At 53.1% G+C, this 70,271-nt stretch overlaps 1 protein-coding gene across 2 annotated transcripts; it reads left to right on the top strand.

Annotated features, from left to right (window-relative positions):
- Positions 1 to 21,008: 21,008 nt before the first annotated feature.
- On the top strand, positions 21,009 to 64,986 carry SIRPA (signal regulatory protein alpha). Of its 2 annotated transcripts, none has more exons than XM_032461985.1 (9): positions 21,009 to 21,307; positions 22,175 to 22,262; positions 41,107 to 41,460; positions 47,420 to 47,740; positions 48,318 to 48,644; positions 50,405 to 50,515; positions 53,540 to 53,564; positions 59,973 to 60,012; positions 62,473 to 64,986. In XM_032461985.1, exons 2-9 carry the CDS (start codon positions 22,184 to 22,186, stop codon positions 62,725 to 62,727), a joined length of 1,512 nt encoding a protein of 503 aa, XP_032317876.1. In that variant the 5' UTR covers positions 21,009 to 21,307; positions 22,175 to 22,183; the 3' UTR covers positions 62,728 to 64,986. The 2 variants fall into 2 exon arrangements, with proteins under 2 accessions (XP_032317876.1, XP_032317877.1); XM_032461986.1 differs by lacking the exon at positions 21,009 to 21,307 and adding an exon at positions 21,559 to 21,694.
- The last annotated feature ends 5,285 nt before the right edge of the window (positions 64,987 to 70,271 follow it).

The raw sequence follows: 70,271 nt of genomic DNA, 5'->3' as shown, positions 1-70,271 counted from the left end.
TCATTGGAGGCAACCAGAGCACAGCTAGAGGTGTGTGTGTGTGTGTCTTAGCTGTACCGTTTCCCAGCTATTTGGCCGGGGGTGAGTCACTCTACTTCTCTGAGTCCAGTGGACACGGTGGTTCATTAGAGCCTGGCAGCATCCGGGCAGAGAAAGCTCTTGGGAGGCACAGGCTGGGCTCCCAGCAAGACCCAGTGAGGCTCGTGGGGGCTGGGGCCCTATAGCAACAGGTGGGGGCGTAAGAGACTCATTGTTTCTGCTCCATCAATGCTTCTGTGTTTGGTAGGCTTTCCCTGGGCTCAGAGAAGAGCAGGTCTCCCTGGGACCTCCTGCATGAATGACCCCTGGGCATCTAGATACTTCCTGACAGCAAGCAAGAGTGAGCGGGCACTTACTAGCTCTAGGTGCTGCTCTGTGAACTTTTCCCGTTCCATCTCAGAGGCGGCTTGTCAATAGCCCTTTGAAATAGGTCTTCCTAGTGTCTCCAGTTTGCAGGTGAGGAAACTGAGGAGCAAAAAAGCTAAGGAGCTTGCCAGGGTCCCACAGGTAGTAAGCACTGGAGCCCCTGCTCTGTCTGCCCGCTGGGGCCACCAGCCAGCAGCTCCCCGAGCCAGAGTGGCCTGGAGGTGGGATGAGCTAAAGCCTCACTCTCCACCTGGTTTCTCCTCGCCCCACAGAAGCTTTCTGCTCCAGAGCAGCCTAGGCTGGTGGTTAGAGCCATGACCTCTTCCAAAGCCAGACACCTGGGCTCGAAGCCTGGCTCTGCCCTTTATTCTCCAAGCCTCAGTTTCCTCGTCCAGAATGGGAGGGATGGGACCTATCCCACGGGGCTGTTGTGATGGTCAAGCGAAGGCCATGTCTAGAGGGACAGAGGTCCATGGTCAATAGCGCTCGCCCTCCGACCAGATGGCCCCTTCTGGTCTGTGGACTCCTCCCCACGTGTCTCTTCCTGCCTTACTGTGCTCCTGCTCTCTGCCTTCTCTTCCGAGGCATATCTGTCTGGCTTTGAAGAGCTTCTCTTTGTCACTTTCCTCGCTTTCTCACTCCCTTCTGGGTCCTAAATCCTGGCTCTGCATTACGTGCCGCATAAACTTAAGCAGAGGGCAGAGCAGCCATCTGACAGGGGACACCTCAAACTTTACTCTCTAGAAAATTCCCCTGGGAACTCACTAAATGCAGATTCCTGGTCCCATGCCAGAGATTCTGATTCCATAGGTTCAGGGTAGGGCAAGGAACCTGCATTTTAACCAGCACCCTCTCCCGTCACCTTCCAGATGAGATAGGCTGGCTCTTGGACAATACTTGGAAAAGCACTGTATTTGCCCTTAGTTTCTTCATCTGTAAAATGGGAGTAAACAGAACCCACCTCCCAGGATTGTAAAGATGAGATGAAATGATTTGTCTGGAAAACGGTGCATGCTTCTTCATTTTTTTTCCCTGTCTTGGCTTTTGCATGATTTCTTTTGTCTCTGTCTTTCCCATTCTCTGTTTTTGGTGTCTTCTTATCTCTCTCTCTCCTCTCTCCCTACCCTCTACCTAGAAGTGAACCCAACTCCAGTGCCAAAATAGAAGAATTGAAATAGTGGTTTTTCTGTAAGTGCTGGACACCCCCCCTCACCCCCTACCATCCAAGTGGCCTGTCAGCTCCTCCCTGCCTGGCACCCTGGCTGTCCCCCCAAGCAGAGCATCTCCCTCCCCTGCAGCCCCCATGGCAGCAAAGCCCAGAGAAGAAGGGGGGAGCTATTGTGCAGGGATGGCCCTGCTGCTATGGAAACCAGTGCTTAGGAACTGCTCAGAACAGATCCATTCGGGGAGCAGCCTGGCCTTGGGGGAGGGGGAGAGGCCAAACCGAGCCTTGGACTTTGCCCTCCCATTACCGGCCGTGTGACGCTGGGCAAGTCACTTAACCTCTCTGAGCCCTCTCTCCCTCACTGGCCTGGGAGCAGCAGCCCCCATTAGCAGCGGGTAATAACGGCCTCAATGACCGAACGCCGTGCTGCGGCTTTCAAGCCTGAAGACACGCCAAATTGCCGTTTGCTTTCATTACTGCTAGCTCGAAATATTCTAGTGCCAGCTTGCTGTGCGACCTTGTGCCACTCGAGGGCCACCAGACGATTTCCATGATAGAATTCTGTCTCTCAGAAGAGCAGGGTCGCCTCTGAGTCACCCTCGAACACACACGCACACACCAGTCACTGAGCTAAGCTGCCCAAACACCCCCATGACCCCAGTTGAGAAACACTTGCCCCACAGTTCCTCTGCGAGGAAGGGAAGGAGAAATGAGTGTGGGGTCTGTGCGATGAATCCATCCGCAACACCGCAGCCAGGGCCCTTCCCTGGGGGTGCACTGCCCCCACCCCCGCCTCCCTGGCACCCTGGACTCCTCGGGCCTCCAGGTTTAAGTCTGGGCTCATCAGCTCCAAGGTCCCCAGTGCCGGCCTGAAAGGTTCCCCAGAGAGGCTGCCCACCTCCCTACCCACCACTCCATGAATGACATCAGCCCCTCGACTTGGTCCCCAAGCGGGTGGGAACTGCCTGCCACCCACCTACTGAGAGCACGAGGCCAGGACTTTCCCCTTCTGTGCCTTAGCACCTCACATACAGTGCACACGGCACTCCGGCACACACCACACTCCTGCACACACTGCGCTCCCGCACACACCATGGTGCGGATGAGCACTGTTCCCGCTGTCCTCTGAAAAAGCCTCCTTGCCTTTGCTTATGCCGTTCCCTCTCCCTGGAATCTGTTCCCACAGGCTCCTCCAGAAGTCTTCTGTGCGCCACCCCTCCTCACTAACCAACCTAGTTTTTCAGAGAACGCTGTGACTTGCCCAAGATCACACAGGAAGTGTGTGGCTGAAGAACCTAGGCCTTGGGGGACCCTGAGTCCAGCTGCTCCAAAGAGCATCCGTGCTTTCACTCAGCCAGTCGGGTGTCTGTTTGTTTTCCCAGCAAACATTTATTATGCCCCAGGCAGGCTGCTCAGTGCTGGGGACCCAGCCATGAACAAGGCCAGCAGAGAGAGCGTGCAGCCCAGAGAAACAGACAGATGCCAAACAAGTAATTACAAGTGTGATGGATGCCACAAAGGAAAAGCAGAGAGAGACCTGGGAGGGGCCAGGAGGGGGTTGCTGATGTCTCCCATTTGTATAAGATTTTACCCACAGCATGGTCCTCCAGCCCCCTGCGTCAGCATCCCCAGGGAGAGATGCATTCTCCTGAACGCACGCCCAGGGAAGGCTGCTGTGGGATGTGAGGATCATGGTTTCAGGTCCCTGGACGGTGAGGGAAGGGTCCATGTTTTCTAATCACCCACCACATCTTGAGCTCATCCACCTCTTGCCAAAGCTTCAGTTTACAGATAAGGAAGCCAAGGCCCAGGAAAGCCCAATGACTAGCGAGTGCTGAGCAGGGTTAACAACCCTGGCCTGTAGGATCCTCGATCTCCAGGAAGGTCCTCAGAGATGACGCCACTCCTGGCTGCCCAGCACACAGCCCCACTGAATGTGAAAGAGAAAATGACCAGCACCCAATAAGCCCCACTGATCATGAGGTACCACCTGTACTTCCTTATAGAGCATTTTTGTAACATGATGATAAGAGGCTCTAACATCAAAACGAATGTGTGTCCAATCAGGTGTCTCCATTTACCAGCTGTGTGGCCTCAGGCAAAACGTCTAACCTCTCTGAGCTCAGTTTCCTCATTTGTAAGATGGAGATGATGGTGGGACCACTGCCCAGGGGGTTGTGAGGAATTTCACCCTTCTGGCTTCATCGTCTTCCCTCTCCTCTCCATCCCTGCATCCAACTGCTGGCTTCCAGTTTCAAACATGCCAGGTCCTCTCCCTGCTCAGCACCTCTGCACGTGCCATTCCCTCCACCTGAACACTCTTCCTCCAGAAATCTACACATCACTTTCACCCTACGGCGCCCTTTGGGTCTGTTCAAATGTCATGTTTTCAGAGGGACACTCGCTTATCATTCTGGCAAGAATAGCCCCTGCACCATCACCTGCGTCCTCTCACGCTGCTTTATTTTTCTTCCTGGCACTGTCTCCAGCTTTTATATCTCCCTGCACAAGAACACAGCCTGCACAGGGACACACACTTTCTTTTGTTCACTGTTGTTTCCCCAGCTTGACTAGGGCCACCCAAGCACACGGCCTTGTGCGTCCCCGTGGCCTGTGCAGACCCCTGGCAGACAGCAGGGCCTCAACAGAGCATGCCTGCTGTTCTGCAAACCTGCTCAGGACTCCTTGAGCACAACTAAGACTCTGCGGGTGAGGGGCAATGAATCCCCCTGGGCCCCCTCCCTGAGTGCCCTAGAACTGGCAGGCAGTGCAAAACCAGACCCAGGCTTGGCAGGGGCTTGGCAGAGGCTCGGTGCCGAGGGGCAAGGCCCTGCCAACCTCACTGCCCCAAACAGCAACTGATTGTCCCAGCAGCTCCCAAGTTCCCTGAAGACCTCACAGTGGCCACTCTCTCACAGGGACACTCACTCTCAAAGGGGCTGGCATTCTGGCTGCTTCCGGCCACGACGTGGCATGGTGGTCCCAGCCTCGCAAGAGATCCTGGGACTTCCGGGCCTGCTAGGAACTCACAGCCTGGTGCTTGGCGGAGAGCAGGCAAGGACAGATCCCGGGGGCCGCCTGTCCTCTTAGCATTTGTATGCAGGTGCAGGCCCCGGACATGAGCTGGAATCCATCACCAGAAAATAAAACACTCAGGAAGAGCTGGCCTGAGAAGACAAATGGCTGCAGGGTGAAGGTAACACCCACCCTGGCTTGCTGAGCGCTCGCCGTGTCTCCTTCTCAGGGCATCTTGGGATGGAGAAGCATCCAACCCTCACCAAGGGGAACTGGGAACCCCACTTCCCAGAGAGGGGAATGGAGCACAGTGAGAGGAAGCCACTTGCCCAGAAGAAGGAAGCCAGTTAGAACTCAGGCCTCCTGGCTTGAGAGGCAGGGCTCTGACTTGCTCAGCCACACCCCAAACCTCCCTGCTAGGGCAGTGGATGGGGTGAGGAGAGGTTGATCAGGTAAGTCATGTGTCCATGGCAAAGCCCTCCTTCATCGCCCTGCAGAGCAGCACACCTGAGTCTGGCCTCCCACCACCTGCATCATAATGGGATGTGGGGAACTTTTCAAAAAGCTCGTTCCCAGGCCCCCCCCGCCCCACTGACCTGCTGGACTGACTAATCTGCCTTCACATACAATCCTCACTGATTCTGATGCTCATCCGAGTTTGAGAACCACTGGCTTGGAGATCATTCTGAGCTGGCAGAACTAGCTCTTTATTTGTTAGGTGAATAGACCTTCAGAAGAGCTGCCTTTGCAGGATCTGGAGGTGACAATAAGAATTACTATTTACTGAGCAGTTACTATGTGCCAGGTGCTTTTCAAAGTGCTTCCTTCTCATTTCATCCTCAAAACAACCTCACAGAGGAGGTAATATGATTATTTTGCCCATTTTACAGATGAAAAAGCCAAGAGAGCTTAAGTTCCCTTGTACAAGGTTGCACAGCTGGAAAGTGGCAGAGCCAGGATTTGAACCCAGATCCACGGAGTTGGGGGCCCCAGAGCCCGCCTTCATAGTCTAAGCTAAATCTAGGGTCCCATCTCCAATTGCTCAGCCCCCCACCCACAGCCTCATCCTGGAGCCCAGGTCTGGGGGGCAAGGGAGAAGCACGCACAGGCCGCCAACTTCATAGGGTCGTTCACAAAGGGAGGGGCGTGCATGGGCGGGGGAAGCACCGGAAATGTACCCCAACCCAGAAGGGTAGCTTGTTTAGAAGTCTCCGTAGATGAGGTCCTAGAGAGCTGGGCTCAGAGACATGAGCAGGGGTTTGCCAGGCAGATGTGATGAGAATGGTGCTCTTACACAGACCAGGGGGCATATTTGGAAAAAGGCCATGTGACAGCTACATGGTGCTAGGGGAGCACTTGGTGTCTTTGGAAGGCCCAGAACTCCTGGCTAAGGACTTGGACTGCACCCTGAGGAGAGCTAAGATGCCCCAAAAGGGTAGAAGATGCAGCCTTGAATCCGGAAGCCTTGCCTATGGTGCAGAGAGGCTGGATTGAAGTCAGAGACACTAGAGGCAGGGAGGCCCCTGGCTCAGGGGGCAGATGGGGCTGACTTGGGGCAGCAGCAGTGAGAATGGGGCAGACAGACTGACAAGAGAAACATTTCTGAGACAGACGGGGCAGGACTGGGGCCGGGTGGCTATGGAGAGGGAAAGAGGCAGGCAAAGGGTGAGTGAACATTCTGGAAACTGGGAGGACAGAGGCAGCCGGGAGAGGAGCAGGTGTGGGAGACGGTGAGTTCCTTTACAGGCGCTTTGAGTCTGAGGCTCTGTGGGGCATCTGGGAGTGCGACCAGGCAGAAGGTGGGCGTGGCTGGGTGGGAGTCAGGGTGGGTGGAGCTTCAAGGCTGCGGGTGGGTGAGATCACCCACTGAGAAGTGAAGTGAATGGGGAAGGTCCTCAAGTCCTAGCCTCCCAGCCTGCCCCTACCTGGGTGTCCTGCCCAGATCAAACCTCTCTCCTGCAGACCTCACACCCTTTCTCTCCTCCCTGCATCCTCTAAGGGGGAGGGGGGTGGTCGGCAAGGAGATAATGGGTGGGAGGGGGAGGCATCACTGTGTCCTGCTGTCTGTCCTCTGAAGCTCACACAATTATCTGGAGAGATGTCTGTCCTGTTCTCTTCTGGTGAACTTCCAGGTGCCTTATACCTGCTTGAGGCACTAAATGTGAACTAGACTGGTGAGTTTTGGCAGTGTGGGGTTACAGGAAGGAAGCTTCCGAGGGAGCAAGCTTTGGGAGCTCTCCTACCCCCTCCGCACCCCCACCCTCACAAGTCCACCTGCTTGGGCTCCCTGGCCAGGGCACACAGTCCCACTAACCAACAATGAGCAAGTTTCCTTCTCATCTTCATCCGTTTGTAGAGATGCTAATATGTAACTAATAGAGAAAAAATTCTAAAACGATCACGCAGACAAAGCCCTAGGGAATGAATGGGGGTGGGGTCAAGTTGTGGAGCATGTGTCCAGACCTTAACTGGACACCCATTTGAAGGCAACACGGACTTTCACCTCCAAGTCTGAACAATGTGGGGTAGAACCGCATGCAATCATGTAAAGATTAAATATGCAAAAGGCCAGCACACAGTGGGCTCACTGCACAGTATCAAGAAGGAGGATCAGTCCTTCCCATCCTCCTTCCTCGACCTGAGCAGGGGCTTTTAGGGGGTCCCCCCTGGCCTGGACTGGGCTGGAGCCTAGAGCGGGAGGCCCATAGGTAGGTCTCAGGGAGAGCTGAGCAGTGGAGCTGGCGCTGGCAACAAAAGGTATTTGCATCAGATAATGGGTAAAGTGTCTTGTTATTCCATTAACTCGTGTAGCAACGACTGCGGCAGAGAGAATGGAGTGTTGGAAACCCACAGGGTGGGCAGGAGCCGAGATCACTGATCAGTGATCAGACCAGGGGCTTCTAGGGGGCTTGGCAGCCTTGACAGGAGCTGCAGGGAGTGGCCTTTGGGCAGAGGGGTCAGAGTGAAGCCCTCAGTCCCCAGCCTCAAGGCAGGAGACCTTTTGCTGGAGGCAGAATCAAGACACACATCCCTGGCCTCACCGCACCAGTATTCCTGGGCAGGTCTCAGGAAGAGGGAACAGCAAGCACAGAAACCCTGGGTTGACTTGACAGGAAGGAGGCCAGTGTGGCTGGAGCAGCGTGGGCAGTGAGGACGGTACCACCTCAGGATGGAGAAGACAGAGGGACAGGGCATATCAAGCAGTGCTGGCTGTAGGATTTGGGCTTGATTTTAAGCACCATGGATGGCAACCCCTGGAGGTTCAAAAGCAGGGGAGGGACGTGATCCGATTTAGATTGCTCAAAGGCCTCCCGGAGACTGGTTGGGGATGGATTGCTGGGGCCACGGCAGAACGGGAGAGCTGAGAGGAGGCTGGTACAGCGTCTGGGTGTGAGCAGATGGCGGGCAGTGAGGGTAGTACTGGGGGAGGTGGAAAGAGGCACGTGGGCTGGAATTAGGTTTTAAAGGTCAACAGATTTGCAAATGGATAAGGAGGTGAGGGAGAGAGGGGCCAGGGGTGACGGGGATGGAATGAGATTATGTATGAAGTTAAAGGGTTTTCTTAGCATGACACCATGCATGTAGTAAGTGCTTGATAAATACTGCCCATCAAAAAGCGGAACGTTCGGCACCCAGCCCAACCTGCCCCCGGGACCTGCCCTGCTGACTATGCTGGTGAAGTTTCTGATCTCAGCATCTTGGGTTGGTCAGAGGACCTCCTAGGGGAGCAGGAGGCCTCTCCGCCCTGGCAGGGGCCAGGCCAGAAGCAGCAGCACAAGCACTAGGAAGGGCCTCGCCCAAGGTCACTGGGCTTGGTAGGGGCAGCGTGAGACCCGGAAACCAAGTCTCCTGACCCTGAAAAATCCCCTCTGGGATCTAAAAAGTTGACAATTCCCAGGCAAGAATTCCAGCAGCACCTCCCCCTGCATCTGCAGAGAAACTGGTTCTGAAATCCATTTCCTGACCCTTCTCTGGACCCTGGGGCTTCGGCGGTGCCAGCAGCCCAACCTCAGAGCCTTTGTGTTAGCTGTTGCTTCTTCCAGAACCTTCTCATCTCTACTCTTGGGCCTCTCACCCCAGCTACCCTGTAGAGGTGGCCTGCAGAGTGGGCCCAGCCTCATGGTCTGCAGGATTTCCCAGGGCTGGGCAGCTGCTCAGGCAAACCTAAGGGTCAAGTCATTACCATTGCCTCATCTCCTTCCACAGCCCACTTGGAAGGACTCCCCAGCCCTATGCCAGGAAAGGCTGGCCTGGATGCCAACATCCACTAAGCATCAGCCCCAGTGTGGACTGACCCTGGCTCCTGGGGGTGGAGCCACACAGGATAGATCCACCTTTCCTGCTGGGACACAGTCCGAGTGGAATCTCCCTTTCTTCCTTCTCGCCTGGCTCGGATGTGAGTCAGAGAAGGTCCCCACTGACATTTTCCTCTCTCCTCCTCCCCAGCCCACGAGGGCATGAGCAGGCACAGCCTTACATGGTGGGCAGGAGAGGTGGAGCCAGCTAGAGCCGATGCCCACCCTGCCTTGCCTGGTAAGGTCATCCAGGAGCCTCAAGCCAGTGGGCATTCCTTCCTCCTGTCCCTGCGGCTATAGCCTCGTGCTGGCCCCAGACTCAGGATACGGGCTTTACACTTAACCCCAGAGCAGTCCCTGCCTCACTCAGGGCCAAGTTCAGACAAGAGGCAATCAGGGGCTTAAGTGGCTGCCAGAGAAGGCCAGCCACCTGGTTATTAAATATTAAGTGGCGAGAGCCTAGGAACGTATAATTGCAAATGAGACTTTGAAGCAGATGTTGCCAACAGCTTGGACCAGCGCTCACAGTTGGGACCAAAAGGGAATTGTGAGTCACCAAGCCTGGCTGCTGGCAACTGCCCTGTGTTTACTGGGCACCTGCTGGGTGCCAGGCTCTGAAATGGACGCTGCAGGTAAAGATTGACCAGACATGGTTTCAGCTTCAAGGGGTTCCTGGTCTGGTAAAGAAGACAGACCATGTAGCAAAGACTAACAGCCTCAGGTGGTAAGTTCGGGACCCCAGAGAAACACCTGTAAGGGGTTGAGGAATAGAGGGTTCAGAGGGGAAACTGTGAAGAATATATTCAATCAGTTAGTCATTCAACAAACATCTGTTGCATACATACCATATGCCAAACGTTGTAGATTCTGGGAAATAAAGTATTGAATAAGACAAACTTTCTCCTTCATGGCACATATAATTGAGTGGGGGCTTGCATTCCATGGGCGAATGAGTCTGCATGCACCATGAAGAGATGGCAGAGAGGAACAAGTCCATGCAAATATTTGGAGGCATGAAGAAGTAAAGTAGATTCAAAGTGAGTAGGGAGTTCAGTGTGGCTCGACACCTGTGGTGGGGAGAAATGGGACATCTAGTAGTTGGGGCCTGAAAAGCTGCTGTGCTGAAGAGTTTGAATGAGTTCAAAGTACAGTGGAGTGACCTCCCTCAGGGACCATCCATGGCTCCCAGGGTCCCTGGGAAAGGACATAGTCTGGCCTTTTAAGCTGCCATCTTGAGAAGCAATGCAGAGGACGGAGATACCCCAGTGGACATTCTGGGAAGGATGGATGCCTGGTTGGCCGCCTACTCCACTCTGGGCTGGGTTACTGAGCTTCCACTGCAGAGGCTAGCAGAGGAGCCCTGTCCCTTGGCTCCCCTCACACCTGCAGCCTGTTACACCAACTCCTGAACGGCTGAAAACATATCCTGCGAACACAGGCGCCTTTGTCTCTGTGCTTGCGGAAGGTGGAGGGGTAATATGAGCCCAGACCATTCAGGAGACAAGTTCTTGCCAAGGGAAGATTCCAGTTCAACCGTCCCAAGAATGTCCCAGCTGACTGGGCCTCCCTCTCCACTGCCCTGCCTAAGCTGGAGGGTGGATGGGATGAACTTTCAAGGTCATTCCCTGACCATGATTCCATACAAAGAAGGGCAAGAGAAGGGAGAGGGTGACAAGAACTACAATTGAAGATGCTGAGATCCCAGGGGGGTTAGAGTTCTTGAATATGTTTCTAAGAGTCTAGAGTTGCATGAGGTTGAGGTTCTAGAACTCTATAGATATAAAATTCTAGGATTCGAGGATCCTGTGATTCTAAGACTCTAGCTTGATTTTGGGAAGGAAAACATTAACCATCATGTCCTCTTAATAAAAATCGTGCTCCTAGAGAGAACCCGGACCCTAACTCCAAAGCCAATCAGGCTTGTTTTTCCCTTTCTGCCTTTAAATTGTCTTCTCACTCCTCCTCGGTGTCTGCTCATCTGCATACCCCTCCACAGTCCCTCCTCCAAGCCTGGCAGCCACACATTTGCCATCTGCATATAACCCAGTGATTAGTGCAGCCGAGCAGGAGAGGAGGGGTGTGGAACCCTTGCTGCCTGCCAGTCAGACCGCCTTAAGTCGACCAGGCTGCGGAGAGTCACCTGCTCCCCGAAAGGACAGAGCAGGGGCGGGGAGACACACTCATGCAGACACACATACAGCAAAACACACAAAGAAAGGCCCCAGGCACACAGAGACACAAAGAGAGACAAGCACACCACATGTGGACATCTGCAGACAGCACACACTCACAAGTGTGCAGCACACACACATGCAAACAAACCAGAGGCAGACACACAACCCCACAGTGTTAAACCCCGAACACACAGACACGCAAAGACTGAGAGAAAGGCACGCACAGCACACATGGATTTTTGCAGTGCAGCACACACACACACATCCATAGAGATGTGGCTACACAGCATAACCCAGTGACACTCACATATACACACATGTACAGAAAAACACATGCAAACAAATCCAAACAGATGCAGACTGCATAGATGGACACACCCCCCCTCCGGGGGATACAGCACTGAGTTGTTAGTGTGCTCTCCTAGTGGGGGGTGGCAGGAAAGTCACCCTCCCCATCCCCCTCTCATCCCTCTGCCACTTCCACTCATTCATGGGACATTACTGAAGCCCTACTATGCAGACAGCCTGGCTTTGTGCCCTTGGGAGACCCCAGAGCTATGACACGTGGAGAGGGAGGGAGCTGTTAAGTTAGGCTGTGGGAACTCAGAGCAGCTGAAACACATGCAGGCATTGAAACTATTCCCAGAGCTGTACGAAATGGATTACCCAGAAAGGTAGTGAGCTCCCCATTGCTAGAGGCAACCTAGCATCACATAGAAGACTGTGCATCAGGTGAGAAAGGGAGTGCAGGGGGAACTGAAGGCCTTTAACATTTCTTCCAGCTCAAATTGCCTATTTCTGTCAGCTCCACTGGGCTTTAAAAGAGTGGTCTTCAAAAAATTTTAAATCATATTCCCTATCAGTAAAATGTACATGTACCCCAATGTACATGTATTTATTTATAAATGTACTATATACTGTTAGACTAATATACACTTTATGGAAGAGACATGAAAATAGAAAAACTTGAAATAGTAAGATGAAAATACATAGACATCTTAGGGGGGAGGGTGTAGCTCAGTGGTAGAGCGCATGCTTAGCATACACAAGGTCCTGGGTTCAATCCCCAGTACCTCCATTAAAAATAAACAAATAGATAAACCTAATTGCCTCCCCCCCAAAATAGTACACAGACGCCCTAAAGAACAGGTAGATGTGGAGAGAATGATATAACACATACTGACTACCTCCTGTGTGCCAGACAGGAGGTGATATGTGATATGTATTATTTCTTTAAATCTTCAAAATAACCCTGGAGAAAGGCTGTTTTTACCTTCTGATAGATGAGAAACTGAACACAGGGAGGCAAAGTCTCTTCCCTGAAGTCACGCCACCCGTGCCCAGCCGGGCTGGAATTTGGACCCAAGCAGGCTGGCCCTGGAGCCCATGGCTCCCCGCCCCCTCTTCCCAAACTCCCTTGTCATCCAGGGAAGAGGTGGGGCTTGCATGGGGCGGGGCGGGCGGGGAAGATCCTTTGGTTCTCTTGGGCCACAGTTGCCCCCAGGCTGAGGGGGAGGGCTGCAGCAGGTGTCAGAGAACACCTCAAGGATTTAGGCTTGAAAATGAGCAGCAGATAGGATTCCCCAACCACATGCATAGCTGGGCACGTGCTCCCAGAAGTGAGGTCTGTGGACCAGCACCTTCGGCTTCACCTGGAGTTTGTTAAGAATGCAGAATCTCAGGCCCCACTGGGACCTGCTGAGTCAGAATCTACACTAAACTAGGTTGAAGTTTGGGAAGCCCTGGTCTGTGATCCTGTTCCATTGGGATGTTGGGAAGTAAGCTCACCCTTGGGCATTCTGGGGGCCCCCTCCTCTCCAGAACTTGATCAGTTCCCGAGTCTTAGAGAGTCCCAGGAAGTCTGAGGTGGTTTCCAGGAATCCGTCTACACTGCTTTCCCTGTTGCTCCAAGTAAACACTGCAGGCCTTGCCTCAGCCTGCGAAGCGCGAGGGCCGAGCCCTGCTTCCTCTCCAGTGTGTCTCCCCCACCCCCTCACTCCCTCTGCTCTTGCCTCGGGCTGCCCGATGTCCTTGACCATGCCACCCCAGGGACTTTGCACTGGCTGTTCCTTTCATTCTGAGGCTCTCCCTCTCACATCCTTCTGGAAACTCCATTCCCTGAGCAAGACCCTCACTGCCACCCTACATAGAACAGCAGCCCCCTCCTGCCCCCTGGACCTGGCCACCATTAATGTGCGTCCCTCCACCTGCTTCCTTTCTCTCAGCAGTTGTCACCACCTACGTGGCATGCCGTGTATGTCATAACCCATACATTCACTTTTCCACCTCTCCCACTGGAATGTGAATGCCTCCAGCACCCAGCACGGCCCCTGGCCCATAGTAGGTACTCAAGAAATATCTGTTGACTAAACGCAGGCAGCACACACTGTCCCACCCCAAGGGGGGGCCCCACTGGCTGAGCAGTCCCATGGGGTAGCAGGGCCTGTGGTGAGGCCAGAGGCCTGAGAACCTAGGTCTGGCTTCCTGGGCTAACATGAAGCCTGCCCCAGGCCTTGCCCATCCCCATCCCACTGGGGGGAGGGCAGCACCCCCCAATCTGGGACCCTCCAGCTTCTCCAACACAGCTGCCTCCCCCGAGTCTCTCCCACTTTTCTCTGGCAATTTCTTCAATTTCAGAGTTTACAAAAACCAAGAGGGCCTCACTCCGGGCATCCTTCTGCCAAATCCCTAGTAAACACCTGTTTACTAAGCCCCGGTATTTGCTTGAAACGGGAGAGAAGAAATACTAGGCGAACAAACAGACTAATACCTTCTAATGTGGCCGCTCAGTCTTCTAGGCGGGGAGACTTTGGGCTACTCCCCTTCCCTATCTGCACCTCGGCCTCTTATCCATCCAGCGGGGACTGTTACTATTTTCTTTCTGGTCCAGGAGGAGGGTGGATTAGGGATAAAGATGACATGTTGAGTAAAGGATCTGAGCTTATCACCTTGCTTGCCACTGGCCCAATGTGTCACCCTGGAGCCTCTGTTTGCCCATCTGTACAAATGGGTAGGCCTAAGTGGAGCAAACTCCAGCCAGGCCAGGCTGCCATCCAAGCCCAGTCTTCGCACAGCATGGCTGTGAGTCTCCCCAGAGGTAAGAGGCCAAAGGGCTCTGGCAACGAGCTCCGAGGGGGGCTCCATCCCACCGTCATCCTTGCCCCAGTGGCAGCGGCAGCACAGGGCCACCTGCTGCCTAGAGGCCGAGGAGCCACCTCACCCGAAGCTGGGAGCAGAGAAAGTGGTGTGTGTGACTTCGGCTTCCCCTGAGAGCCAGGCCAGTTCCTGCCCAGGGAAAGATACTTCCTCTCGGGAACAGGAATGAGGTCAGCTGGAGTCCTCGAGTCTGGGAAGGAAACCCAAGTTCAAGGAGGACATCTGTTTCTCGAGGAAACCCAGGCCAGGCAGGGCCATCAGAGCAGAGGAACCTACATGCCTCGGTTGAGCTTCCAGCATGTTGTGGACAGAGCTGCCCCCTGCCTGACTCCTTTCACTCAGTCAGCAGCTGGGTGCGGAGCCCCTGCTCCAGGCAGGCACAGCCCCAGGTGCTGGAGAGCAAACACAGAGACCCGCGTGGAGCTCAAATGGAGACGGGGAAGCCACGGCAACCAAAGAGTATACTATATTTATATGCTATCAAGACAAAGTGGGTTGGGGGTTAAGAAATGACAGGACACTTTTAGAAAGAGTGGTCAGGACAGGCTTCTCCCAGAAGGGGACATCTGAGCAGAGACACAAAAGAAGAGACAGTGTTGGAGCAAGTCAACTGGGGAGAGAAGTTTCTGGGCACATGGAGCAGTAAGTGCAAAGGCCCTGAGGTGGGTGCCTGCTCAACATATTCTTGGAATATGAAGAAGACAAGTATGGCTGGAGTGGAGTGAGCCAGGGGAGAAGGGGTAGGCAAGGTCAGAGAGGGGGTAGTGGGCAAGATCACAAGCAGCCTTATAAGCCACATTGACAACTTTGGGGTTTATTCCAAGAGATGAGACACAAGGCTATTGGGGGTTTTGACTGAAGGAGAGACTAGACGGGAAGTCCAATGAGGAGACAGGAAACCAGTGAGGAGATGGGTGCACTAGTCCTGGTGAGAGATGGAGCTGGGTGGGACCAGAGGGTGGTAGAGGTGGTAAGCAGTGGTCAGATTCCAGGTCTATTTTGAAGGTAGAACCAAGAGGATTGGCTGGCAGGACCGTGAGGGGGAGGCAGAGAAAGAGAGGGCTCAAGGAAGACATGAAGGTATTTTGCCTGAGCATCTGCCTGAGTGGAACCTGAGCGGAACTGAGGTGGAGAAGACCAGACAGAGGCAGATACCAAACATGGTTCTCACTGCTGTTTGCGCTCTTGCTGGCTCTGTCCCTTTCTCCCTCCCTCACTCCCCTTTTATCCATTAATCCTGCCCTCAACCTATTTCCAGATGAGAAAACTGAGGCTGAGACCCAGCTAAGATCACACAGCTAGTGAGGGACAGAGCCTGGAGTTGAAATCGCACCTCTCAGCCACTCAACGGTATTGTCCCATCACAACTGGAAAGAGTTGGACTCATCTGCTCAGTCGTTATTTCACTCACTAGATATTTTCATGCCTGAAACACATCAGCAGACCCCGTCCTCAGCATCACAGAGGGGTCTGGAAGTCAAAAAGCCCCTGGGTGGTGATGGAGACCTAGTGGGGCCTCCAGGCTCACAGCAAAGGAGAAGTCAGAACATGCCGAGGTTTGGAGGTTAGGGGAATGAGAACTCTTGGATTCAAAGCCTAACTCTGCAACTCACAAGCTGCATGCTTTCACACAAGCCCCTTACACTTGCTGTGCCTCAGTTTTCTTATCTATGAAATGGGGATAAGAATTATGTCCACATAAGAGAATCAGAGTGTGGAACATGAGAGAACCCGCTGGAATCCTTCAAGCCTACCGTAAGCAGTTCTACATTTAAGCTATGATTAGCGTTATCACAGGGCAGAGTCAGCACTTGACCTCAGGTCCCCCAGTGCAAGCTGAGGCAATCAACTCTGTCCTGATGCCACCCTTGCATCGCCACCCTGCAAGGGACCCCCACCCAGAGGTGTCGGGGGAGGCTGGGCTCTGCACAGCTGGGTTCAGCTCCAGACAGAGCCAGATCCCCAGAGCCTGAGAACAGTGTTTAGGGCCTAACAGCGCGGTCCCACCCCTGATGAGCTCAGGCGAGCTGCCTGCCTGCCTGCCTGCCAAGTTGCTTAGTCACTGACTTCCCCTGGAAAGCACTGATTACAGTGTGGCTCCCCAGGCCCTGGTTCTGTGACCTGTCACAGCCCCTCAGCTTTGGGGCACTAGCTGCAGCCTCTGAACCACTGCTCCTGCCCCCTCTGCTTTCTCCTGGGTAGGGGGGACAGAAAACAGAAAGATAGTCAGACTACAGGCTGGCCAATCCCAAGTTGAGATTGGGCGCACGAAACAATCCCAGCAGTCTATTCAGGGCTTCTCAAAGTGTGGTCCCCGGACCAGCATCACCAGCCTTACCTGGGGTTTTGTTAGAAATGCAAATTCTCAGATCTTACCCAAGATCTACTGAATCTGAAAATCTGGGGGTGGAGCCCTGGGATCTGTGTTTTAACACTCTGTCCAGGTGATGGTATCTGCTCAGCTGGAGAACCACAGCTCTGATCTCTGGGCAGCTGTGGCGGGGAGGTGGAGGCTCCATGGAGGTGGCTGCATGGAGGTGCAGCCCCAGAGAAACCTGTCTTCAAATCCAGGCTCTGCCAATGTCTTACTGTGTGATCTTGGGCAGGTCGCTTCTGAAATTAAAAACATATTTATTAATAACCTACTGTTTACTGTTAAGGCCCTGGGACTGCAACAGCCAACATCTTTTCCCAGATTAACTCATTGAACCTTTACAAGGACCTTCCAGGTCTGGTTCTAGCTATCCCTGAATCTGGGCAAGCGAGACACGGATGGGCAGAGGAACTTGCCCCACGGCTGGCCTGAGAGCAGCACTGGGGTTGGAGCCAGAGGATGTGCTCCCAGGGCCAGGCACTGGGCCACGGGGCTAGGCCAGCCTGTAGCTAGTTAAGGAGATGGACAAAATGCAGTGAAGACACACAGCCTGGCAGGTCGGGATGCACAGGATGAAGATGAGAGAAAGCAGGGAAGGAGACTGAGCGCACTGGGGTGGGGTGAGGTGACGACTTTAACCAGGAGGTCTGGCAAGGTGACCTGTGAGCAGAGACCCCTCTAAGGCAGCTTAGAGGAATTACTAGTACCCCTCCTGGGTGTGGTATAAATACGGCACAAAACACGCTTGTAAAGCACAGTCAATGCAGAGCAAATGCAAACTGCTATTATTTGGAGAACTGAGTTTGAATCTGAACTGGCTCAGCCACTCACCAGCTGTGTGTCCCGTGTCCCGGGTAAGTCAGCTCATCCCTCTGAACATCAGTTTCTGGAGCTATGCAATGGCTGCATGAGCCCTGGAGGTGACCCACCTGCGGGTCAGGGACCGGGGCAGGGCACAGTGAGGACCGCCCTCCTCTGGCCCCCACCCCGCTTCTCTCCAGCCCGGCAGCAGCTCCTCTCCTGGCCCGCGGGTTCCCTGGTCCAGGCTGCCCAGGAGTCCTTGCTGTTTTTATTTTTATTGTTTGGCTCCACAGCTGAGGCCTCCAACTCCAAATGGTTCCTCTTGCCCAGGAAAATAGGTCGTTGGCAGCTCCGGCCTCCTGAAAGGCCCCACACAAAGGCAGCTGGCGGGCCTGCCTGCTGACGCCAGCCCAGCCCGGGTGACGGGAAGTGAGGAGCCGAGAGGGCAGGGCTGGCGCCTGCAGAGCTGCGTCCCTGCAGGTCCTGGCATGCCCTGGCAGGGTGACCCTGGTCCAGTCGCCTTCTGTCCTTAGGTTTATTTTCTCACCTCTGGGGACACAGTGGAGTTACTGAGGCTTGGACGAGATGATCCCTGGAGAGGGGCCTGGGACAACCAGGGGCGCCATCTCCCCACCTGTGGTGGCAAACTCCAGATGTGCTCCCACCACGGTTGCTTTCACATCTGTGCCACCACCGACCCCCTGATCAGGGTAGATCTTGCTATTCCTATTCCACAGGTGAAGAGACTGAGGCTCATAAAAAATATTTTTTCCCCAAGTCACGTAAATCAAATCGGCTCTCTTGGCTTCAAGGCTCTAATCCTCCCAGCCTCACACTCACTCAAGTCTTCTTTCCAGCCAAGACTCTGGACAACAGGGGAGGGATGAGGTCTGACTTCTTTCAAAGGGTCCCTCTGGCTGCTGAGTGGAGAATAGACAAGGCTGGGAAGAGGATGCCCAGTTGGGAGATGGTGGAGGCTCAGACCCAGGCAGGAGAGGGGCTGTGGAGTGCTTTGGTTCTGGATGTGGAGGGACGGTCCAGCCGGGGGATGTGCTGACAGGTTACACCAGAGAGTAACAAAGATTCGAGGACCAATGCCTGGATGGAGCCGCCCCTCCATCAGCCCTGGGCCCCTTCCCTGCTTTATTTACCCCATAGCCTATTCCCATCCGATGACAGACTATTCTACATACTGACTTAGTTTGCCTTCACTAGAATGTCAGTTCCCTGGGGCAGCGTTTTTGTCTGTTTTTTCCGACTGCTGCATCCCCAGTGACCAGCACAGTGCCCAGCACACAGTAGATGCTTTATAATGATGCACAAGTGCATGAATGGCTGGGATAGGTATGGAGGCTTTGATATGAGTCCAGGGCAGCCCAGGATGCCGCCTATGGAGGTGGTTGATTCACCTCAGTTACCTGCCATAATCTGCCTGTGTGACCTCAGGCAAATTGTCCCCCAACCTCAGCATAACCAGCTGCCCATTGGTCTCAGTGACCTCCCAAGTCAGCCAAGCATGACTTTAATGCGGACACTGGGTCAGGAGAACGAGGCCCACGGCCCCCTCCTGGGGTGGAGGTGAGGGTGTTGGGAAGCCTGGCTGGGCGCCTTGGCCGAAAGTGCTATATATAAATAGCAGCCGGTTCCATTATTATCCTCCCCTAATCCGCAGTTTCCTAATCCCAGGCAGGTTTGTGTGTGTGTGTGTGTGTGTGTGTGTGTGTCTCCATCCGTCCTGGGGAACGGTGAATGGCCCCGCCTTCTGGAAGCCCAGGCCAGGAGGCCGCCTCATCTCTGAGCTTCAGCAGCAACCCCAGCCCCTACTCCCACCCCAGATGTATTCGGGAGATGGGTTTTCCTAGGAACCCCTGGTCACCTTCATGGTCTCAGCTAGATGTGGCCTGAACAGTGGGAGACTCCTTACCCTCACCTCAGACACTAGGAGGACCCTGGTACAACCTCCTCAGTGGTGCCCCGATTCCAGGCTCCCCTCCCTCCCGCCCACTCTCCACTCACAGCAGTGTGGCCTTTTAAGCACATAAATTAGACCACGGAGCTCCCCTGCTTAACACCCTCCAATTATTTCTTCGCTGCAGAATGAATGTGGGCGCTTTACCAAGGTCTGCAAGGCCACCCAGCTGGACCACTCTTCACTGGTTCCCCTCCAGCCAAGCTGGCCCCTGGGCCTTTGTATGTGCTGTCCCCTCCTCCTAGAACAGCAAATCCCCAAATTCTCACCTTGATTCAGCTCCCAGCTTCTTGGGAGGCCTTCCCCTTATCTAAATGAAGGCACACTTCTTGCTCTGTAAGCTCAACCTGCTTGTTCATTAATTACTGCTGCTTGGCTATTTACCTGTCTCCTCATTAGAATGTAAATTCCTTGTGGACAGGGACATTGTGTGCGTCACTGCTATATCTCCCGCACCCAAAGAAAAGAAAATCCTCTTGTACTCAAATACTGCCCAGAACCCTTTGGGTTCCCAAGGACTGCTGTCAAAGATTTGACTCATTTATCAAATGTCTCTGGCTCTTGGTACATGCTAGGTGCTTTTCAAAGTGTTGTACAAATATTAATTCATCTAATCCTCACCCCAAACTTTTTAGGTTCACACTCCAGTTAGTCTCATTTCAGATGAGCAAACTGAAGCACAAAAATGAGGAGGTATTTTCTCAAGTCTACACAGCTCACAAGAAGTGGCTGGCAGGATTCAAACCTGGACTCAGGTCCATGGTGGCACCCTACCTGCCTCCTTGCACAATATCAGCACCAGGCATGTGACAGGGAGGCTGAGATAGGGTGGGGTGGGGGTCACTTTGCAAAGATCTTTAGCCTGGGAACCAGGAATTAAAATCCTGTTTCTACTCCAGGCCTTGCTGTGTGGCCTTAGGCAAGCTCACTCTTTCTCTGCGCCTCAATTCCTGCTGGATTTATAGGACCGGCCCTTCTCCCACCTTGCTTCTTTCATATGTCTTGATGGCTTTTTGAAGCCAAATTGGTCATTGCTTATTTCCAATTAGCAGAGGGTCTTGGACTCCTTTCCCTCCCACAGGCTGGAAGCTTCTTTGGGCCTCTGACCAGAGCATTCCCACCCCTTATGCCTGATCTGGCTGCTGTTGGGAACACAGCTTTCCCTCTAGAAGAAGAGAGACTGAGGCTCTGTCCTGCCTCCAGGCCTCTTGTCCTTGCTCTCCTCCCATCCCCTCACCTTCCTCACCGCCTGTCATCTTCCTGAAGCCCAGGCAGGCAAGTCACCCCCCCCTCCGCCCCACACCCCAGCCTGGGCCTTCCCCACCTCTGAATCAGCCATCCTTGACAGAGAGGCACTTGGCCAAAAAAGAGAAAGAGAGAGCGAGAGCGCCCACCTCCCCAGGGAGGCCCAGACCCTTCCCCTCCGGTTTCCTGGCCACAGCCCCCCTAGTCGCTCCCTCTCCTCCCTGCGCCTCTTTTCCAGGCGGTACTGAAGTCCTTCCTACACACACGCTATTTTTGTACCATCACTCTCTCCTTCCTCTCCCCTTCCCCCTACATTCATTTACTTCCTGCTTTTCCTTTACCTCGGCCCAGCTCTGAGATAATCGGCCCCCCTGGCCCTCACCCACCCCAGAGGGGCCTTCAGCTTTGGGGAACAGGGGCAGGGCCGCTGGGGAGGGGCGAAAGGCACACAGCCTCCCTCCTCCACTTCCCCCTCATTCGCTGCCTCCAGCCTCCTGCGGCGGGAAGCGGGGACTGGCCGCGGCCAGAGTCCGGAGGCCGGGGGGAGGCCGGCCGCAACTTCCCCAGTCCACCTTAAGAGGACGATGTAGCCAGCTCGCGGCGCCGACCTTAGAAAAACAAGTTTGCGCAAAGTGGAGCGAGGGGCCCGGCCTCTGGGCAGCCCCCGGCGGCGCTTCCACCGTCTGGCAGCCCTCGCAGGCGGCGCAGGTCCGAGCCCGGCCGGCCGAGGGAGGGGGAGAGCGGGGGGCGGCGGTTCGGGGCGGGGGGCAGCCGCGCGGGCTTCTGAACTGGCACATTGTTGGAGCCGAGGCTCGTCCAGTCCCGAGCCGAGCGGGGCGCCGGCGGCGGGGGCCGCAGCCAGGGCCCGGCCGCGGGTGCCAGGGGTGCCGGGGCCGCGCGCGCCGCCCTCGCTCCCTCCCTCCCCTGGGCGCGCAGCCGGCAGGCGCTCCGCGGAGGTGCCGGCGGGGCCCGAGCCCCGCAGCCTCCCGCGCGGCGGGAGGGAGGAGGGGGAGGGGAAGGAGGGCGCGAGCTGCGACCCGGACTGCGGGCCGGAGGAGGCGATCCGCGGCGCCGCGAGGAGCCCGGGCGGGGCAGGTGGGCAGCGGCGGGGGCGGCCCGGCGCCGCTGCCCCTCGCCCTGCCCTCGCGGTCCTCCCCTCTCCCGCGCTGTCTGTCTCGATCTGCGCGCCGCCTCGCTCACTCCGCGCTCTTTCTCTCTCTCCCTCGCTTTCTCCTTCTCTCCCCTCTCTGTGTCTCTGGCTCTCTGCCTGGCTCCCTTGGGTCTGTTTCCCTCTCCCGCCGCCTCTCTCGGGCCGTCCCTGGCTTCGTTTCTCGCGCGCTTGGGGTCTCTCCCCCTCTCTGTCTCTCGAGCTCTCTGGAGGGGGGAGGGGTTCCTCCGAAAATCGCGGCGCTGACGGCGCCTCCTAAGCGGCTCCGGGCGCCCGTTCCGGGGATGGGGGGAAGCCCGGCCGGGAGGGGAGGTGGGGGGAGAGGGGGGAGCCTTAGTCATTTCCCCGCTCCAGCCCGCTCCCGCCCGAGCGCGCACTCACGGCCGCTCTGCCTCCTCGCTCCGCAGCCGCGGCCCATGGAGCCCGCCCGCCCGGCCCCCGGCCGCCTCGGGCCGCTGCTCTGCCTGCTGCTCGCAGCGTCCAGCGCCTGGACAGGTAAGCACCCCTACCCCCCACCGCTGCTGTTCCCAGATTGCGGGCTCAGGCCTCTCAGACCGCCCCTGGGAGCCACTCGGCTAATGTCCAGCCGTAACCAGGGTTACAGATGCGGAAACTGAGGCCCAGAGAGGGTCAGAGACTTGCCCAAGGTCACACAGCCAAGGATGGAAGACGGAACCCAGTCTTTCTCGAGTCGGACTGTGCGGCACAGCGCTGGGCACTGCGATGTACCCAGATGAGTTGGTTCGCCAGTCCCTGTCCAATCTGATGGGGGAGGCAGGCTGTCAACGGCTTTCAGAGAAGGGTGCCCCTGGCTTCTCTAGAAGCTCTCTCCCTAGACTTATGTTTTCCATATGTTTGACTTCAGGGTCTGAGAGAAGGGGGCAGAGGTCCTTCCAGTAGTGTCTGGGAAGGAACAGAAGCCGGCTGTTGCAATTAGGGAAGAGTGAGCTCTCCCTCTTGTGTGCAGAGTAAAACAGTGTTAGTCTAGGGGAGAGAGAGGCAGGGAGGCCGCGGTAACCCTGGGGTGAGCTGCTGCGATCAACAGATCCTGATGTGAAAACACACGGCGGATTGTCTCCCAGCTTGCCCAAGCCTTTCATCAGATGGTCGTGCCCCCTGCTGCTCTGGCCCCCTCCCCCTTCCTCCTGCCTTCCCCAGGCTTCCCGGCAGCTCCCTGCAGTTCAGGTGCTCTGAGGGGCTGTTACCTGTGGCTCTGAGCAAGTCTTTTTGTTGGCCTACATCAAACACCTGGCTGTCTCCAGCAGGCGGGCTCTGAAGGCTACCGTGTGTTCGCCAAGGGGTGAGGTCACTATTCAGGAGCCCTGCTTCTTAAAGGGATTTTGTAGAATCCTGAGTCTCCTGGGAGGGTGTGGGGGGTTAAAGGACTTGGTGGCAGGGGAGAATGGGGATCTTGTTTGTTGGCTCCTTGAAGCTGTGTTGTCGGCAGAGGGGTCTCTGCACCTCCCTCCCTTGAGGAGCGAGGTAAAGATGAGCTCAGTATCCACCTCCCCCCCTCCCTCTGCATTTGCCTAGAGACTGGTAACCATCTGATAGCAGTGAGAAAGGGAGAACTAGCAAAGAGTGGGTGGAGGGAGAAGTGGGGGTGGACAGCAGCTTCTCTCTGCCCCGCAGTTTCCCGTGAACCCCCGGAATCTACACAGGCACTCCCCCACCCCATCCCTGGGTCTTTCAGTTACAGTTGGGTCCTTGCTGGGCAGGAGGAAGCACTGATAAATTTCATGTCTGTCTGGTGAGTCAGTGGCATCTCCAATCTACTCCTTCCTGCCTGAGCCAGCCAGTACACCCAGCAAAAGTCCCAGTCCCTGCCCTGCGCTGCCGTCCTTCCTGGCCTGGAAATGCACGAGGGGCTCTCACAAGTGTTAAATTTTCCTGGAGCAGGGAACTGGGCCCAAGTTAATTTCTAAATGTCTATTCCAGACCCCTCTCCAACCAGGACCCTGTGCTTCCGTCCCTGGCAAATGAAGGGTGACGCTGATTAACGAGTGTTCAGATGGGCAGCTGCCTTTCCCACGGCTGCCCAGGAGCACCAACACCCATTTCGTGAGCAAATTCTCCCCCTTTTGCCTATAAAAACAATCTATAAAATGGTAAAGATTAGGCTGTAAAACTTCCGTTCCAATCCATTCAGCATCAATAGCCTGAAAAAGTGGGAGCAGCAGAGAGGCCAAGATTAACTTTGAAATAAATAAATCTTAGGAGGTAAGAATAAATTTCTTGGTTAAGAGTGGTGGGGAAGGGGTGTCACCGCCAGAGCTCAGGGCTCCCAGGATCCTTCACTCTGTCCTATGGGGTCCTGGTCACTCTCGGCCCTGGCATGGAATTCACCTGGTTTGATTGAAGGATGGGGCTTCAGGCCTTTCTCTTATGGCTCTGGGTATGGAATTTATGACAAAGCAGGAGAGAGGCAGGACAGGAGGCAGGAAGGTGGAAGAAGGAGGTTGTCCAGTTTTCTAAGAAAATAGATTTGTTTGAGTGAGAAACTCAAATGTCAGGCTTAGGAAGGCAGCTTTGGATTGAGTGACTGCTAGTGTCTCAGGCAGAACTGTCAGCCTGGGAGGTGTCACATGATTGCTATGGTTTCACATGATCCCTGTTTGGAGGGGGCTGGTCATGTGAATTATCTTGATGGGGGCAGGCAGGGAAAGAAGTTTCTAAAGATTGCCTTCAGCACAAATGCTGCCAAAGGGAAATTCTAAAAAGATGCGGGTGAAGTCACCAACCTGTGTTCTTGGAGCCAACGTAGGCCTGTTTCCTGAAACAACTTCTCCTTGGGAGATTCTGAGGCTGGGAGAAGGGCAGGGGCCAGGGGTTGGGGACACCTGGGCAGCCGGATTCTGCAGTAGCAGCAGAGACTGACACCGAACCTGCCAGCGCCTCACGTGACCCCCCCCAGGACCTTTGGGACCCCTAATGGGCAGACTTCAGCTAAACCTCCATTCACTACTCGCTGTGACCTGGAAAAGGCCAGGCCAAGTTGGGGTTCGGGCTTTGGGGGACAGCTGCGTCCTCTAGTGAAACTGACCCTTGGGTAGAGGGTAGCATACTGGTGATTCCTCTGTGCTTTCCTAAGTTCATCTCACTTCCTCTTTCATGAGAAGAGCAAGGCAGGGGTACTTGGGTCCTAAAGGGCTCAGTCTGTGAAAGGTCCTTTAAGGCCTCGGTGTTCTCTGGGTACATTCTGGCCATTCATTATTCCTCTACCAACCCCGGGGAGACGCGTGATGTGATCATTCCTTTACTTGCCGTCATTCGGCATGTATGAAGTCCTGATGGGAACCATGTGTGAGAGAAGGGAGGAGAAACCGAAGTTCCGTGAATGTTAACTGTATTCCAGGCCATGTGTTGAGCACTTGATCTGCGTAATCTCATCCATCAGCAAAGCAAAGCATGAATTGGCTCTTATCCCCATTTTGCAGAGGAGGCAAATAGAGCCCAGAACTGGAGAAGTAACTTGTCCAAGGAGTGAATGGTAGGGAGCGTGGGTTTTTAGTCTTGGCCTCGTGGCCTCGTGGCTGAGGAAGTTCAATGATTTCATCAGGGTGACTTAGTCGAAGCTGGAGGGAGCAAGAGGGGCCCCCGCCCAGCTCAGAGGGAGGTTTGTGGAAGGGTTTCTTCTGGGACAGAAGTTTTTCACTGAGTCACAGTCATTTCTCTGAAAGCGCCCTGAGGATGGAAACACTGACACCCCATAGGCCCTCCTAAATGACAGCTCATGGGAGCAAGGTGGGTCCCATCAGAGCCCCCCATCTGGGCTGCCGAGCTCTGGAGCCCCCAGAGCTGGAATCTTCCTGCATCTTCCTGGTGCCCTTTGCGACAGATGGAGAGGGGGTGTGTGAGAGGAAGGCAGTCTAAAACTGTTGTGTGGATCCCACACGCGCTCGCTCGCTGCTCCCAGTGGCTCTGCACGACAGATTATTTTCTTATTTGTAGTCCTTGGCTGATGGAAGGTACCCCCCTCCCCCGCCTCTTTTTAATGCACTCAGATTTCTGGTCTGTCAACACAGTTCTGATCATGTTACTCCCCTGCTCAAAACTGTTGAGTGGGTCCAAGTTTTCTTTAAAAAAAAAAAGAAAAACAAACCTGCAACAGGGCCTGCGCTCCCTCCCCGACAGACCCTGTTTCTCAGCCACGTGTTTTCCAAGCAGCTGACCTGTTGAAATGCTGCAGGATAACCAGGCTTCCTCCCTGCAGCCAGAGCTTTCCCGGCAGCTTAAGGAAATTGGCACCTAAGAGATTCTAGAAGTAGAAGCTCCAGCCGGACCCTGTTTGCTCCATGGTTCCCCAAACATACGAGTAGGAGGCATTTGGTTTGTTTAGCGCCCATTAACACGCAAGCTAACCCAGTTTGGTAAATGCTTTTGTACAAATCCACACCCTCAGCTGAACTTTCTCATCTCTGTGCCTTCGCTCATGCTGTTCCTGCCACCAGAGATGCCATTCCCTGTACCTCCCTGTCTTCATACTACTCAGCCTTCCATTTGTGCTACCTCGTGTTCCATGGGATTGCTTCCTCCTCTGAACCGTCACCCCCGGATTTATCTGAGGTTCCTTGTCGCTTTCCCCTTGTTTTATCACATATGAGTGCATGTTTAACTCTGGTTCAAATAGTCCTCCTGCAATGTAGCCTCTCCAGGTAGAGACGCAGCATAGCCTGGTGGTGAGACTCAGGCTGGGAGTCAGACCTCACCCCTCAAGGTGACTCCCAGTGCCGCTACCTACTTGGATAAATTTCCTAAGCTCTGTGTCTCAGTTTCCTCATCTGTGAAATGGAGATGACAGCAACAAATGTATTTCGAGGATTAAGTCAGCTAATGCAGGTATAATACTTGAAGCCAAGCCTGGCACGTAGGAGGCGCTCAGTCTCAGCTCACTGCACGTTACATCTAGCCAGTGCTGTAAGCGTCCTTGTTTTGTGCTGCTGGGTTTTCCTTACCTTTGGGAGTGGAAATGACCCACGTCAGTTCTTGTACATAGTAGGTGCTCACAAAACAACACAAGCTGTTGAGAGTGAACAAGAGCTTGGTGTTTTTCCCTGTGGCTTTTGTGTGATCAGGGGAGGGCAAATTGAGCGGAAACCTGGCTGGTGGGATTAAATAGTTACTGGGACTGAGCGCCGAGGGCCCAGCCTGCCTCTAGGTGTCTCTGTGGGATCCACAGGTCTGGTATCGTGGATTCTCAGACCTAGAAGGCCTGAGGGGACCCGAAAGAGCCGTCAGTCCACGCTCCTCACTCTCTGTGGGGCTGAGAAAAGAGCATCCCTGAGGGAGGAAGGGGCCGGCCGGGCTCACACAGCGGGTCTCTGGCAAGGCCTGGGTAGCATGCCAGGCCCCCTGTCATCCAGACCAAGGCTTTTTAAAACTGAGCTGTGCTGGAAGTTTCCATCATTAAAGCTAGAAATCTGACAGGATCCCAAATTCCGTGGGAAATAGCAAAGTAATAATAATGGAACCCATCGTTTCTGGCCACTTACTGGGCTGAGCGCTTGGCATGGAAGATCCCAGTGGTACTCACGGATACCCTGGGTACTGTGCCTAGTTATCATCAAGTCCATCCAACCAGTGAGGAAACTAGGCTCAGAGAGACACAGCAGCTTGCTCAAGGCCACACAGTGAGAGGCAGAGCCAGGATGACGACTCCCAGCAGCCTGACTGCCACGCCCACGCTGTTCACGCGGCATCCCTTCGCCCTGGCAGGTAGAGACACTGAGGCCCAGGGGTGCGGGCATCCTGCCCGCTTGGCCCCTCTCATATTTCTGTCAGTCAGTGTATCCTTCTGGGAGGCAGAGGTGGTGCGTGTTCCCAAGATGTGTTTCCGTCCCATACGGAAGAAGGAAGTGTCTATTTTCACAGCCGAAACTGCTTTCCTATTGACTGGGGCGTTCCTGGGACAGGTCTTCTGATGGAGCCCTCCACAAGGTGGGTTTTCCCTGACAGGTGTCTTGCCAGGCCCTCTGTCCAGGGATACAAAACAGCTGAGGCGGAAGTTGGCCGTGGTACAGAATTGGTTCTTTGTGTCTGTAAGATTTCCTGGCACATCCGTTTGGGGGCGCCGGGGGTTGGATGGCTGCAGATTAGTGCCAGGAGCTGAGGGAGATCAGGTGCGCGGATCAGGAGGGAGCTTGGAAGCCGGGGGTGAGGGATGAGCCTGTAGGCGGAAGGGACAGAGCTGGGGCGAGTGGATGACGGAGCCAGGTGGTCTCTAGGCCCCCATTCTTTTTTTTTTTTTAATTAAAGTATAGTTGGTTTACAATATTGTGTCAGTCTCTAGTGTACAGCATAGTGATTCAGTTATACATACATATATATTATATATATATATATATGTTCTTTTTCATATTCTGTTTCATTATGGGTTACTACAAGATATTGAATATAGTTCACTGTGCTGTACAGTAGGACTTTGTCGTTAATCTGTTTTATATATAGTAGTTAGTATCTACAAATCCCAAATTCCTAATTTATCCCTCCCCCATCTTCTTTCCCCTTTGGTAACCATAAGTTTGTTTTCTATGTCTGAGTCTGTTTCTGTTTCATAAATAAGTTCATTGGTGTCATTTTTTAAGATTCCACATATAAGTGATACCATATGATATTTGTCTGTTTCTGTCTGACTTACTTCACTTAGTATGATAATCTCTAGGTCCATCCATGTTGCTGCAAATGGCATTATTTTACTCTTTTTTATGGCTGAGTAGTATTCCATTGTAGAAATATACCACATCTTCTTTATCCAGTCATCTGTCAGTGGACATTTAGATTGCTTCCCTTTCTTGGCTGTTGTAAATAGTGCTGCTATGAGCACTGGGGTGCATGTATCTTTTCAAATTAGAGTTTTCGCTGAGGCTATGCCTAGGAGTGGGATTGCTGGATCATATGGTAGTTCTATTTTTAGTTTTTTAAGGAACCTCCATACTGTTTTCCATAATGGCTGCACCAAATGACGTTCCCACCAACAGTGAGGGAGGGTTCCTTTTTCTCCACACCCTCTCCAGCATTTATTTGTTGACTTTTTAATGATGTAGAACCCCCCCTCTTCTTCAAAGCCCACAGTGTCCTCCAGAAGTGGCAGCCCGTGCTGGAGGGAAATCATGCACGATGTGCTAGCCGAGCTGTGAATCCTTGCTGTCTCTTCCTTATCTTTTTATTTTGGAACATTTCAAACATTTGCAAAATGAAGAATGGTGTGAGGAACCCCAGCTTCAGCACTCACCTGCCATTTGGGTTTCACCTGCCCCTCCCTTTTCTGGGGTTGGGGTTGTGGGGAGGATTATAAAGCAGACGCTGGACATGAGGCATCATTTCATCCATCAATACTTGGATGTGTGCCATTGTCTAATCCAATGTCTAATACAATGAGCTGAAAAGCATAGAGTCCTTCATCCCCACTTGACAGGTAAGGAAACTGAGGCTCTCCAAAGCCAAGCTGGGCTTTACCCAAGGCCACATAGCCAATGAGAATTAAATAAAGCTGGATCTAAACCTCAGTTTACTCTTAACCACTTTTCCATCCTTGTTATGGCCATTTTAATCTTTATTCGTTCAACAAGTAATTTTGAGCATCTGCTGTGTGTAGGGCTGGCTCTCGGTGCTGGGGATACACCCACAGACAAAAATACCTGCTCTCATGGCGCTGAGTCTAGTGAGGAAGGAACACAGATTGAAGTAAACATTACAGCAGGTGGAGACAACGTCTATGCAGAAAACTAAACAGGATAAAGTGGATAGAAGGTTGAGTGGGAACAGAGGGCCTCTCTGAGGAGCAGAGGTTTCGATAAAACTGAGGGAGCAGCCATGGGAATATCGGGGGAAGAGCATGCCGCACAGAAGGGATAGCAAGTGCAAAGGCCCTGAGGCTGGAATGGATTAGCTCTGTTCTGGGAACAGCCAATGAGGTTGGAGTTAAGGGAGACAGGCAGTGGGAGAGTTAGGAGAGGTCAGGGCCAGACCAAGTAGGATCTGGTTCACTGAGCACTTGACTTTGAACATGTGAGGTCAGGTGATAGGATCTGTACATTATCTCATTGAATTCTCACCACAGTTCTGTGCGATGGGAAGTATTATTATACCCACTGGGCAGATGATGAGATGGAGACTCAGAGAGATGAAGTGACTTGCCTCAGGTCACAGAGCTTTTAACTGCAGAGCTAGGATTTGGGCCCAAACCCCTAAATGCTATAACATCCTCATTGCTGCATTCCTATTTTCACTCTTGCCCTCTCCAGTCTTGTTACCCATAGCAGCTGGAATGAATCAAATCCTCTTTGGTCCTGCTCCAAACTTTCCAATGGTTCCCACTGCTCTGAGAATAAAATCAGACTCCTTACCATGATCCATGATGCATGGCCTTTTCTGGACCATGTCCATCTCTCCAGCCCCAACTAGTACTACACTCTCCTTCCTCCATGGGCTTCAGCCATGGCGGTCTTCTTTCTGTACCAGCTTTCAGCCCTCATCTGCACCAGCTGCTTTCCCACCTCAGGGCCTTTGCACTTGCTCTTCTCACCGGCTGGAACACTTCTGCTGGCCTTTGCTTCCTTTGGGTTTCAGCTACAATCTCACCTCCTCACAGTTGCCTTTCCCAACTGCCCCATTCTAAAAGTGACTCCCCTGTTAGTCTCTGTTGAGAAACAAATTCATTTTTTTCTTAGCACTCCTAGCCTTTTCCGTATTTATTTCATTATTTCAGCCCTGTTTCCCCCACTAGAATATAAGCTACATGAGAGGAAGGATTGTGTCTGTCTTAAATTCTCCTGGGCCTCCTAGGACCTTAGCACACAGCCTGGTAATGGTAGGCGTGTTAATGCATATTGGTTGAATGAGGGATCAGGTAGGTACTAAGACCTTCCTATTAAAAAGGAAGCTCAACCATGAGGTCCTAGAGACAGTAAACCTGGTCGGAAAGCAGAGCTGTACCCTAGCTACTGGAGCGTCCCACCTCTGTGGCGGGGGCCATGACCACACCACAAATCCCTGCCCATTGTGATGAAACAGGGATCCCTAAGATATCAGCAGGCACAAAATATCAGTGCCAGCTGGGGTGAAGGGGGGGTCCAGAAACCCCAGAATGGGTACTTGAAATTTCATCTCTATAGTACGGCTTTCCCCAGTGTAGGCACCACGGTGAACGGGCAGGCAAACCATGACACGTGATGCAGTTTGGGCTACACTCTCCTGGCCGGGCTCGGTTTGGAGGGCGTGAGTCAGCGCCTGCCTCCTCCAAAGGGCCCTTCATTGCACAAGGCGGTCTGATGCAGTGGGTGAGGACGCAGGTGGAGTCAGACTGCTCTGCAGCCGCGTGACCTTGGCCAAGTGGCTGTACCTCAGTCTTGCCCTCTGTGAGGTGGGGGTGGTGACAGCCCCGTGTTGCTGGGTCCTTGAGGAGGTTGGTGATGTCCGTTGTGCTCCTCGTAATGCCCATGCTCAATGCTCATTAGCCATCATTACTATTACTGTTATTGTTGTGTGATCATCATTTCATAGTTGGGGCTCTAAGGGGCAGGTGGAGCCCCCCTCCGTCACCTGGAATCCACTACACTGCTGCTCTGGGCCTCAGTTTCCCCTTCTGTGAAGCAGACTCAACTTGGCTGCTCTCCTGCTGGTCCCTTCCAGCTCTCAGACTCTAGCCCAGATGCCTGTTTTTCCCTGCTCTGAGCCTCAGTCTCCCCATTGGCAAAATGGAACTGCGACCACTCTTTCCTCCCGCACAGGGACTGTGGAGGGTTAAGGGAACTAAGAGCTGTGGAAAGTGCTTTTGCAAACTGCAAAAAGCGCTATAAAAGGCATCAGCGAATAGTGTCAGCTTGGGGAGAAATCTCGTCCGGAGACTATCTGCTGTCAGCAGCAGAGTGTGCTGAAACCTTGGCAAATGTCGTTTAATAAGCGCGCATCGCCTTTAAGGGGGCCTTCATCTCAGCTGGGAAAATGTGTGCGCGTCCTTGGCAGCCTAAGAATCCAGAGGCCTGAGCCGGAGGGGACCCGGCCGCAGGGAGAAGAGATCGCACAAGACACCTCTGTGTTTGAGTCCTGCCTCTGCCCCTTCCCTGGCCCGCGGGGTCTCACCTGTAGGAAGAAGATGCTGACAACAGCACTTGCCTCATGGGCTCATGACAGTTAAATGAGGGCTTCCTCTTATCTGGCCTCATCCATATGTTGCACCTGTGGGCTCATGGCCGGTAGCTCCTGGGCCTGCCTTAGAGGAACAGTTGGGCCTGGAGGTTGGGAAGGACACCCTTGGATTCTCAGCCTCTCCAGTCCTTACTTCCGGGCCTCAGTTTCTCCCTCTGCAAAATGGGGAGGTGGGAAGAAGGTCCTTAGGTTGTCAAGGTACCAAACGCAGTGGATGGTGGGTGTTGGTGCCTGTGCGTGCTCTCGCAACCTCACCTGTCCCCCACCCCCAGGCGTGGTGAATACGAGGGGTGCTTACAGCACACACATCTTGATAGTTCTTTCCCTGCTGCTTTGCAAACAGGGCGCACTGTGAACATTTCTCATCACCTCCAGGTCCCTGAACCCAGCAAATGCCTCTAGCCCTCCCTGCCTCCCAGACTCCTGCCAACAGTGTGCACAGCTTGTTCGCAGGTCCAGCTCCAGGTGGTCTTGTGCAAACATTGGGCAGAGCTGGTTCTGCCTCGGAGAGAATCCTTTGCTTCTCAGGCTGAAGGCCGTGATCATATGTCATCCCCTTCATCCTTAAATGTCCGCTGCCTGGAAACGCTGCCCGGTAACACTGCCCTGCACCGGGTGCCTCCTCTGTGCCCAGCACAGCACTGAGCTCTCTACACACATGAGCCTGTTTCATCCTAGAACAACCCTAGTGTTATTATTATTATCTTCCTTGTTCTATGGGTGAGAAACCAGAGGTCTGGTGGGTTAATTTCCTGGGGTCTCATGAGTGGCAGAGTTAGATTCCAAACCAGAACATACATTTAACAAATGCCAGGCACTGATATAAATCTGGAACATACACCGAGGAACAAAATAAGTCTCTCTCAAAGGGCTTATAAGTAAGTCTAGGGTAGGGAGATGGATGCTAATGAAATTGACAAATATCTACATAATATGTTGGGTGGTGGGTAATATGTAGAAAAATAAAGCAAAGGAAGGGATGTTGGTGGGTGAGTAGTGTTTTATACGCAGCACCAAGGAAAGCCTCTCAGGCCTGAAGCAGGAGAGGGAGCCAACATGTTGATGATGAGCGTGAGGTAGAGGCAGTGGCCAGTGCAAAGGCCCTGAGATGAGCAGAGAAATCTGGCATGGTTGAGAGCAGAGCTGCAGGGCCCTGGGGGCCACCAGAAGGACCCTGGGTCTCACTCTGAGTGCGGTGAAGTCTGCTGGAAGGTTTTGAGCAAAGAAAGGATGTCACCTGGCTTAGGTTTTAGAGGCTCCTCTGGCTGCAGGGGGAGGGCATGTTGTAGAGAGGTGAGGTGGTGTGGGAGGCCAGTTTGAAAGCTGAGATGAGGATCTAGGTGAGGGATTGTGGTACGGAAGTGGTGGTAAGAAGTGGGCAGAGTCTGGCCAGATCTTGGAAGTGGAGCCACTAAGCTCTGCTAATAATACATGGTCGTGGGAAGGGGAGTCGAGGAAATGTGCAGATCTCAGTCCAGCTCTTCTAACTGCTGAACCTCTGGCCTTGGGAGGAGAGAGACGTGGGACCCCTTGTTTACAGGTGAGAAAGTGCAGGCTTAGAGAAAAGCGACTCTGCCAAGTCACCCCACTTAAGACTGAGATATATGGGTCCTCTGGTCCCAGAGCACAAGCTTTAGACTGTTGGTTGGCACCTTAGGAGTTTACCTGCTACATAGAGGGGACTACCAGGGTCTGCCCTGTCCCCGCAAGGATATGGACAGTGCCCAGTTCTCTGAGTTGCCTGGAGGGAGAGTACTCTGGCCCACTGGGCCCATCCCCACCTTATTTCAAGGCCATGAGCATCTGCATTTGCACTGATTCCAAGGCAGGTGGTAGTTTCCGCCGCAGCACCTGGGGCACTGGTGGAAACCTTGGCAAATGTCATTTATTAAATGTGTGTCACTTTTAAGGGGGGGCTTTATCTCAGCTGGGAAAATGTGTGCGCATCTTTGGCAGCCTGAGAATCCAGAGGCCGGAACTGGAGGGGACCCGGTCACAGGGAGAAGAGATCACATTTATCGGGTGGTACCCGTAGAATGCTCCCGGTGATGGCCTGCTGTTCAAATGGCAACTGAAGCCATCCTTTTGGGTGATAGATTAGCCTAGTCCAGGCTGGCCCTATTTCGTCTTGCTCACAGCCATTGAGCGTGCCCCAAAACTCTGCTCTGGTCCTTGAATTGTGCCGAGCCCTTTTCCCTCCTCTGTACCTTTGCTCATGTGATTCCCTCATCTTCAATGCCTTCCCTTCTCCCCAGCCTCTGTCAGCTTTCAAGACCCAGCTCAGGGGCCACCACCTCTAGGAAGGCTTCCCAGATCCCACTCCTCTTCCAAGACCCTATCCCCAAGATTCTTCTTGCTCACTGATCACCCTGCACATGTTCATTGTCTGTGTCCAGGACTCTGGCCCACAAGGGTGGGGACCCATCTTACTTGGCTCTGTGTCCTGTGACATCTAGAACAGGGCCTGGCAGTAGAATGAGTTTTGAAAGGGCGTGAATGAATCATTCTGACTCCAGAGGAAAATCAGCTCCCAGCTGCAGCAGTCAGAGCCCTGCTACTCCTGCATCAGAGCCCCAAGCTCCCCGCTTGGGATCTGCAGAGTATACATAGTCCTCCGCCCACGCAGCCCTGTCCTGAATCCAGCCTGGGGACCATCTGCCCCACCCGTGGTCCTGAGCTCCAGCAGGGCATTCCCATTCCGGGCTGGCCTCTTCACGGCTGTGCCCTGCGGCTGGCGCCCAGTAAGCAGGTGCTCAGTAAAGGTGTGAGCCTCCCGTCAAGAGCAGGACCCTGTGCCGGGGCTGCGCAGACCCCTGTCCACCAGGGGCCGATGACAGACTTGAAGGAAGCCTCTCCCCCCACCTCCTTCGTCTCCCACCGCCCTGCGTGGGCCAGCACGTTCACAGCTGGGCACACCTACGAGCATGGTGTGTGGACACATGGGTGTATGTCGTGGTCCCCACTCACACTGTGGCCCCTGCCCCCCAGCCCTGAGGTCAGCATACACACCCTCGTGTTCACTCATGTATATGCCGTTCCCATCGCACATGTGCCCTCCCTGCACGCACACCCTCTACACACACACACACACACACGCACGTGCTCATCCCACTCCTACACCCCTGCCCGCACACACATCCGTATGCTCCCACACACTCATACCCCTCCCAGACACCTATCTGTTCACACCTCGGGCACAGACACACCCTTTCACGCCACTGACGGGCTCACATCCACGTTCACATACTCTCCTATGCACAGTTCAAACCCCTTCTGCCCCTGTTCCCCTCTGATACACCCCTGAGCTGCACTGTTGCACGTTCCTACACACAAAGGCATCTTGTGCACATGCTCATGTGCATACACTCCCACTTGGTGCACCCATGCACACGTGTGCAAACGCTTGTGCTCAGCACATGTGCACACGTGTACGTACTCCCGCATCTGCCCTCTTTCACTCCTGTGTGCGTACTCCCATCCACACTCCTGACTACGCACTCACACAGCTGTCAAATCATAACTCAGAAGATGCCAAAGGTGGCACTGATGAGGTGCTGCCGTGTTGGGGGGATAAACCAGCAGCTCTCCGAGGATGGCCAGTAATAACTGTAGTCAGGGAAGGGGGTTGCTGAACACCGGGCACTGCCAGACCTCCAGCCATAGCCTCCCAGGTCCCAGGCTCCTTGAGTCTGTGGAAACCTGAGGGGTGGCCTCCAGCCTGTTCCCAAGGCCCCTGCTGTGGGGGCCTACCACTTCCTGGGGGCAGGCCAGCTCCCATGCGAGTGGCAGTGAGCACCTGTCAGGGAAAGGCTGGCTCCTCCTCCCCGTCCTGATGAGACAGGCTCTGGGGGAATCACAGCCAGAGATCGCAGTGGCCCTGTTTCCCTCCTGGCAAGTTTTGGTTCTAAGTTGATTTTTTTTTTCTATTAGAAAAACATCCATGCTTATTTTTTCACTTCTGATGAAATTGTTTTCATCTTTTCTTCATCTCAAAAACTACACGTGAATGTTGGAAAGAAAAATCAAAGATATCTTCCCAAGTCTGATGGTCAATTGTCAGTCCACGTCTCTCACACCCTCCTTGGCCTTCTCGTGGAAGACCCAGTAGATGGGTGGTGGGAGAGCAGGTCATGGGGAGGGGGCAGGAGATGGGGTCAGAGATGCCAGCAGGAGTCCCTTGTTTAAAGGATTGGGGCTCATTCCAAGTGTAAGCATTGGAGTTAGTTCTTTAAAGTCTATCTTCTCCGCTCGTGTGCAGGCTCAGTGAGGCCAGGACCCAGCCGTTCAGCAGCCCTGAGCTCAGGGCCTGGTGCATAATAGATTCCAGTAATGCATCACTGACCGGCCCTGCGCTGTGGTCACTGAGTTCCTCTTACAACAAATTCCACCCACTATGCTGACTTCTTCCATTAGATACTCACTGGTTTTATTTCATTACTTTAATATTTTTCCAAAAGCAATAAATGTTCATGCAAAGAAAGAGAGAGGGAGAGAGAGACTTCAATATATTATTTACTATGAAGTAGAAAACTTGGCTTCTCCTGTGCCGGTCCACCCCAGTCCCATTTCCCAGAAGTAACACACCTGAATATCGTGGGGTTTATCATTCTGAGCCTTTTTCCTAGACAATTTGATTGGTCAGGCTGTAAATATTTACTGAGCATCTGCTCTGTGCCAAGCACTGCATCAGGAGCTGGGGAAAATAGCAGTGAACAAAACAGACAGAATTCCTACAAGGGAGGTTCATTCACGTGATAAACACACATGTAACATACACATTACATGTATAGATTTTTCTCATTACAAAATGGGATACTGTAAATTTTCTTTGATATTCATCCATTTAGAAAATCTGAAAATATCCAAAATAGAAGGAAAAAAAGAAAACCCCATCAGTTTTAGATTCATGATCCAAAGAGAGTTGCATTTTATAGTTTTGTATGGTATTTGCAGTGGTTTATTTATACATAGTTTATTTTATACGTACATAGTTTATACATAGTTTTAGTCTACAAAGTCACGATCATACTGAAAGCAGTTTTTCTTCTTTTTTATGGCACAAGTAACACAAACAGAAACCATAAAAGCAAAAGCCCTTGGAAGTCTACTCACAATTAATCACTGCTAATCTTCAGTATCAGATATACATTTTTGTCAAAATTAGAAGTTTGGGATCACACTGAAAACATAGATCAGTAACTGACTCTGATCTCATGATCTATTTCTGTGTCGATAATTATAATCGTTTCATTACATGTACACTTGATCATCACGTGGGTTGACCATCATGGCATCAGTCAGTCTCCTTTTCTTGGAAACTAGGATATTTCCAATTTTTCATTTTTATAAGAACACCTGAATGAATGAAGCAAAATGTTTGCACATATCTTTCGTAACTGAGTATGATTTTACTTCGCTTTTATTCACTTGTACTTTTAACAACATCAAAGTGTTGATTGCAGTTATCTTTGATGGTATTCTATGGGATTATTATTCTGTTTATACTGTTTTGTTTTTTCTAAATACTTTGCAATGAACAAATTTTATTTGCATAACCACCGTGTCATTTAAAATTATACCATGCAGAAATTTCCAGATTACTGCAGTTTTCATGGTGATGATTTTTGATGGCTACCTGTAATTCCATGGAGGGGACAGGCCACAGTTCACTGAACCATCCGGTGTCAGTGACCACTTGGGTTTTTCTCCAACTTTTATACAGTTCTTCTGTGGGAACCCCACACCATATTTGAGGTTATGTCCTCATGAAACAGTCCAGCAAAGGCTGGTGAACATCTTTCATACCTATGGTCCATCCTGCCACACTGCTTTCCCGAAAGGATGTTCCCACTCTCACCAGCAGCGTGTGAGGCTGCCTGTCCAGCTTCCCTTCTCTCCTGGATACGGTTCTGGCCCCTGGATAGTCACTGTCTCTGCCAGGAGGGCAGGAGAGAGCAGGAAATGGGTTTGTCAGTGATGCCAGCGTGATGACCCCAAGCCCAGAACCGCAGGAGGGATTTTTTAACAAGCCCGCTTCCCAGAACAGAACCTGCAGAGAGAAAGAAAAGCAAGCGAGCGAGGGAAAAACTCTGCTGGAAAAACACACACTCACACAGATTAAAATAATATTTGGCACTTACGTCGCACTTTTAAAATTCTTCAAACGCTTTATAAACACTAGCTAATTAATTAAGCCTCCTAAATCTGGCTGCAGTTGGTGGAGAGAGCTTGAGAGGAGCTAAAAAAAAAAGGGGGGGGGGGTGGGTAGGGAGCAGCCCTACACCACTCCAGATTTTATTGTCGCCTCCCCGGGTGTGACTGCGGGCCTCCAGCTCAGCCTGGCTCAGCCCGCCGTGGCACCTCCTCTCCGGCTCCCACGGCTCCCGCACCAGCTGCTGACTCACAGCCCCGCGCCGTGGTATTGATATGGGTAATAATAACTGCCATTTATTACCGCGTCTGTGGGCCCGGCGCTGTCCCAGGCTCCAGGCTCGCGCCGTCTCCCAGATCTGCCTGTAGCAGCGCCTTAAACAGATGAGGAGAGAGAGGCTCAGGGAGAGGGTTTGCCTGGGAGCACGTGAAATCCTTCCTTCCTTCCTTCACTAATGTGATCACTCAACGTGCATCTATTGAGGGCCTGGTGTGTGCCAGGCAGTGTTCTAGGCAGGGGGATGGAAACAGTTCCTTGTGGATCCTACGTCCGGGGGAGGGTGTAGCCAGTGGTAGAGCATGTGCTTAGCATGTGTGAGGTCCTGGGTTCACTCCCCAGAACCTCCGTTAAAAAACAAATAAATAAATAAACCTAAATACCTCCCAACCACACACACACACAAAAAGTGTTGATACTATGCCCTGGTTGGGGGGAACCTGATAGTCCAGAGGAGATCAAGTATATAATAATGCATCTGGTAAGAATGGGAACAGAAACCATGGAGGCACTTATGTCCAACGTGTCACGGTCTGCAGTCATCACAGTCATATCCTGGGGGGTGACTTTGCAGAGGATGGAGTGGAGGCCCACGGAGGGCAGGTACTGAGCTGGCTTGGGGCAGGACCGTGCTCGCGCCCAGGCCTGCTGGCCCCAGCGCCCCTGCTTCCTCCAAGCCGCATTTCCAGTTCAGTCTCCCATGTGGAATGTGGGCCCACTGGGAATGTTCCTGGCTGGATGCTCTTGGCAGCTGCTGAGCCACCTGGGATGTCTCAGGGTCCTGCCTGCCTCTGTGGGCCTCCTCCGTGTGCCTCTCACACACCTGGCCACCAGCTCCACCTGAAACTCTGCCCTCTGGGGACTCTGGTTTCTTCCCTGCACCATGAGGGTGGGGCCGCCGTCACCTGCTGAGGGAACTGAGCAATCCCTGGCGTGGGAGTCAGGGCTGGGACTGTGGGCAGGGGGATGAGAGGCTGGTCCTGAAGCCCTGGGCTTGCCCGCAGTGAGGGCAGGCGGGAATCTGTGGGCCTCCCTTCCCTTGGACGCCCTGCCCCTTTTCAGCAGGTGGTTCCAGGCCATGTGCTGGTGGGCAAATTCACAGTGTCTCTCCTGCTCAGCCAGAGGCGAGGGGGCTGCTCAGGGCATCGGCTGCAACCCTGGCTGATGTCCAAGGCAAAGGTGGACTAGATCATGCCAAGACAGGGTCACTTCGTGACCAGGCAGAGGCCAGATGGCCTGTCTGCACCTCCACCAGGCTGACACAACACCGTGTCACTGTCTTATTCTCTCTTTTTCCCTCTGTCTCAGTCTCTCACTCCATCTCTGTCTGTCTGCCCCTCCCTCTGCCTATCTCATGTGTGTGTGTGTGTGTGTGTGTGTGTGTGTGTGTGTGTCTGTGTGTGTGTTTCTCCAAGGTCTTCATGACTGGTACTTTCTCCCCCTCAACCCTGTTCTGAATCGGGGCCCCAGCCGCACCTCCCCCTGAGCATCGGTAGCACCTCTCACAGCATCTTCACCCGACCTGTCCACCTTCTTACTGTGTCCCCCTTCCCCCAATCTCCTGGGAGCCCCTGTTCATGTGTCCCAGTCCTCTCTAATTTGGGGCTCAGGCCCCTCCCCAGCACAGACCTCTAGGACCCCTTCCAGCTGTCCAGCCCTGGAGCACTTGAGGCCTGACCTGGGTCCAGCCCCTGTGTGTCCCAGCATCCAGCCCGGGCCCGGCCTGCATCTGAAAGGGTTGGTGGGAGTGAAGTTTGAGCAGTGGACTCATCCTCATTTATTCAGTGTGTGATGAAGCAGCTTCCCTGTGCCCGCTTGGTGCTAAATGACGTCCACGTGGGATCTCACTTTCTTTTCAGAACATGCGAAGGGCTGGGGCAGTCTGCCCATCTTGTAGATGAGGAAACTGAGACTTTAAAGCAGTGAGAAACTCAGATCAGATGTGAATAAAAGGCGAGCCAGGTCTGAAACCAGGCTGGATGGCTCCAAAGACCAGACACTTTATTTTTGACACTGTCCCATCCTAGACGTGTGGTCTGTTCCTACCAGGGATCCATCAAGACAGGGCCATAGTAACTGACAGATGAGGAGACTAAAGCTCAGGGGGCAGTAAAGGGACCTGCCCAAACTAAGGGCAGCACTCAGGTGACGCGGTGCCGGGCAGGATGCAGCCCGGACACTCGGAGGGGTACCTGCGGAATCTTCTCGGTCGCCCGGGTGAAGCCAAGGTCACACAGCAGTCAGCTCTGAGCCAGGACTCGCACCCAAGTCCTCCTACTTCACTAGTCCACAGCCTGAACCAAACCCGGCTGCTGACTACGGCTTCCTACTCAGGGCCTGCTTCCTGGGCCAGACCTGGAACAGAATCCGGAATCTTAGTAGAGCCCCCCACGCACTGTGCTGCCACCTCTGGGCCTTTGCCCAGGCTGTTCCCTCTGTCAGGAACACTGTGCCCTTTCCTCCTGGAAATTCAGATTTGGATTCAGAGCCCAGCTGAGACATGAGTCTCCTAGAGGAAGTTCAGGAGCGTAGACCTGCTCACTGCCATGTCATTTACCCTCTCTGTGCCTCAGTTTCCTCATTTGTGTTGGTATCTCATATTACAGGCTCTTTGTGAGAGTCACTTGCCATGGTAGCTGCACTGGGCTGAGTTCAAGGCCGGCTCACGGTGCTCTTGGTCAGTGAAACCTGCTGTTGGTAAACACGTGAGAAAACCTACCTGATCACATGAGGAGGAATGAATAACTGCTCTGTGTTTCCCTCCAGGAGTGGCGGCTCAGGAGCTGCAGGTGATTCAGCCTGAGACATCAGTGTCAGTCGCGGCTGGAGAGACGGCCACTCTGCGCTGCACCACGACCTCCCTGGTCCCTGTGGGGCCTTTCAGGTGGTTCAGGGGCACAGGGCCAGGCCGCGAGTTAATCTACGATTTCAAAGGAGGCCACTTCCCCCGAGTAACAAATGCTTCAGACACCACAAAGAGAGACAACATGGACTTTTCCATCCGCATCAGTAACATCACCCCGGCAGACGCCGGTGCCTACTACTGTGTGAAGTTCCAGAGAGGATTACCTGGTGACGTGGAGTATAAGTCTGGACCAGGCACTCGGCTCACTGTGAGTGGTGAGTACACGTGGGCCCCTCGTCCCCTGCTCTGTGACAACGAGTCAACAAAATGCCCTCCTGTCTTTGAGCAAAAATAAGAATCAGGTGCAGCAGTGGGTGCTTTATCATGACTGGGTCATGATCTGATTTCCCTCCTGTCTACAGGGAAGTTGAGGCCTGGAGAGGTCATGCTATTTGCTCAAGGCCCCACGGCTGGTAATTGGTATGAAAAGTCTGGAAGCCCAGGCTGCCTGGCTCCACATACCTTGTCTTTTCAATCCCTTCCAGCCCTTTGGTTCCAGGGATGAGGGAGCTGAAAGTCTGAGTGACTCGCCCCGTCACAGGGCAGACCTCACCTGCTGCCTCCAGAAAGTGCTCCCCTCAGAGTGGCTAAGTCTTCTCTTTATTCAGCACTTACTGAGCACCTACTGTGTGCCCGGCCCTGCTCTGGATGCTGTGGAATTAGAGGTGAACAAGCAGACAAGGGCTTTTCTCCTATGAAGCTTGTGTTCTCTTCCCTTCCAATGTGGAGAGTCCATCCAGGCTGGGGAAGGGCTGGGGGAGAATATGTTTCTTCATTTCATCCTTAGAGACATCACACTGAGAAGAAATAACTAAAGGCACAGATTTCGCTGTTGACTCTGACGGCTCTGGTTGGAGGAGGTGCTCAGAGGTTGGGTGTTAGCGCTAGGAAAACCCTCATGTGACTCAGTCACTGAAGTCTCCAAGCAGAGCTGGGTCATCTCAGAATGTCCTGCACCCAGGACAGAGGTTCCCCATGTGGCTGACTTGGGCTGCCCCACTGAGGTAGCAAAGGTGCTCATTTAGGGTTTTCTGTCAGAGGCCCAGGATCCTGAATCCTAAAATTTCAGCACAGGAAGGACTTTTAGACACTATCCAGCCCAGTCCCCTGTGTACACAGGGGGAGCCTGAGACCACAAGGTGACGGGGCCCAGACTACAGTCACGTGGCCAGTGCGTGAGGGGAGCCTTCCAGAACCCAGTCTGACTGAGGCAAGTCTCCTTCCTGCACTTTTTGGGCACTGGCTCCACGGAAGAGCCTGGCACATAGTAGGTGCTGATGAAAAGCTTGTTAGACCAAACCATTGAACAGGGAACATTTCTATCAGTTTCGCAAAGGTTCAGAATGCCCCTCTCATTCTGACCCTGAAGCTAGAGTTGACTGGGGACCTCTCCCAACTTTCAACCACATGATGCCAAGTCTAGCATTCCATCTCAGCTGGAGCTGCCCCTTCCTAGACTGCCCATTGTTTCCACAGCTATAGAAACCGCATTGGATGGAGATCGCATCTTTTCCTTTACAGTCTGCTGTTGATGGCTGTTAAGTTGTTCCTGATGTTGGGCTATTAAAACAGCGCTTCAGTGGATAACCTTGTCCACGCATCACTCTACTCAAGGGGGGAAATACCCACTGGAAGTGGCATTGCTGGGTCACAGACTGTGTGCATTTTAATTTGTGGATATCACCAAATTTCCTTCCTAGACGTGGTACAAGCGAGTCCTGCTAAATACTGGGACATTGGCAAGGAAGCTGGCTATTGCAGATATCACTAAAGTTCCCAGGGGGTGCGTCCCCTGCACAGCCGAAGACAGCTAGTAACTGGCTCCGGTGCCACTCAGACCTGCTGCCTCCCAGGAGACTGTCATCCTCTTCCCCAAGCACCTGCCCAGATGATTCCCTGGATGAGAAAGGAGGGAGGCAGGAGGGGGTGAGGGGGCAGCAGCCTGTCAGAAGCTGAATCTTCCTCCTGGCATTTACTGCCTATAACCAGCGCTCTGAGGGAGGGGCCATCTGTGCCCCTTTTACAGATGAGGACACTGAGGCTCCAAGAGGGGACCTGGCTGGTGAGCAGGTAGGGAGCCAAACTTTGAACCCCAAGCAGCCTGACTCACACCCAGCTCTCTGCACACCCCACTGTGCTTGTCAAAGTGGGGAGAAAACTCCACCCTCTCCTTTTATATCTTGTATTGTTCTGTTTCTCGGCAATAAGCATTTTAAATAAAAAAAGTCCTGTGTGAGATGGGGCGGCCTTTACAACCCATACCAGACAGACAGACCCTGCAGTGTCTCATGATGTCCTGAACCTGCTCCTATGAGGCAGGGCTCAGCGCACTTAGAAGCCCCAGGAGTCCTTTTCTCCCTGTTGCTGTGATGTCGCCCCTTCACTGAGCGGCCTGTGGGAGCAGCTCCGGGAAGGGGAGCGAGGACAGAGCAGAGGGGCTGCTGCATCCCAGCAGCACCAGGCACGCCCACTCCTGGCCCTGCAGACTGAGGATGAGGAGGGGGCGGTAGTTCATACTAAATGCTTGGGACCCCGTGTGGACAGAGTTCATGTTCTAGACTCAGGTGTCAGGAGCCCGTGTCTCCCCCTTGTTGCTACAGGGTCCCCAGGCCTGGGCCCCCGGAGGGCACTCCTCCCTATCCTTGCTTGAAGTCAAGAATCTCAGAGGGAAAAGGGGAGGGTGGTGGTCAGTGTGAGGGATCCGGAAGATGGGCACTTGCTCTGTTGATGGACGTGAAAGCTTGGAGGTGACGGGAAATACTTCTGGGACACGGTGTGGGGGTACAGTGAGGAGACAGTTCCTACATTTCACTCAGCCTCAGTTTTCTCATCTGTAAAATGGTGATAATCAGGGTCTCCTTTTAGGAGAGTTGAAAGGATTTGAGGTGCTCTGTCTAAATCAGCAACACAGAGTAGGCATCTCCCAAACTGAGTTTGTTTCAAGGCTGTGACCCACTTCTCTTTGCAGGGCTTACTGGCCTGTAGAAGGATGACAATCACATCAATTTTGCAGGATGTCCTGAGGATACAATGAGCCTGGTGACAGAACAGCCCCTCAGTGAGCGATGGTGTTGTCCCGACAGGCTGGGCTCTGGGCAAGTCTCAGTTCCCGCTAGTCCTCAATTTCCCCATCTGTGAGATGGTGGTAATTCTGGCTGCCTTTCAGGGTCTGTGATGGCTGGAGAGGTTCTAAAAGCCCCAGTTGTGGTGGCTAGGGTGTCACTGAGCCTCAGTGCACAGTGGTTGCACTCCTAGGCCAAGCCCTGCTGCCTGGGCTCCCATCCCAGCTCCTCCAGGTCCTGGCTCTGGGACCTCGGACGCGTCCCTCTCCGCACTGGGGGCTGGGGTCCTGGTCCATCCCTGTCAGCACCGCCCTCCCAGAGCCACTGCAGGGACTGAGTGAGGGATCCATGTACAGAGCTTAGAGCAGAGCCTGGCACAGAGTACGTGTTCCACCAGCATTAGCTCTGATGTGCCGAAGCCGGAGGCCTCGGACAGCTCACTCCCTACAGAACTGAGTATAACTGGGGTTGGGGTGGGACCGGGTGCTTTCCACCTTGGCTGCCCATCGGAATCACCTAGGTAACATTGACTAGATCCCCAGCCCCCATCCCCACCCTAGAAACCCTGGTTTAATTGGAGACACGTGGGCCCGGGCAGCTGACTCATTAACTCCTGCAGGGCATGCTGCCCACAACCTGGGCGGAGAAGCCCTGGGCTCCGTGTTCTCTGAGGTCACAGACGGAGCTGGGCTTTTTCCCTGACAGAGGCGGGTCCCCATGGTGCCTGGGTAGCCCAACTCCCCAGCTGTTAGTAGCCCAAGAAAGTGAGCCCAGTGGAGTGGCAGGCAGAGCCCACCCCCGGGAGCACTCTTTCCCTGAGCATGGCTTCCTGCCCTCTCCAGCCTCGAGGAGGGGCTGCCCAGACCACCCTCAGCCTGGAGCTTTGTCGATGGGGAGACCTCCCCAGCTTTAGAGACTTGTGTCTAAACAGGCGCTGGGATCCCCGCAGACACTTCCTGCTCAGCCCAGAGCCCTCCTGCCTCAACACACCAACGTGGCACTGATGGAATCTCTCCTCCCTCCTTTCAAAATGCCTCCAGCTTTCTGTAAAGAGCGAGTAACCAGGAAAACACCTGTGATCTCACATGTGTTGAGAGCCAATTCCCCAAACTTGTTTTCTGAGGGGACTATTAAAAATAGAGGGAAAATCATAATTTGGTATTTCTCCTCCTTTTTTCATGTGGATTTTATGTGGCAGCTGCATGGAGCAGGATTTGAGACTCTTCTTGGTGCTTCCATTGAGCTTCTGTTTTGCCTTCTTACCGCCTAAGGAATTCACAGGTAGTTTCAGAACTAGGAATGACCAGATCACGTGATAACAATCACAGGTCTTGTTCACTAAGCACCTACTGTACACCAGGCTCTGTGTTTTACATACATCCTCACTCGTCTGACTAGGTTTGTCCAGAATCAGATTTTGAGGCTCAAGGATAAAGATCAGAGACCCTAAAATCAATCAGCCCTGTGTGCGCTGAGTTGAGCTCTGACCTTTCCTCGCTGGTGTCCTTAGCCAGCTGCGTCCTCCCTGAGCCTCGTCCTGTAAATGGGACCCCACTCGGGCACCCTTCTCAGGGCGGGTGGAGGGAACTGAAGAGCTGAAGGTCATGGGTGGATCAGCCAGCCTCAGGCTGATCGCAGCGTCTCGTCCTTCTGGGGGCATCCAGAATGCTGGTGTTTTTATAACTTCACATATTCAAGTAACACCCTCTTACTATATCCTTAAAATGTTCCATGAGTTTTAGGAAGCCGGTTAACTATTGACAAATGCAAATATTTGTAATATTTGCTGTCTGTCGACTTTTGACTTTTACAGGCGATATTGGGTAATAATGAACAATTTGAAGACACCCTATAGGAACTTCTACAGGAAGAAACTGTGCTCACATTTTTTTTCTCTTTAACGGAGGCACTGGGGATTGAATCCAGGACCTCATGCACACCGTACACACCGAGCACGTGCTCTGCCACTGAGCTATAGCCCTCTCCCTGCACCCTCACTTTGATTCTCTGATTTGTGTGTGTTTTCAGGACACGGGAGCTGCTTCTGCCTGCTTCACGGGCCTGTGTCTGTGTCTCTTCTGACTTAATAACAATTAAGAAATTAACCACCTCTGCTTTCTCAGCTCTCAGTGACCTTTGCTTTCAACTCAAAACTGACCCAAGAGAAGAACCCAGATTCAGAAAAACATCCCTTCACCCTTTTCCTTTGAAATTCAGGGATTGGCACATTTGTCCTACTGGAATATTTGTGGAGAGAATGAAAACTATGGAGTAAATTAATAAATACCTGAAGGGAGAGCTCTGGATATAAATACAGTCCAGGTTGAAGAGAAATCTTTGTTTAGTTTTGTGAAGCATCTTGATTTTACTCAAAGCAAGGATGCTTCCACTGCCAGACTGAACCCTCACTGCAACCCCAGGAAGGACAATGCCTGCTGTCCCGTTTCACAGATAAGGAGCTGGGAGGGGCCCCGGCCACATGTCTCGTCTGCAGCCCAGGATGGTCCAGCATCCGTGGTGGTCCCGCCCCACCCCTGCTTCCCCTGCACTTACTTCTGTAAACGCTTCTCTGATGGGAGTTAAGTTTCCCAGGGGAGCCCAGCTAGGAAGAGTTAATAGGAGAGTGGCAGCCATCGGGTCTTTTGTTCCTGTGCCCAGATTGGTGGGAATTTACCTGGCAGAGGAAAGAAGGTGGACTTTGAACTCAGGCCTGGAAACCATATTGGCCCTGGCCCTGACTCAGAGCTCACCTCTGGGAACCTGTGTGTCTCCTCAGATGAGGATGAAGACACTGCCTTCCGAGACCTAATAGAAGTATTAAAACATAATATATGTAAACGTTCTTAGTGGGGAGCGTATAGCTTAGTGGTAGAGCGCATGCTTAGCATGCATGAGGTCCTGGGTTCAATCCTCAGTAAACTAAAGAAAAAAGATGGAAAAAAAAAAGAAATTAAATAAACCTGATTATCTCCCCCTGCAACAAAATTGAATTGAAATAAAGTTGAAAACAAAATCTTAAAAAAATATGTGAACGTTCTTAACTGCGTTGCAAGCTTATCATTAGTGATGATAATGACAATTATGTTCATTGTTGTAAATGCTCCTTTTGTAGCCAAACCCTCTCCTCCCGTGGTATCAGGCCCCGGCACGAGGGCCCCACCTGAGCAGACGGTGAGCTTCAACTGCACATCCCACGGCTTCTCCCCCAGAACCATCTCCCTGAAATGGTTCAAAAATGGGAATGAGATCACAGCCTCCCAGACCAGCGTGGACCCGGAGGGGGACAGCGTTTCCTACAGCGTCTCCAGCACAGCCAAGGTGGTGCTGGCCCCAGGGGATGTTCACTCCCAGGTCATCTGCGAGGTGGACCACATCACCCTGCAGGGGGGCCCTCCTCTCCGTGGGACTGCCTACTTGTCTGAGACCATCCGAGGTAGATGCCCCTCACACCAGCCCGAGCCCACACCTGCCCCCAAGCCCCACCTGCTCCTCCCCCTGCTGTTGGCTCCAGGCCTTGAATTGCCTGGAATTGAATTCCTGACAGTCCTTCCCGACCACCAGGCACCTCCATGTGCTGGTCACTCACTACTGATTTAATGGCAGCTGCCAGGTGACACCTGCCACGTGCCAAGCACTGTGCTCAGCAGTTTCCTTTACTTACAACAGCATCTCCAACTACTGAGCACCTACTCTAAGCCAAGCCCCTAAGTGCCTAGGGATTTCACTTACTTGGCTGCAGTTATTATATTCCAACTGCATGCCAGTTGCTTACTGATTCCCCACATTATAACCCTAACAGGAGCAACCAGTCCTTGAGCACCTGCTGTGTGCCCTGCACTGTGCTTAGGATCTCATTGATATGCAAATTGCACACTCAGTGTTTGAGCACCTGCTGCATGCCTGGCTCTGTCCTCAGGCACCCCCTTGCTGGGCTGGGAGCTGCTCTCCAGCCCCTGCCCTGTGACCTCTCTGTTCCACAAGGTCAGAGCTCCTGCCCTGTGCTGTTTCAGTTCCGCCCACCTTGGAGGTCACCCAACAGCCCATGGCAGGGACCCAGGTGAACGTCACCTGCCAGGCGAAGCAGTTCTACCCCCGAGACCTCCAGCTGAGCTGGGTGGAGAATGGAAACGTGTCCCGGATAGAAACGGCGTCGACCTTCACGGAGAACAAGGACGGGACCTTTAACCGGACGAGCTGGCTCCTGGTGAACTCGTCTGCCCACAGAGGGGAGGTGCTGTCCTGCCGGGTGGAGCATGACGGGCAGCAGGCGGTCAGCGCCAACCTCACCCTGGAGGCCTCTGCTCCCCAGAAGGACCAGGACACACATGAACACCCTGGTGAGGCCTCCACTCCAACTCACCTGGCTCTTAACTTTTGTTTTTAATGTTAAAAGTAGTAACTCATGCTTATTATAGAACAGTCTAGAAGTCAGTGGATACAGAATTTTAAAATGAGCTCCCTTCCCCCAAATCCCACACTCCAAGAGTACCACTGGTAACGGTTTGGTACATTCTTTATAGATCTTTTGAATTTAATAATTACACATTAAAGAAAGGAAGCAGGGAAGGAGGGAGAGCATCCTGTCCTTTCTCTTGCTTTCTTCTACTAGCAAAGATCACGGTCACCGTTCCCCATCTGCCCGCCTCCCTCTGCCTTGCTCCTTCCTACCTCTGCCTGGCCTCGCTGGCTGCCATCGCAAGGGTGCCCTGCTGGGAGCGGGGCCGGGGCTGCAGGGTGTCGGTGGCTTATCGCAAATATAATCAAGGCTGCACTAAACATCCTGGGACGTATTCTGTTACACATGTAGCTACTTCTGTGGGATGACTTCCCAAGGGGCATGTCTAGGCCAAAGTGCGTGCCCGTGTGAGAGAGTGACAGGTGTCAGGGTGTCATTTTCTCAGCCCCCTTCCAGCCTGTTGTTGGTGTTATCTCTCTTCTTTTTCAACATGGCAGCACGTAGTTGGTGTCTCTCTGGAAGTTTCCATCACCTGAACCCTTGTACGTAGCAGACTCTTTGAATGGATTAGCATAGAGGCCATGTCCTTCCTTCATGCATCCTTCAAGGGAATAGCTCTGAAGAAGCCTTGGGGCCATTGTCAGGGTGCCCTTGGATGTCACCAATGGCTGGTGTTCACAGGACGAGCCTTGTGCTGGGAGGCAGGCTGTGTGGACCCACTCTGGCTGTCACAGTCCTGGGGAGCTAGGACGAGTCAGTACCTCTGTCAGGGCTGCTCTGCCTGCCCCTGGCGGTGTTGAAGGAGACGACCCAAGCTGCCAGGACCCTGGCTGTCTCAGCATCGTAGCTTTAGGGCTAGGCACAAGGAATAGTAGACACTCAAGGAATACTTTTAGAAAGGACGAGTGAGATGGTTGATTGGTTAGTTAGTGAGGTAATCCTCAGAGCTATCCAGTGAGGTAGAGATTATAATTGGCCTCAGTAACACGTGAGGAAGCCAGTATGTGGAGAGGGGTTTAAATAAGCTTCTTGGGGTCACACATGAGGGGCATTTATTGGAACCTGCATTTCTGCAGCTCAGAGCCCTGCCCTCTTACGTAAGATCCCCTCCCTGTGCCCCGATGCCAGCCCCATCCTCACTGTCTCCAATCCAAGTGTCCTGGGTTCGGCACTCCCGTGTCCAGGTCCCGGGCGCAGACCAGTGCACATCTTTGGAGCTATGCAGAGTCCAATAGCACGACCACCATTCCTCACCACCCCTTCCCGCTGTGCGTGTGATGCCTTTTTGGAGTTTTGGTAGACCTGTGTCACCAGGGCGGCAGTGCCTGGCTCACTCGGATGAGGGCGAACAGGCTTCTGTTCCTCGGGAGGGAGACTCCCGCCCACATCCTGCAGCCGGGGCTCCTCCGTGGCCTTTGGCAGCACATCCCTCCTGGCGTCTTGGCCTGGTGTTTGTGCTGCCCGTGGGGGACCCTCAAGGGGAGGTGTGTGCAGACCCAGGAAGGTGCCCACGAGGCCCAAAATGTCCGAGCCAGAGGTTCTCAGTTAATGATGCCTGTCTCGTAGTGGAAAGGGACAGTGGGTTTTTATCTTCTTTGTTTTACATCTCCTACGTGATGCCTCTGTTTTGTGTGGTCCTAGACAAGCCTGACAACTGGCACAGTATCTTTATCGCGGTGGGCGTGGTATGTGCCTTGCTGGTGGCCCTGCTGATCGCGGCCCTCTACCTCCTCCGAGTCAGACAGAAGAAAGGTAAGTGGATTCCCCGCTGCCTCCCCAAGACTTTGCCCCTGGGCTGTCCTTCCCAGAGGGGGAGGCCTCTGCTTTGGGCTACATGTAGCTTAAGCCAGAAGGACGTCCAGTTACTCCCAGTAACAAGTCCAGAGGTAGCGGTGCCAGGGCTGTGTGGCCCCTCCACCAGGCTGGGATCTGGGTGGGCCCCCCACTTGGCCTTCCCCTTGTGGTTGCAAGATGGCCATCACTGCTCCAGACCTCACGTCCCCATGGGATTGCTACCGAGGTGGAAAGCAAGGAGCTGCCATGGTGGTGAGAGAGTCTCAGGGAGGAACAGTGTTTCCCAGGGGCCCCTGGCAAACTTCTGCTTCCCTCTTACCTGTCCAGGCTACATGCCCAGCCCCCGGCAGGAGGCTGGGAGAGAGCAGGGATACCAACACCGGCCTCCAAGGTCTTTGGGAGGATTTAAATGGGTGATTCCGGGTACAGTGTTTGGAAAGTGCTTGGCATACAGCAAGTGCTCAATAAATGTTAACTCCTGTCATCAGTATTGTACATGAGCCCAGAAACAAGAACCTCCTCCCTGGAAAGCTCTCCTCATAGTGGCAAGGTGTGTGGCTTTTGACTCCTCAGCAGGGACGTACAAGTTCAAATCCAAGACATTGTCCCCTTGTTTGCATGCATGTGGGTGAGTGTGGGTGTGTCTGTGTGTGTAGGGGGGATGGGTGTGTGTAGTTGTTGCTGTGGCCAGGCCTCTGACTTTGGAGTCAGTTGAACCAGGCCTCCAGACCCTTGTATATACTCTATAAACAATCCTTTTGGCCTCCACGAGCCTCAGTTTCTTCACCTATAAAATGGGTGTAGCAGTGCTGGCCTGGGAGGATGGTTATGAAACCAATAAGCCCATATGAAACAGCAGCTCTGACACATTCTCAGACTCGAAAAAAATACATGTCCTCTTTCCCACTCTTGGAGGAGACAATTTTAAGCCAGTGTTTCTGAAACTTATTTGGCTACAAGTGATAGAAATACATTTCATGCCTCACCCTAATGCACACACACATCCCATATATAAAATTGGAACTCTGATATTTTCTTTTTTGTCATATTTTATACTATACTCTCTTTAAAATGCTGGTTGTCACCCACCACGTGCCGCAGCCTGCAAAGTGCTGTCCTGAGCTACGCTTCTGCGCCCGGACTTGCGGGCTGAGCTCGACAAGCATGCTGTGCATCAGCCCTCCGGCACCCCCTCTTCTCTGCCCCTTGAGTTTCCCTCCCTGCTGGGCTGGCTGGAAGGACTGAGCTTTAAGCTCCCGTCCAGGAGGGCTGCTGTCAGGCCCCACATCTCTGGAATCTGGACAAGATTCTGCCTACTATGTGGTTTCCCTAATGTTCCTAGAGCACCCCCGCCGACACAGGAAGGACTTCTCCTTCGGTGGGGAGGCAGGATCCCTTGCTCACCAAGGGTGACGAGCCAGCCCTTCGATGGAGCATCCATAGTGTCAGTGAAACCCCAGCTCCCTTTGGAGCCTCACCCCTGGGCACCACGTCAGGCTCTGGCACATGTGAGCTCATTAGTGTGGGCAGAGGCATCGGCAATTTGTGTTCTGGAGGAGGAATTGGGGGTTGAAGAGCTTCAGACGCCGGTGAAGGCCACCCCAAGTGGTGGGTCTGCTTGTGTGCAGAGGCCATCTCTCAAACGTAGGCTCTAGTGACAGTGACAACTAGCACTCACCTGGCTCTTCTGATGTGCCCGACACCGTTCTCACCACAGACCTGACCCCACTTCACAGATGAGAAAACTGAGGCATGAGGAAGTTGTAAAACTTGCTTAGGGCCTCCCAACTGGTGGGTGCGGAGGCTAGGATTCAAACCTGGGCAGTGGTTCTCCAGGGGCCATGTTTGAGACCGCTCTGCACATCCCCTCCCCCCAGTGAGACACCTCTTCTCCCTCATTGGTCCCTGGAGGGGACTGTTCATCCTCTACCTTAGTACTTGCAGTGAAATATCCTAATTTCAACTCTGTCACTTACCAGCTCTGTGACCTGATGGAGTCATCCAGTGTCTTCAGTGTAAAATAGGGGTGATCACTGTCCCACCATTGGGTTCTATGTGATGACTTGTGTCCCAGCACTTGACAGCCCATCAGCCTGCATTCAAATGTTAGATGCTGAGCTTCAGGCTTGCTAACTGGTACCACTCACCTAAAACTCCAGTACTGCCCGGGCACCAAGCATTCATCTGGCAGTAAGCATTCTTGCATCGTGGCAGCCTCCAGCCTGTTAAAATGTGGTGCAGAGCACATTCGCCAGTGCTTGTTGCTTTTTAATTACAATTTTACAGCAAAATGAGAGTCAAATGGTGGCTGAACCCCAGTGGCTTCTCTGTGGGATGCCCCATATCACAGGCCTAAAATCTCTGAGCCAGATGGACCTTTTCTTTCCTCCCAAAATCCTTTTTTGGAAAGTGGTGGGATGCAAATGAATGTCCAGCCCAACCCTGTGAGTTAGAGCACTGAAATCCAAGCTCAGAGAGGTGAAACGAGCCACCCAGGCTCACACAGCAAGTGAGTTGGTGTCAGAAGTGGGATTCACTCTTGCTCCCCCCCTTGCCCCCACCTAGTAGTCCTGTTAGAGCCTGTTCTCCAGCAGTGAAGGGCCCTGATGGGGACCCAGGCTTGCTGGAGGGTTTCAGGTAAGGTGTGTGGTGGATGGAAGTGAGGCTCAGACAGCGGTGGGGCAGTTGGCCTCTCCCAGGCCAAAGGCTGCTTTGGGATCTGACCTTTGGCAACTCCCAGAGGTGGGGAAGCAGGAAGACCCAGCTCACTGATCTTCCTCCACAGAGGATAATGGACACCCCCCCCCCCCACCCCGGGGTGGGCATGGGGTTTCCTGTGGTTGGGAGGATGTGATTTCAACCATCCCTCCCAATATCCCTGCAGGCAAACTTCTCCCCGCCACAACCCTGCAAAAACAAAGTTATATGACAAAACTGTGTTTCTAGGTTAAATGACTGGCTTTTGTTTCTTTTCTCTTTCAGCCAAGGGCTCCACTTCTTCTACAAGGTAAGGGCATCACTGTGCTAGGGGTGCTTTTGCAGTTACTACTTGGTTGTTGGACAGCTCCTCCCAAAACTGCAAAGAATAATCCACACCCACTGACCCTCACCCTGTGCCGGTCAGCCTTTCCATTTCTTCCCTTTGTAAGCTCCTCGCGTCAGGTCCGTCTTTAATGACTGTCTCAAGGGAGGGGGTTTCAGCACACGACGGCGCTGACTTCTTGCCCGCTGTCCATAGACACTGAGACCCTGCACGTGCCGCGCCCCCCCCCATTCCATGTTGTCTACTTTGCTCTTTCCTTCATTCGTTAAGGATTTATTGAGTGCCCTGGCACAGGTGGCCCTGGGAATGCTGGCGTGGATGGGTAGAAGCATCTTGGCCCTTCTGAAGCCTGTGCCCTGGTCAGAGGCTAAGGCAGTGACATCACATCGCAGGCGGTACATTAGTTTGTTGATTCATGCTCTCGGTGACTTCTGCCGAGTCCCTCCTGGGCACCAGCTCTGTTCTGAGTGCTGAGGATACAGCAGTGAACAGGAGTCAGTCTGGGCCCTCATGAGGCTCAGACACTGGTGAGAGAAGCAGGCAGTAAGCGTGGAGGTGAAACAATACGGCGTGTCCTGTCAAGTGGTGACAAATCAGACACATCGAGGGGGTGGAGGCTGGGGGTTGGGGGGCAGCAGGGGAGAGGCTTCCGCTGAAGAGGGGACATGAACAGAGACCTGAAGCTGGGGAGCTGTGAGGGGGTGCGTGCTGGGCGGGAGAGCAGGTGAGGTGAATGCTTGAGGTGGGAAGTGCCAGGAGGATCGGGGAGCAGTGGGGCAGAAGGAACGAGGGGGAGGGAAGGGATGAGATCAGGAGGCGCAGGCCCACGGTCACTGAGTGAAGCCCATGCAGCGGATGAGTTACTAACCCTGACTTTTCTGCTTTGGGGACCCCCCTCAGCGTGCACCCCCTGCAGAGTAGAGGCAGTGCCCCATCATCTACCACGTGAATGTGCCTGCGTGGAAACGTGCACATCCTCACTGAGGCCAATAAATACAAACTGTAAATAGCTTCATGTGGATTCAGGTCAGGTTTTGCAACCAAATGGGTTTTTGCAAATCTTTTGATTTTGTTTTAGAGCTTTGTGGATTTCAGAATTGCAAAGCAATTCTGACTGATGACCTGGAGTGGAAGCCAGTGGTCTATGTATGACCTGTGGCTATTAGGACTCAGGAGTTTATTCCCAGTTGGATGAGGAGGCATAGGAGGGAGATGATCTGACTTTGTTTTAAAAGTATCACCCTGACCACTGTGTGGGAGCCAAGTTATAGGAGGTGAGGGTGGAGGCAGAGAGGCTAAAGAGGAGGCTGCTGTGATGGTCCAAGCAGATGATGGTGGCCTGGACCAGGGTGATGGGAAGCGCTTAGAAATGATCAGATTCTGGATATTTTTTGGAGGCAGAGCTAAGAGGATTTGCCAATGGGTTGCAGGGTCAAGGACAAGCCCAAGGTTAGGGGCACGGTGGTGCTATGTCCTGTGTTGGGGGCAGCAGGTGATGGGTGTAGTGATGGGGAAATGCTTGGCATGGTGGTTGCACATAGCAGGAGCATCTAACCATCTGAGGGGCCCTGGGAAGCCCTGTGCGTCCCTCCTGCCCAGCAGTGGAGTCTGTGGTACCCATAGGAGAAAGCCCCGCTTTCTGATCTGACCTCCACAGGTGGCCTCCTTTTCTGAGCCCTGGCCAACCTCCAGCCTCCCCTTCCCCTGAACAAGCAGAGCCACCAATCCAGCCAAATCAGACTTTTCACTGCCCCCAGGGAAACGTGCCTTCACCTGTCACACTTCCCACACCAAGTACACGCTTTTCCAAAGGCAAAACCCGACTTTGATCCTGTACCTAAAAGCCCTCAGCAGCTCCCTGTGGCTCTCGAGATAGCCCAGATGCCTCCTGGGGCCCTCCAGTCCCTCATGGTCTGGCCCTGCAGGCTTGACAGTTTCACTTCCGGTCACTCCCCATGCTTGTGTTCCGTGACTCAGCCATGCTGCGCCCCTGCACCCCCTCCTTCCCTCTGCATCCTTGCTCTCCTCCTCGTTCTTGTGCCCTGGCCTCTCTCCCTGAGGTGCCCTCCCCACCCCTGCTCCTGTACCACCCAGGGGCTGCACAACTCCAGGGGGTGGCAATCACAGGCCCTGAACAGCAGCTCCCCCTGCAGTTGTGCGTCATGGTCGCTAGGGCGGGCACCCCTCCTTTCACCTGGTTACCTCCTGCTCCTCCTTCTGGGCTCAGCGAGGGTGTTGCCTCCTCCAGGGGCAGAGGCCCGTCCTGCGAGCTCTCCTGGTGCCCCTGCATTGACACCCCAATGTGTTGAAGCTGTCTCTGCCCTGATCCCCATAGTATAACCCAACCCTCTTGAAAGCAGGGTCCACTTCCCTCACGGTCACCACTAAGAGCTGCTGAACTTGGCGCTGGGCCTGGACTGGAACAGGTGCTCAGTAAAGTTTTGTTGAATGAACAAACGAATGAGGGAATGAATGCCATCCCAGATGACCGCAGCAGTCCCCGGTCTCTAACTTCTCTGGATCCCCAAACCTCGCCCCGTCAGTGGCTTCACAGCCCCGAATATGGACGAATCTCTCTGTTTTGTTGTTTTGTTTTTCTTGTTGTCATTATTTTTTGCATGTCTTATCTCTTCAATTAGACAATACATTTCTGGAAGAAAAGGGCCGTGTCGGTAATAATGAGACAGCATCTGCAGCTAACATTTATTGAGCATTCGGAGTGTTCCAGGCGCAGATCTATGCTATTTTAGCTTGTTGGTGATTTAATTATCGCAAAACCCCTATGATTTACTATTATCCCAATTTAATTCAACAGCGGTTCTCAAACCTGCGCGTGTAGCAGAATCCCCTGGAGGGCTTGTTAAAACGCGGGTTACTGGCCCCACCCCCAAGTTTCTGCTGCAGAATTTGTTGTTTCTGACAAGTTCTCAGGTGGTGCTGATGCTGCCGTTTCTGAGCCAGACTTTGAGAACCCCCGCCCTACAGGGATTATTGTCCCTGTGTGTGGTCAGGGACACGAGGCTCAGAGAAGTCGGGTGACCTTCCCGAGATTCCACCGCATTTACTAAGTGCTGAACTGCAGCTCAGCCCCGATTTCTCTCACACTGAAGCTGAGGCTCTTCGTCACTGATCCAGTGCCTCCTGCTGCCTGTTTCTCCTTCCCCAGAGAAGCCAACCGTTTTCCGCCTGTTTTTTATTTTTCCAGCCTGAGCCTACCGAGGGAGCCGTGAGATCACTTGCTCCCTTTCATCTCTAAACCAAAGTCATAGCTAGTGAGCGGCAACGGCGGTGGTTTCTCATGCAGCTGCCGGCGTCGGCTCGGCTGCCTGGGATCAGACGCTTTCCAGAGGACGTTACTGTGGCTAACAACCCAGCACCCCGGGAGGGTGCCAGGGTGGAGATGCCACCACTTTGAACTCAAGGGCCTGTCAGGCTGCAGGGCCAGTGAGGGGGCTGGCTATTTCCAACTCCCTGGGTTAGGAATGTTTGGGCAGAACATTGTAATCTTCTGCAGCTTAGATAGAGAAAAATGTGTCTCTGCTCCCTTAATTGGGCACCGGGGTTCATTCGATCGGCCATTTGTTCACTTGTCAGACGTTCACTGCGTTTATTCTTGGAATATTTAAGGCTTTCCTCATCCTTTCACTTATTCATCTAGACTGAGCATAGCTCAGTGCCAGGCCTTAAGCTGAAGGATTACAAAGAGCAGCAAAAAAGACTCTAGGCCTGGTCTCCTGGCACTTTTGATCTGATGGGAGAGATGTTCATTCACTCATTTATTCAACAAACATTCATGGTAGGCTGACGATGCACTGGCCCATTATGAGATGTCAGCACTCCAGTGGTGAATGAGACAGGCCAAGTCTGCCCGTGTGGAGGCTGTGGTCCATTGGGAGGCATTTACCAAACAAGCTGGGAGGTTAATACGCAATGTGCCGCAGGTGCTGGTTAAATAAAACAAAGGCAGGCACGGAGCAGAGCAGGGAGGGGGTGTGTTGCGCAGTCAGGGAAGGCTGTCTGAGGGGGTGACATTTAGAATGTAGCTGAGGAATGAGAGCCTTGGGGACATCAGGGGCAAGAGTGGACCAGGCGGGGGGAAGGGCCGGCGCCAAGACCCTGAGGCAGGAGCAGCTGGACATGTTCATGGAACGTGGAGGAGCCGTGGGCAGCTGGAGTGCAGTGAGCCGGGGGAGAGAGGCGGAGGACTAGGACATTCGGCGGGCAGATCCCTTGGGCTGGGCCAGTCAGGACACGGAGATGGATTTCACTGTGTGGTGGGAAGGAGTTGAGAGTTTTAAGCAGAAAAATGATGCGACATCACTTATGCATTTTACACGTGGAGGATGGAGTGCCAAGGGGCAGGGATAGAGCAGAGACACCCGAGGGAAGGCCCTTCGGGGATCTAAAACCTGGGATGGTGGAGATGACAGACTGGAGGGGTTTGATATGTATTTTGGAGGCAGAGTCAGCAAGCCTTGCAGTGGGTGGTAAAGAAGGAGGAAGGAGAATCAGAGATGGTTCCCACTTCCTTAGCTTGAGCACAGTGATGAGTAACGGAAGTGCTATTCGCTGAGACAGGAGAGATAGGAGGAGAGACAGACGTGGAAAAATGGGTAACTGCTTCTGGTCTGTGATAATTAATCTGAAAGAAAGGAGCCCAGTTTTCTGAGAATGGAGTTTGGGGTTCAGTGGAGGTGTCCCCAAGAAAGGACTATTTGAAACAGGCTCTGAGAGAAGAGAAAGAGTGAATCAGATGAAAAGGCAAGGAGAAGTGAGTGTGCAAAGGCCCTGGGGCAGCCCGGCGGGCATGCATTCCAAGTCACTTTGGACCACCTGTGCCCATGTGGTGAGGAGGCATGGCAGACAGACAGACACACAAACCAGAAGGCAAGATACGCATGGAGGTTTGAAGTTTCCATGGAGGGGCAGCCTAGCCAGCCCAGCACTGAGAGACACCTTCTCAGGAGGTGACACCATAGTTGAGTCCATAGCTGAAGGATACACAAAGGTTAACCAAGAAGGAAAGTGGGTGAGGGGGTCATTCAAGGCTGTCCTTGACCCATAAAGTGTGTTGCACCAAGTAGCTGTTGAGAAATGTTTGGTGGGTGGGTGAGTGGGTGAATGAGGGCAGGGGAGCGGATGAGCCTGGGGAAGTCACCTAAAGCCAGACCACACAGGGCTTACGAGCAGAGCAAGGCATTGAACTTGAACCCAAGGCAGTGGGGAGCCAGAGAGGTTGGAAGCGGGAAGGGTGTGGATGGAGCTGAGTGATCTTCGCCACCAGACGATGTCTCTGTTTCTGGGGCCACGTGGGACCCGCCATGCCCCCAAACTGCTTTCTGAGCCAAATGTTCATGCCAAATCCATGAATAACCCCGCTGCCAAGCCCCATTGCTCGTTTCTGACATGATCCAGACTAACATCCCCAGAGTGGCCGGCTTGAGAATTTACACAGCTTCTGCAGAACCAGCAGCTCTGGTTTGCTCCTCACCTTGGCTGTGACCCTGCAGTGAGTCAAGCCACAGTCTCCAATTACAGAATCAGGTGCATGAACAGCTTCTGTGATCAACCGGAACACTTGGTCCTTCTCTTCTTTTTTTTAATGATAAGACTTTGATGTATACAATATAGAACATTTAGAAAACATGGGAAACTAAAAGGAAGAAAAAATAGCACCCAAAGACCACTGCTGTGAGCATTTTACTCTGTTTCTTTCCAGCGTTATCCACACATTTTCCATAATTGAGATCATCCCACAGAGAATTTTGCTTTTTCACTTATCATTTTAATGTAATCATTTGTAATAAAGAAAAAACAACCCTCCTCGTAAACCTTTCAAATCTTTATCTACAAATCTATCCTAATTTCCTTAACCAGTCCCAATTGACAGAGCTGTAAGATGTAAACCAACTTTCCTCATCTCATTCTGTAGTAAATGCCTTTGTGCACAAAGCTTTTTCTATATTTTGAATTTCACCCCCCAGCCCCCACAAAAATGTGTGATTATGAGTCAAAAGATGAGGACACCTTCCAAGCTTTTGACTTTGCCGAGCTGCTTCCAGAAAGGCTTTTGAGGGTGGGCCCCTCCCTCGGCAGTGTATGAACCTGCCAGTTTCACTGCATCTGCCCCAGCACCGAGTATTATCATTTTTATAGATCTTGACAGTAATGTAGGGTAAACAAAAAGAGGTAGTGCATTGCTGAAAAGCCATTTGTCCAAACATTTGATAAGCAGTTGTATTTCTGTTGGGAATCGCTCATCCATGTCCTCCACCCATATAGGAAGTGGGACCTGAATGTTATTCTTACCAATTTGCATGAGCGCTGGAGATAGTGAGGCTATTTTTATCTGTGTGTCTGTTTCCTTTTTAGGTTGCACGAGCCCGAGAAGAACACCAGAGACACAACCCAGGTACAGTCCTCAGTGAGATGCCCTTCCCGGGAAGCTGGGTGGTGATTTCCTTGCATCAACAGGAGTTGCAGATCCTGTTCTAAATTAAGACTCCTTCCCGGGGTGGGGTTGGGGAGGTGCTGAGGGCGGAGGATCCTTGCATTCCTGAGGTCCTCCTCCTTCCACTCCAGCCAGGAGAGCCCGGCCTGGCCCCCTTGACTCAGTGCCAACCATGGCACAGCTCAGAGCGGGCACCGTTGGCCATGTGTTCTGTGTAAATGGTGCTCCTGAGACTGAGTCAGGCTTGGGGCTCATCATGCTGCCCTGCCTCCGTGCATTCGCCAGGGCCGGTCCCTCCACGGGAGCACCCCTGCAGCCCTGTGCTCTCACACAGAGTAACATAGTGCCGCGCTGCCTTTGCTGATGGCAGGACCTTGTGTTATTAATTACTTGGTGCAAGGGCACACTCCCTCCAGCTGGCGATTTTGCCTCAACATCTCTGAGGAGATGCCACAGGCAGCATGATTGGCCTGTTTCCGAGAACACTGGCCCTGTCCTCACCGGCTGACGCTGTCAGACCTCGGAGGCAGAGGGCTTCTCTGTGTCTTATAACGAGACAGCCCTGCCCCGAACCTGGAATGAGGATATGCCAGCTGTCCCTGACATTTCCCTGGCAGTTGTCATCGTCCTAGATGGAATCTGTTGAAGGAGAGTCAGGGCTGCTAAAATGCATGATGTCTGTAGGCCAGGACTCTCCTGGCCCGGCCCAGCCCGGCCCCCAGCGGCCCTGGGCACGAGCTCAGGTGGTAATTAGAAAAACATGACCCTTTCCAATCATGGGACAGGAAGGCCTTCTCCTCAGTCATTTTACCTTCTGGAAATTTCAAAGTCAAAGTTCTTTTTGAAACTTTCCAGGGAAAGAATGATGGCCAAAGAGCTGGTCACTGAAACCTGTACAAAATCTACAGTCAGCCAGGACTTACTGAGCACCTACTGTATGCCAGGCCTGGCCAGCAAACAAGGCTCTTGGGGCGCTTGCGGCCTTTGACTGGGATTCCAGTGCTGGGGCCAGCCCTGGCCCGGCAGGGAGTTTAATGCTGTTGGTGTGGGTTTCCCAGAGAGACGTGAGTGAATGAGCGAGTTCAGGACAGGCTGTGTGGTCGGACCACAGCTTCCAAGGCCAGCAGACTTCGGCTCTTTTTGAGCTGTGTGACTGATGCAATTATTTAACCTCCCTGGCTCTCAGATTCTTCATTGTAAAATGGAGTAAAAAATTCCTACCAAGCAGGGCTGTGATAGGGCTGAAGTCACGTGATCCATGTGAGAGCATCGCACCCGTCAGCCGTTGGGGACTGAGGTCTGTGATTATTATTGCCCATGAAGTGGGAGTCACGGTTGTCGGTAGCTCCCCTCCACCTGTACGGCACAGGTGCCAGGCACAGAAGGAGCCGAGTGTGTAGCTCATGATGGGTAATTTCAAGGCAGCCGTTGTGGGTGATTGGACGAGCATGTGGGAGTGGTTCAGGTTTGCCAGGAGGTAGAGGACAGCTAACACGTGCTGATCACACGTGCACACTCGGGTGAGCCAGGCTCTGCCCCGAGAGCCTGACCTAGACCATCTCATCCCATCCTCACGGTGACCCTGGTGATAGATGATGCTATTAGACCCACTCTACAGATGGGGAAACCAAGACCCAGAGAGACTAAGTGAACTGCCCAAAGTCCCTCAGCTAGAGAGAGCAGAACCAGGATTCACACTCCGCTTCTGCCTACAGAACCTTTGCCTCCTGCTGACTGCTGGTCCCATTCCCACACACCCCTGTGCTCTGTCTCCCAGTCCCCAGCTCCACCCTGAATGGGGCTGGAGTTGCCACTCATTCCTTCATTCCTTCATTCATTCAATGTTGGTTGGGCTTCTCCTGTGCCAGCTTTGATTTCTGCATCATGACAAATGCCTAGTGAATATCTGTTGAATAAAGGAGTTGATAAATGAATGGCCCCATCCACTGGGGATCCGAATCTACTCAAACCACCAAGCAGTCACAGTCCGAGGCAGCAGGTGCTGAAATGGAGAAGCACAGGCTGACGGAGCACAGAGATGGACCCTGGATCCAGCTGAGGGGAGGGGCTTAGGATGAAATCTACAGGGTGGATTGGGTTTCCTTACAAGGAGGAAGAGGGATGGACGCTCTTGGCAGAGGGAAGAGTGTGGGGAAGAGCATCAGGGAACTGCAGGTGGGGGTGACACTGAGGCAGGGCGAGGGACCACCCTGAAGTTGAGGAAGAGCCTTCAGGCTGTGCGAGGAGGAGGCTAATTGGAAGGGCCAGGCTGGAGACAAAGTAACCTTGGCCAGAGAAGAGGGGGCATGAGTCAGGGCTGAGCCAGTAAAGGCCCAAACCAGACAGAAGCATCCAGAGGGGGACCGATGGGCAAGTGGGAGGCTGGGGGCTCCAGAATGACCTTCTCTCCATCTCATTTAGATCCAGGACAACAATGACATCACCTATGCTGACCTGAACCTGCCCAAGGGGAGGAAGTCCACCCCGCAGGTCGATGAACCCAATAACCACACGGAGTACGCCAGCATTCAGGCCCGCCAGCCGCCTGTGTCCGAGGACACCCTCACCTATGCCGACCTGGACATGGTCCACCTCAACCGGGCCCCCAAGCAGCCAGCCCCCAAGCCTGAGCCATCCTACTCGGAGTATGCCAGTGTCCAGGTCCAGAGGAAGTGAACAGGGCCCCGGTCATCTCTAGGGTCTGTCCCCACGAGCCTTCCTGTCCCATGTGGGGCAGCCATGATGAGGACGGCCAGCTCAGTTCCCGGAGGGCTGAGGTGGCACAGGCCCTGCGACCTAAGGGTAAGGGTCGCTCTTGTCTCCCCAACCCAGTTGGCTCTCCAGCATTTCCAGGGTGGCCGTGCTCCCACCCTGTGTTGCCACACATGGAGGCTGGTGTTGCCAGACCAGGCGGGGAACTGACCTGGGAACTGGCTTGAGCCTCTAGGGGTGCAAGAACTCTCATGCCTTTGTTCATCAACCGTGGGTCTCAGTCATGGTCTTGGAGACCCCTGACTGCCTCCTTGATGCTCCTCAGCCTGATCTTCCAGAGTGAGGAGGGAGAAAAGCCACCTCCTCCTCCTCCCAGTAGCACCCAGCTGGGCTTTGCGAAGAGCTTTCCCTTTAGATCAAACTGCCCATCCACAGAGAAGTTGGGGGAAAAAACTGGGACCCTCATCCCAAGACTTGGTGAGGTGGCTGCCATCAGCTCTGGTCTCCCCATCCCGGGACTGACGGGCCACAAGCCCTGGGGAGGAGAGGACCCTCTGAGGAACTTCCCCACCACCAAGGACTGAAGGACAAAACCTCCCTCCTCCTCCCAGCCCTCGAGACTCCTGGAGGAGCCGTTGTCATCCAGACCCAGATGCTCCACTTGGCCCCACCTCTCCTTTCCAGACCTGAGCTTGCCTCCTCCAGCTAGCACTAACTCACAACATCTCGCTGTGGACGCCTGTAAATTATTGAGAAATGTGAAATGTGCAATCTTGAAACTGAGGTGTCAGAAAATTTGATCTGTGGTGTTTTGTTCTGTTTTCTTCTTAAAACAACAGCAGTGTTATCCTGGCTCTTTGTCATGTGTTGAAGTACGTGGTTGGGTCTTGCGCAGTCTGAGATCGAATGGTTGGTTGTCCTGGAGGAATTCTCTTAAGGAAATAGAGTTCCTCCAAGTCCCCAAGCCCTGAGGGCGGGGAAGGAGGTTCCAGGCTGGCTGCTGCATGGAGCCACTTCGCCTTCCCTCCACGTGGCTGGTACTCCTGCCTTCTGAGCCCCCAGGGTGGTAAATCCGAACTTGCCCCATGCTTCCCCAGGCTGCCTCCTCCGTGCAGCCTGGTCGAGACCTAATGCCTCAGTCTGCTCACCTGCAAAGAGGGGAGAGGAAAGACGCCAGACCCAACTCCATCTCTCACAAGCACTTTAGGTCCATGCGGGGTCGAAAGTTGTGCCTGGCTGTTTTTCCCCGCCTTTTAGCAACCTTCCCCCATTCCAGCTCTCTGAGCTCATCACTGGAGGAAGCTTCTTCCATTTCTGTTCTCAAAGCTTACTGGGATCAAACTGGAATCAACTGAAAACAGCCAGGAAGTCAGGACTGTCCCTCTGTCTCAGGAGGCTGGGCAGAGCCTGTGACCCCATTACCCTTGGACCCCCACCCTTCCAGTACAGTGTGGGGGCCTGGCTGGGCCCAGGGCAAGCAGATGTTGCAAGCCCTGTTCATGTGTGACTGCTCAACTCAGAGCTGAGATGCCGATCTTCACTGCCCCCTGAGCCCAGCCATTTGATGCCCAAGGGACTACTGGCTCAGGCTGTCAGAGCCAGGCGCTAAGCCATCCTGCCCATCAGCAGGTCCTCCAGGTGGAACTCCGGGAGCCCAGCACACACCCAGCTCTCTGGAGGGGCAGTGATTTGGTGTTTTACATGATTGCATCCAAGAATCAGCTGAGCCAACAGGCCATGTGGGCAGCTTTGGCCCCACGAGCCAGAGTTTCTCTGTGGCATCTGGGAGCGCAGTGGCCTGGCCACCTGGCTCGGGCCATTTCCAGATTCCAAAAGGTTGGTTTGTAAACCTTGGTCTCCCTCTCTTCTGCCCACAGAGAACACGTGTGTGAGCACACACATGCACACAGAATTTTAAAAGAATGTTTTCTTGGTGCCGTTTTCATTTTATTTTATTTTGAATTTTGGAAGGGGAAGAAGGATGGAGGCCAGGGAAGTCACGTAGTTTAGCTTCAGCCCGGCAGCCTGGAGATTTCCATACCTTGTGTATCGAACCCCAGGAAAAGGAAGAGGTCGAAACAACAGTGCGGAAGGAGTGTGGTTTCGGGAGTTTATTTTAAGACTGCGGGGAAGGAAACAGGCCCCATTTTGTATATAGTTGCAACTTAAACTTTTTGGCTTGCAAAATATTTTTGTAATAAAGATTTCTGGGTAACAACAGCCCTTTTGGGTGTTGAGTGTCCTTGTCTCTGTGAGTTTGTCTCCGTCCCCAGGAGCCTGGGAGAAGATCGCTTCTCCAGGGCCCCAGGGCTTGAAAGCGACCCCTGCGTTTAGTCCTCTCTCTCTTGGGTTTTATAGACACAAAGACTGCTTCCCCTGGTTCAGAGGGAGTCAGTGTAAGGCAGCCTAAAACCCCCGCTGGAGCAGAATTCTGACAAAAAAAAACGAGTTTGAATCCCAGCTCTGCCACGGGATTCAAACCACTCACCTCTCTGAGACTCAGGCTGGTCATCGACACGATGGGGACCATATGCGCTCCAGAACTAGTGTGGGGGTTAAAGGGATCCCTAGGTGCCGAACCCCATGCTTGGCACATGGCATTCATTAATCATTGGGTCTTTCCTTCCGCCCTAATCATTGCACAGTGTGGTCAGGTCGCCCCTCACCACCTGTGGCATCTTGAACAGGTGGGTCACCTTCCTGGACCCCCACTGTCCTCCTCTACCAAATGCAGAAACTAATGCTAGTCTTAGAATATCCCTGCAGATGATTCGTGCCTCATGCTGGTATATAGTAAATGCTCAATAAATGTTAGCTTCTTTACTTCCCCTCCAGAAGAATATTAATAATCTTAATGACAATTGTATAATGATGTCAACATAACATTCAAAGTTAATGCTTACTGCGTGTCAGCACTTTATACTGATTAACTCCTTTATACCTCACAACTTCCAGGTAAACAATCGTACTGATCTCATTTAATAGACAAGGCACAGAGAGGTTGTGTAACTTATATGGGGTCACACAGCTAAATGAGTGACATTGCTGAGACTCAAATTTCAGCTGCCAGCTTCAGTGCCCAACTTCTAACCACCAAGTTAATATCGATACATAAATTATAATAGCTAATGCCTGCTATGGTAAATAATACGCCAAGTGCTTTACAGTTACTAACTCATCTAATCCCCCAACTACCATGTGAGGTAGGAACTCTTATTACCCCTATTTTACAGAAGAGTAAACCGAGGTACAGAGAAGTTAAGTCATTTTCTCAATGCCCCATGGCTGAGCCCAAGGAGTCTGGTGGCTCTTCCCCCATTATACCTCATTTAATTGTAATTAATTGTAATTTAATAGCTGCTCAGTAGTGGAGGTTGTGCCCATCTTGCAGAGAAAGAAAGTTGAGGGTCAAAAGTGCCCATGAACTGGCCGATCTCGTACAATAAATCTTTAGTCTAGTTAGGACTTGCACTTGGATCCCCCTAGGCCTGGTCCGTGAGATCACACAGGAGACACCAAGCTGCCTGCGGGGCTTCAAGGGGCCGCCTGCCCCATAGGCCAGGACCTTTGCTGTGACAGAGAATCCAGCTCTCCTCCCTTGGCCCCAACCTGAGAAATATGTGTGCTGCTTGCAGGATGAGGTGTTCCAGACAGGAATCCAGGCCGAGTGGCCAGGGAAGTGCCTTCGTTCTCTGGGGAGGCAGTGGGTGGAGGGCTGCGTGCCCAGGCAAGGAGACCTGGGGACACAGCACCTGGGCCTCGCTTCTCTGCAGCCCGGCTCTCCAGGGCTGAGGTTGGCAGGCGAAATCCAAGTTGATGGGAGCCAAGTAACTCCCTCCCTCCTGCCAGGAAATCAGTTAAGCATTCGGCATTTACCAGGCACCTCTTCTGGGTTCCCTGTTGTGCAAAAAAGAGCAATAGGAACCCCGCCAACTTCACCCCCATCCATGAGGACCCATTGCCCTGGCCTTCTGCCGCCCTGCCCACTTTACACGATAATCAGGGAAATTTCTGCCCCTTCTCATGTTTCTAAGGCCCAACTGTAAACACCCCTGCGTCTTCTGGCATATTCCCACCAGCCAAGGTTCCATTGAGGTTTGTTTATTTTATTTAGTGTTAACATATGCACTTATTATGTATCAGACAGTCTCCTAAACTCTGTACAAATATTAACTTATTTAATATCAGTTCACTCCATCCTCTTGACAAACTTATAAGGTAGGTTTTATGATTATCTCCCATTTGATAGAGAAATTGAAGCACAGAGAGATTATGCATCGTGTTCAAGGGCCGCCGTCCTCCTGGGAAGTGGTGCTGCTGTGGGTGTGTGTGTGGGTGGGCCCTGGACGGGCCTGACGGGGGGCTGGGGAGTGCAGGAGAGACGCCGGGCTCACAGTGTTGGGGTGCGCTGGAAATACAATGTGGTCTGACCCCCAAAGTGTCAAGGTGGTCTCGCTCTCCTGTTTGGTCACCAGCCAGGTGACAGACCCTGGGGCCTCCCTGGGGTTCAGCCTTGCCACCACTGGGCTCCCCTCTGTTCTCCCCCACACATGGCACTGTGTTTGACTAGGGTTTGAGTTTGTTTTCTGAATACAGGATTATGATACTAAAAATGCTTTCCAAAAAGACATGTGCCCCAGATGTTCGAAAACAGATTAAAAACTTGGTGACAGAGGTCAGAGAGGGCTATCCTTGGAGGGAACAGTGATGGAGAGTAACCTGAGGCATCGCCTGCGGTGTTGTTCTGTGTCCCCTCCTGAGCAGTGAGTACATGGGGACTTGCAGATGTAAAAATCCATCAAGTACACACTCAATGTCTGCATTTTTCTGTGTACAAGTTGTACCTCAGAGTTTTAGGAAGACTGGTGCCCTTTCCCCCTGGGGATTCAACCCTATTCCCAACCTTGATGCCTGCCCCAACTTGACACTTTCTTAAGATGGTGCTGACACCTTGTCTTTTGTCCAGGAGCCCAGCCCAGTTCCTGGCCCAGTGTCACTGAATTCCTTTGAAAGATAGCATCCAGGTGACCAAAATAGCAAATGGAACAGCAGTCAGCCATTTACCTGTCATCACTTTGTCTGCTGAGAGTACCTTAATTACTGCCCCCCGTCCCTGCTCACCCCGCGCCCACAGCCCTCCTCTCTCCACCCAGAGGTGTCAAGACAGCTGCGCAGAGTCCTCACCCTGTGACCTTGGGCAAATGGCTTCCTCTCTGAGCCTCCCTTTGGTCACCTGTACATCTTGTAGCATCTTCCCCTCAGGGGTGTCCTAGTGAAGGTTAACTGGAGACTTGATCAGACCCTTTGGAAGAGACAGCAGTCACCACACACACACATTCACACACACACTCACACGCACACACACACACACACACACACACACACACACCCCAAAGCCAGGTTATCAGAGGAGCTCAACAATGGTGGTGCTCCTATCTTGGCCAAAATAATTGTATCAAGTCCCTCCCTCCCTCATTAGCCTGCAATGGCTCCCTCTTACTAATTTTGGGGAAACCAGCACCCTAGCCTGGTTTCCAGCATCCTCTTCCCCACCTAGTCTATTTAAGGACACTTTCTGCTCCTCCCCAGCCCAGACTGGACTCTCTGGCCAGGCTGGTCTTCTTATCCCACCAAATACCTGGTGGGGCTGCCTTTGAGTTCCCTGGCCCCACAGAGAGTCACCTTCCCTTCCCCCAGTGACTTAGTAGTGCCCGCACCAGATCAGGAGCTCCCAACGCCTGACCTTCATTTCCTACCTTTGGGATCCAGCCCTTGGGAGAAAGGGCACTCAAGCCCACCTTGTGCCAGACAGGGTCATGGGCACTGGAATTCTATATTTCACTGGACCTTTACTTCCTTTGCAGACGGGTGCCAAGACGTCCACTTCACAGATAAGAACATTGACACTCAGAGAGGCGAAGAGATCAGGTCAAGATCACTCATTCAGCCAATAATTATTCCTCAAGCTCCTGGTTGTGAACCTGGCCCTGTGCAAAATTCTGAGGCTGCAAGTTTGACACAAGATGGCCACACCCTTGTGAGTTCATGAGGTGTGAGGGGTCAGAGCATCTGGTTATCCCAACATGGCAGGATTGCCCCCAGAACAACGGGGTGTCAAGGTGTGATTTTCAAGAAATGATAAAACATGACATGTACAAACCCAGAAAAGCAAAGTCAAACTCAGGTATATTCCCACAGAATTAAAGAATCCTTCAGGGGGCCAGTATAACGGATTTTTAAAAGTGCCCCAATCCAGTATGGCAACACAAGGAAAAGACAACTTTTTTGCCTTATTTCCAAGTTTTGGACACTTTATTATTAGAAGAAAGTACACAGGCCTGGATAGGGCAGAAAGGCTTCCTGCAGGGGAAATTCCTGAGCTGAGCCGTAAAGGATGAGAAAGAATGAGCCAGAGCTAAAGAGGGTGTAGAGGCACCAGCGCCCGCAGAACAAGCCTTCCCTGTGTGGACTGGCCCTGTTTTACTCTCCCCATCACTCCCTTCATGGGCAACACCAGCCTCCTCACAGTTCCTGGAATGAACCTCAGGGGCTTTGCACATGCTGTTCCCTCCTGCCAGGTATACTTGCCAGGTCTTTCCTGCTTGTCCTCCAATCCAAAGATGGGTCGAGTTCCTTTGTTGAACACCACCCTAACCCTGTCCTGAATTTCTCCTTTGCAGCCTTGGTCACAATTTGTAAGTATACATTGACCTTGTGATTACTTGATTAACACCCGCTCCTCCACTGCCCTGGGAGCTGCCTCAGGGCGAGGGGGTGTTGGCGTAGCTCACCCATCTGACTCCTGTGCTCAGCCAATAAATATTTGTTTGATGGATGGGAGGAGGAATGGAGGGATGGGAGGATGGAGGATGAGAGGATGGATGGATGGGAAGGAGGGAGGGAGGGTGACTGGATGGGTGGATAGGTGCATGGAGGATGGAGGCACGAATGGGAAGGAAGGAAGGAAGGGAGGAAGGGAAGGAAGGTGAGGAAAGAATAGCATGCATGAAGGCCCAGCATTTGGAGACTGCACAGCATCCTAAGAAGACTCAAAGTACCCCAGCTGGCAGGCAGGTTTGGAGCTAGGATTTAAACCCCAGTGTGTCTGACTTTCCGCATTGAGACCCTCTGCCTTTCATCATGATCCTGGGTTCAGAGAAATCGCTTTTTAAAAAACTGATATAGTCTCCCCAACCGACAAGGAGCCAGTGACCCTTGTCTGAGCCTTTGATGCTTCATCTGGGGAAACTGGGACCACACTTCGAAAACAGGATGAGATTGCAAAGCTCCTTCTCTACCCTGAAATTGCACAACCCTGGCACAGCTGGCAAATGGCCCGACTTGGAGAGCTGGCGGGGCTCGACTGCTCGGCAGACATGTCCTCCTGGCCCCACTTCAAGGACAACAGGCCAAACCCTCGTGGTGGAAGGGGCCGTTCCCAGGCGCCCGGGCCTCCTGCCCCCGCAGGCCCACTCTGGGCAGGATCAGCTGCTGCGGCAGCCGGTCGT

This window comes from Camelus ferus, chromosome 19, assembly GCF_009834535.1.
Source record: "Camelus ferus isolate YT-003-E chromosome 19, BCGSAC_Cfer_1.0, whole genome shotgun sequence".
In the NCBI taxonomy this organism is placed as follows: Eukaryota; Metazoa; Chordata; class Mammalia; order Artiodactyla; family Camelidae; genus Camelus; species Camelus ferus.
The sequence above is the reverse complement of the archived record's forward strand: the minus strand, read 5'-3'. Positions and strand labels throughout refer to the sequence as shown.

Excerpts from the sequence above, each read along its gene's own strand:
- SIRPA (XM_032461985.1), top strand. The coding sequence starts at position 22,184 with ATGGAGCCCGCCCGCCCGGCCCCCGGCCGCCTCGGGCCGCTGCTCTGC. Across the intron at positions 22,263-41,106 it reads AGCGTCCAGCGCCTGGACAG|GAGTGGCGGCTCAGGAGCTG; the intron begins GTAAGCACCCCT and ends GTTTCCCTCCAG. Across the intron at positions 53,565-59,972 it reads GGCTCCACTTCTTCTACAAG|GTTGCACGAGCCCGAGAAGA; the intron begins GTAAGGGCATCA and ends TTTCCTTTTTAG.